General features: G+C 34.7%; 3 protein-coding genes and 2 pseudogenes across 3 annotated transcripts; all 5 read left to right on the top strand.

Annotated features, from left to right (window-relative positions):
- The first annotated feature begins 13,565 nt into the window (after nt 1-13,565).
- LOC140166611 (gamma-aminobutyric acid type B receptor subunit 2-like) lies at nt 13,566-29,210 on the top strand. Its single transcript, XM_072190112.1, has 17 exons — nt 13,566-13,685; nt 16,591-16,761; nt 17,132-17,233; nt 17,364-17,478; nt 19,243-19,385; nt 22,092-22,242; nt 22,605-22,702; nt 23,311-23,374; nt 24,065-24,157; nt 24,914-25,064; nt 25,164-25,296; nt 25,727-25,831; nt 26,267-26,389; nt 26,551-26,734; nt 26,961-27,112; nt 27,461-27,601; nt 28,939-29,210. Exons 1-17 carry the CDS (start codon nt 13,572-13,574, stop codon nt 29,026-29,028), a joined length of 2,130 nt encoding a protein of 709 aa, XP_072046213.1. The 5' UTR covers nt 13,566-13,571; the 3' UTR covers nt 29,029-29,210.
- Nucleotides 29,211-32,236: 3,026 nt separating this feature from the next.
- LOC140161876 (alpha-N-acetylgalactosamine-specific lectin-like) lies at nt 32,237-32,803 on the top strand. Its single transcript, XM_072185174.1, has one exon. It carries the CDS (start codon nt 32,237-32,239, stop codon nt 32,801-32,803), a length of 567 nt encoding a protein of 188 aa, XP_072041275.1.
- Nucleotides 32,804-33,696: 893 nt separating this feature from the next.
- LOC140161866 (echinoidin-like) lies at nt 33,697-34,275 on the top strand. The gene has a single exon (XM_072185165.1). The coding sequence runs from the start codon at nt 33,697-33,699 to the stop codon at nt 34,273-34,275; it is 579 nt and encodes a 192-aa protein (XP_072041266.1).
- A 9,481-nt stretch (nt 34,276-43,756) lies between these two features.
- On the top strand, nt 43,757-47,888 carry LOC140149534 (actin, cytoplasmic-like; annotated as a pseudogene).
- Nucleotides 47,889-56,560: 8,672 nt separating this feature from the next.
- Nucleotides 56,561-61,183, top strand: LOC140166602 (actin, cytoplasmic-like; annotated as a pseudogene).
- Nucleotides 61,184-64,720: the final 3,537 nt, after the last annotated feature.

The raw sequence follows: 64,720 nt of genomic DNA, 5'->3' as shown, positions 1-64,720 counted from the left end.
CCAGGGGGGACATGCCCCCCCCCCAACCTTTTGCCCAAATCACCCATTTTAGTTATTTTCACCCACTTTTCTTACAATTCGGGCCAATTGTCTCCCCCCTACCCCCATTTCAAGCCGGATTAGCGCCCTCTCCCCCCCCCCCATTTCAAGCCGGATTAGCGCTAATGACCATGGACAGAGAGGAGGGCACATATTTTACGCCATGTTTACTATATGCTTTAATAGCATATCTTTCCCATTATGCCCTGGATTTTCCCCATATTTGTTAAAAGAAAAGTTTTCTGGGAAAGTAGATCAGATGACATATCAATCATCTGAATAAGTCATCAGATGTGAAGGACAAAATATTTTAGCAAGTAAAAATTCACTTGGTTTTGTCAAGCAATGTGTAAAAAATGCATTTCAAAATCAATCAGATTTTGGGCCATTGCACTTTTTAACACATCAGATAACAGCTCTATAGTAAATGTGATAAGATATTTCAAATTACATAAATTGCTCTTAGAAACATCCATTAGTGTTATTGCGGTGTTCAAATTATTCCACTGTTGCAAGCAAGCTGATAATTGTGAATACAGTGGGGCCTTATCAGAGCCCTGGATTTTAGTTTGTGTTAACAAGGAATTGGGTTATCATGTGAATCAGGTCACGTTTGTTGTGTATGCTGGTATTTATCAGATATTTTGTGTTAAAACTGGTAGAATATAGGCAATTCAATTCATGCGATGAGCAATTTCCCCCAAGAGATGGGGTGGTTTTTTTCAATATTAATATGGCATCAGCCTATTAAGCTACTTGCAGTTCCGCCATTATGCACTATATGCGGGAGAGCCTCGAACTGGCAGCATACATGAATGGGAATTGAACTAGTCATAACGTTCTGTGTAAGGTTACATAATTCTTCCTTTCATGTATGCTGCCAGTTCGAGGCTCTCCCCTCACATAGTGCATAATGGCGAACCGCAAGTAGCTTAATGGGGCTTTACACTTCTCAAAATAAAGCACATGGCCCTTTTTTCAAAAGGGATTTGTAGATAAGTACATACATAAGTACATCAATTTTTTGTTGCTTTGGGTTTTTTGTTTTTAGCTGTCACTTCAATTTCGCTAAACATTATCGAACAATTTTCCAAACTATGGGTCTTATGTAGCTTTATGGTGAGTGATATGATCGAGGATTTGATACAAGAGAGAAGGTAGTCAATTGAAGAAGCCCTAAAACAGCGATTGATAACACATGTAAAATTTCAATGTGAATGTTTTGAAGAAATTAATGAAAGAGAACAAAATTAAGCAACTTGGTGACATGACATTACATGAAAATATATAGTAAGTGTTTAACATTTTTCATGTACACAACCCAGCAGTTGTAGTAATTTAGCCTGACCCTGGTTGTCATAGTAGCTATTGTCTTTTTATGTATGTTCAGTTTTTCCAGTATGCTTCGATTGTCAAACATTCTATTGTTCTTGCTCTCCAGAATGTTTTTGCCCATTTTGTAGAAATGAATTCTCTCACCTCCCAATTTGATTATTACATGTAGTATTAAACCAGTACTATTTTGTAATTAAGAGAAGAGTAACAAGTAATAGAAAGAAAAAGTAACATAGAGCATTTTGTTTCAAAGATGTAGTGTTGTATGATAATTTCACATGTATCATATTCATATGTTAATAATAAAAATAACCAAATTAAATGTTATTGTTTATCATGGATGATGATTTTTTCGATTTTTTCATGTGCACTAAAAATGGTGAAAACAGCATCTTACATTAATACAATTTTTACATTTGCAACCTTTACCCAGACACCATTCTTACATAATGCCTAACACAAGATCAGTCGGGTCATAATCGGAACAAACTGTGAAACAGTCTGTGTCATATAAACAGGCATGAGAATTTTCCGTTTTTAAACTGAATTCAGTTTTTTTAAGTCAAAATTTCCGCAACTTTTTTGGTACTTTTGCCCAATTTCACGTGCATTTTCAGTTTTTTCAGATTTTTAGGAAAGTGCAGTCTCATGCCTATATAAGGCCATCTTAATTAAATCCTGTGTCTCAAAGCTGCCGCGTGCGTTAGTAAAATTGTGCGCATAGTCCACTTTGAAAATCAAGAAATTCATTTTTTTCTATATCTTTTTTTTTAACAAAAAGGTGAAAATAAAAAAAGAAATTCATTTTTTCTATATCTTTTTTTTTAACAAAAAGGTGAAAATAAAACTCAAATTTAAACTATTTGATCATAAGTTTCCGATTTTTGCAAATTTTGGACACAAAAATAACAAAGGAGAAGAATAGTTTGTAGCAGTGACTACTATTCCAACATTTGCAACATTGGATACTTTTTGCACAAAATGCTTGTTCCAAATCCTGTACTGACACATAAAAAATAAAGATAAAGAAATACAATAAAAAACCCGCATTCCGCATTAGGTTTTCAATTTCTCACAATCTTTAGACAGGATTTATTAAGATGGCCTAATGCAACTGTCCCAGGGATATGACAAACTTGGTTGTTCTAAGGGGGCAAATGCCTGGTCATTGAGGAATTTGTCCTAGTTGGAGGGGAAACAGGCGATTGAACTCATGATCTCATCAGCTAGAGTCGATTTGTATGCACTTGAAAGGTCTTGACTCGAGCAGTTAAATGTAATTACATACATAGTGGCAGACCATCACCATTAGGTAGAAAGAATTAGATTTCGTGTCAAAGTACTTGATAGAAAAATAGCTATGCTTTTTTCTTTCTTTACTTCCACAGACTTGCATTTACCAGTTTGACAATTATTATATATTAGTGTAATACCAAAGTGAAATCATTGTCAATAATGAACAAATTGCAACTAAAATTTAAGCAGGTACATAACAAAAATGTTTTACTAATTTATATGTCAAATAGGTAATACATAATACAACAACGGAATTGGATTTAATTTAAAGAATGCTTTCAAAAAATCAATAGCAAAGAGTTTGTGTTTACTATTCTAGCTTTTACCTAAATAAATTGACGCTCTCTAATGTTGACCTGTCCCATATTAACAAGGCCAATTATTGGTCAGTGAAGATTTATAATGAATGGTTTTATATGCATTGGACGTGACAATGCCTGGGATGCTCCATCATTTTTCCCTTCAAGAAATATATGTCGATTGTACCTTCACGTAAGCACTGACACCTAAAATGTGGGCTGTGTCGTGACTGGTGCTTTCAATGATAGGATTGATAATAGTGTGTAGGGATAGATGTTTGCACTCAAATATTAACTCAAATAAAGCTGACACACAAGAGGAATGGTTTGGGTTCTGTAAAGGAGATCCCAAGGATTGATATGAGGGGTGTCATTTCTGCCTCATGTGCATGATTTTATCAGTGACTCTATTGGGGGTAGATAGCAAACTTATGTGTAGTGAGTTTATCAATGACTCCATCAGGGGTAGATAGCAAACTTATGTGTAGTGAGTTTATCAATGACTCTATCAGGGCTAGATAGTAAGCTTAGTGTAGTGAGTTTATCAATGACTCTATCAGCGGTAGATAGCGAACTTATGTGCAGTGACTCAGTGAGTTTATCAATGACTATATCAGGAGTAGACAGTAAACTTATGTGCAGTGATTTTATCAATGATTCTATCAGGAGCTAGATAGTAAACTTATGTGTAGTGAATTTATCAATGATCCTATCTGGTAGATATCAAACGAAATATCTACCCAAAACCTTTGTAATATAATTATATTATATAAACTAAACTATATTATATATTATTAGCGGTTATTAGCCTTAACTCAAAAACCACAAACGAGTTTATTAGTGACTCTATTAGGAGTAGATCGCAAACTTATGTCTGGCGAGTTTATCAATATACTCTATCATGGGTAGCTAGCAACTTATGTGCAGTGAGTTTTATCAATGACTCTATCAGGGGTAGATAGCAAACTTATGTGTAGTGAGTTTATCAATGACTCTATCAGGAGTAGATAGTAAACTTACGTGTGTAGCGAGTTTATCAATGACTCAATCAGGAGTAGATAGCAAACTTATGTGTAGTGAGTTTATCAATGACTCTATCAGGAGTAGATAGTAAACTTATGAGTAGTGAGTTTATCAATGACTTGGTCAGGGGTAGATAGCAAACATATGTGTAGTGAGTTTATCAATGGCTCTATCAGGGGTAGATAACAAACTTATGTGCAGTGAGTTTATAAATGACTCTATCACTAGATAGCAAACTTATGTGTAGTGAGTTAATCAATAGCTATATCAGGGGTAGATAGCGAAATTATGTGCAGTGGGTTTATCAATGGCTCTGTCAGGGGTAGATAGCAAACTTATGTGTAGTGAGTTTATCGGTGACTCTATCAGGGGTAGATATTAAACTTGCGTGTTAGAGTTTATCAGTGAATATATCAGAGGTAGATAGTAAAGTTATGTGCAGTGAGTTTATCAATGATTCTATCTGGTATTTATCAAACGAAATATCTACCCAAACCCGTTGTAATATTTATTGTATCAATAGCTATATCAGGGGTAGATAGCAAACTTATGTGTAGTGAGTTCATCAGTGACTCTATCAGGGGTAGATAGTAAACTTACGTGTTAGAGTTTATCAGTGAATATCAGAGGTAGATAGTAAAGTTATGTGCAGTGAGTTTATCAATGATTCTATCTGGTATAATCAATTACTCTCAGGAGTAGATAGCAAAGGTACGTATAGTGCGTTTATCAATAGCTATATCAGGGGTAGATAGCAAACTTATGTGCAGTGAGTTTATCAATGACTCTATCAGGGGTAGATAGCAAACTTTTGTACAGTGAGTTTATCAATGACATAATCAGGGGTAGATAGCCAACTGTGCAATGGGTTTATCAACTGTAATATCAGGGGTATATCGCAAACTTATGTATAACGAGTTCATCGATGATCGAGCGGAGATAGTAATCTTATGTGGAGTGAGTTTATCAATGACTCTGTCAGCGGTAGATCGTAAGCTTATGTTCAGTTAGTTTAGCAATAACTCTATCAGCGGTAGATAATAAACTTATGTACATTGAGGTTGTAAATGAATATATCAGGGGTATAGCAAACGTATGCACTTATGAGTCGTATGTTTATAAATGATAATATGGGTAGATAGCAAACTTATGTGTATTGAGTTCATCAATGACTCATTCAGCTGTAGATAGTAAACTGATGTGTAGTGAGGGTAGATAGTAAACTTGTGTTCAGCGAGTTTATCAATGATGATATCAGGGGTAGATAGCAAACTTATGTGCAGTGAGTCCATCAATTACTTTATCAGGGTAGATAGCAAACTTATGTGGAGTGAGTTTGTCAATAACTCTATAAGCGGTAGATAGTGAATTTTATATGTTCAGTGCGTTTGTCAATGACTATACCAGCGGTAGATAGCAAACTTATGTGCAGTGAGTTTATCAATGATTCTATCTGGTATAATCATTGACTCAGGAGTAGATAGCAAATGTACGTATAGTGCGTTTATCAATAGCTATGTCAGGGGTATAGATAGCAAACTTATGTGCAGTGAGTTTATCAATTACTCTATTATGGGTAGATAGCGAGCTTATGTGCAGTGAGTTTATCAATGACTCTATCAGGGGTAGATATCAAACTTATGTATAGTGAGTTTATCAATGACTCTATCAGGGGTAGATAGCAAACTTTTGTACAGTGAGTTTATCAATAACTCTGTCAGGGGTAGATAGCAAACTTAGGCTAATAAAAAAAATTTATGTCTCAAAGCCCACGCGCGCTTTCGTTTTTCTTAGCGCGTCCATGTCAGCTGAAACGGCAAATTAATTAAAAAAAAAAAAAAAAAGGGGTTTTTTTTAATAGTTTTTGCCGTAAAATCATGAATTCTGAGACAAATTTGGAAGATACTCGTTTGTTTAGGTATAAAACAATTGATGTTTGTACTTCAATTGTGTACATCAACCACAATTTCATACTGCGTACTTTTGAACACTCGAAAATGACATCTTAGTTCATAATTTTGTTTTTACAAAATCTATAAAAAAAAATCTTAAAAAACAACCTCATTCCGCATTCGTTTTTGAAACTGCCATGGGCTTTGAGACATGACATTATTTTTTTAGCCTTATGTGCAGTGAGTTTATCAATGACTATCAGGGGTAGATAGCAAACTTATGTGTAGTCAGTTTATCAATGACACTATCAGGGGTGGGTAGCAAACTTATGTGTAGTGAGTTAATCAATATTTATAACTATCAGGGGTAGATAGTAAACTTACGTGTAGTGAGTTTATCAATAACTCTATCAGGGGTAGATAGCAAAGTGAGTTTATCAATTACTCTATCAGGGGTAGATAGAAAACTTATGTGCAGTGAGTTTATCAGTGACTATATCAGGGGTAGAGAGTAAACATACGTGTCGTGTGTTTTTCAGTGACTATATCAGGTTTAGATCTAGATAAAAAGTATGTGCAGTGAGTTTATCAATTACAGGGATACATACCAATTCGCTTGTAGTGAATTTATCAATGATTCTATCTGGTAGATATCAAACGAAATATCTACCACTAATATCTTACATAGTCAGGATAAACTCTGCACATAGGTTTGCGACTATATGGAAGTGTATGGAGGGCGTTTCAAAAGGCGAGCTTGTATTCTCTTTTTGCTATCTCGCCATATCAATTTGACAATTAAACTGAAGCAGAACGTACACGGCGTGTTAGATTTTCTACGCTCTTATGCAAACACAAACCGTTTTCGTTATTTTGCTACAATAAATTATTTGTTGACTTACTTTGATTCCATTTTCAATATTAAATTCGACCCGTAGCACATCGTGCAAATATTTGTGTATTTTTATTGTAACACGGAAAGCTTGATAAGCTGCCTCTCTTTTATCGTCAATACATGATAAATGTTATTATGCTCAATTACAAGAGTCTGTTGTACTTCGTATGTTTCTTACGGACAACATCATCAACCACACCTCTGTATATTCTTGGACTCTTCCCGATGTCGGGCCCGTGGCCTGGTGGACATGGAACTTTGCCCGCGACAAAGATGGGATTCGAACACGTCAATGCAAATCAGAGTATATTGCCGGGATTCGAACTAGTGCTTATAGACTATGATACACAGGTATGTTGATAAACTTATGATATAAGCAGAATGGGTTTACAATTCCAGGTAATAAAGTTATTGCATTTATGACTTAATTAATGTACATGATACAGTCAGGTACAACTAACCTATCGAAACAAGAGAGTATTTCGGAGGATTGTTGATAATCCTTATTTTATTGATGTGTTATTGGACAAATTCATGTATACATGCATTTCATGATTTAGGGCTTAATTTCCCAAGGCATAAAATGTTGAACATGTCAGTTGAATGTAACTTTCAATTGATGAATACAAAATGTATCAGACTGATAAATAAATGACCGTTTGCGGGTTTGGCTCATTACAGTACAGTAGTAAACTAAATGTTCTACTCAACTTGATTGGTAATTGATGCAAAGTTGATGCCACTTTCCTAAACATGCTAAATGGGACCATGTTTGATGACATCAAGCACGATTTTACTTATCTATTATTATTTTTGTTTGTTTACTAATTTATTTATTGATTTGTTTATTTTTATCGATCGTTCCGTCAGTGGTATACGTTATTATTTACAGGTCTAAACAGGTTGACATTTTCAACTATAGCTCAGAATTTCATACATGATATTTTAGTTATGTCTAAAGATATTTTAGTTATGTCTAAAGATAATCTTAAAGATTTGTTGACCCTTTTAAGGGTAGTGTCCACTTAAACAGTAATTAGTGGTAATGTATTTTCGTACTTCAATAGGCAAATTCAATCGAAAAAGCAGATAAATCCATCATATGTAAGTTAAAGGCCCATCCAGTGATTTGCTCATCCGGACGATCGTAGAAATCATCAAAATTCAGATTTAGTTATTAAACAAAAGCACCTGGACGGATAATTCTCATTGATTTCAACTTAATCAATCGTTAAACTTCTCTTCCTCAATCGTAAAACTTCTCTTCTACCATGTCTACACATTATAGTTTGCACACAAAACGCAATATATTGTTTTATATGGGGCTATATATGATATTTTAGTTTCTTAATTTGCCTTGTGAAAATAATATGAGATTGCTTCGTTTCTAATCCTTTTGAGATGTTTAATCGAGTATGATGCAAACTCATACTTGAATTAATCTATTCACTATGTTTAAAATTAACAACAATGACCTTTGTGCACTCGACTTTTAAGAAAAATACCAGAAAATGATGAAGAAACGAACGTGATCAACGTGAATGGTATACTTGCGTATTGCAATACTAAACTGTTCTTTCATCCGAAAATGCATGGTCTGGCAGTGATAAATATATATTTCTATTTTTTTTTTATCTGTAATCAATCACAGAGGAAGAAGGAAAAAAGTGCTTACTTGATGAACTCAACAAAATTGTAATTATTTGAAAACAATGGTATAGCCAAGGCCAGTGGCGTCCATGCTAGCTTAGGCCGTGTAAAATTAATATTTTGGTTCTCGTCCCTCCCTCCTCAATTTCTGGGATTTGTCAGATTTTTTTTTTTTTTTTTTAGATTTTTCAATTTTTTTTAGACTTTGGAATGATTTATGAAATCTTCATACATATAAATAAGTTTATTAGAGAACAAGCATCACTTCCAAGTCTTTGTGTGGTACTCTAGGGGGTTTATCCCTCAGAATCTCAAATTTGAAAAAAAAAAAAAAGGGCCTCATCGTTTCCTCAAGCACTGTTGGAGAAGACCGAAAACTACTGACAATGCTAATTTTACATTGAAAAAAAAAAAAAAAAAAAAAAAAAAACCACCTCCCTCCCTCATCAATTCATGAAAATCCTCTGGACGAGAACCAAAACATTAATTTTATACGGCCTTAAGGTTGGTCTGAACCCTGGAATTATGGAAACTTTCGGGCCTCATAACTTCTAAATTGTTGGTCTAAAGTATATAAAAGTATGCATATTTAGAATGGCAAAGACTTGATAAGTTCATCTGAGAGGTCAAATTTGGGCCAAAATGCCATTTTGGCCCAAAATCCCCAAAATAACGGTTTTTGGCCCACTTCTTTTTCGTGCATCCTAAAAAAAATTCTTGGGCCAAAATTTTTTTTTATTAATTTTTAAAAACTAGATCAAAATATCTATAGGACCCGTTTTTTCATTTTTTTGAATTTCGACCAATTTCACCAAAAATATTTGAAATTTGGGCCAAAATCTGGCTTTTTAATGATTTTTTTGAAAAATCGGCATTTTTTGACCATTTTCAAAAAATTAAAAATATATTTTTGTTAGAATGCACGAAAAAGAAGTGGGCCAAAAAACAATTTTTTTTGGGATTTTGGGCCAAAAAAGGCATTTTGGCCCAAATTTGACCTCACAGATGAACTTATCAAGTCTTTGCCATTCTAAATATGTATACTTTTATATACTTTAGACCAACAATTTAGAAGTTATGAGGCCCGAAAGTTTCCATAATTCCAGGGCTCAGACCAACCTTAAAAAGAACTAAAATGGAACTAAACCGAATGAACTGTACATCATCGTTCGCTGAATCGGACTAAATATTATTCACAATGCTGATGTTAATGATTTACAATATACATCAAGAATATTTTTTTATTTGTTCTCCCATTTCCTTTTTTAAAGCAGGTTTTATTAAATATATTATGGCTTACGTATTCGGAGAGAATGACGTTCATTTAATACCATGCGTGAAAATGTCATATATTACTAGCAACCATGGTTAAATATAGCTTTTCCGCACCAAAATATATAGCTGAAAAATGGACGGATTGGGTAGACCCGTTATATTTCCTTTTATTTCACGATATCCTTCCGTACGTTACAAATCCTTTTACAATTTGTCACATTTTACCAACGTTTTCGCTGAAAAGGGGTGAGGAATAATTCATTTAATCATGCTCTTGTCAAAAATTCTTCCGGTGTAACACTTGCTACCCTTTTAGCTGTATACTGTCAACATTTGACAACTATTCGCCTCAGGCGATGGTTACATTCTGGAAAGCTGGACTGCACAAGGTCATCTGACCACGTAACTTACTATACATCTGGTCACAAAGAATATTGGTAAGAACACCAATTAGGCCTACGTAAATTTTATATATAACATTAATAGAGCCTTTGATGTTTACACACAAAAAAAACTGTATCATAATAGTTTATACAAGGATTCCACAAAAAGTGTCATATGTGACACTTATTTTACTTGATTTGATAGCTATTTTGAATTTCAAAATGGTTGATGTTAAATATATATATAATAGTGCATTTTATGAGCATGCAACATACATGTTGAAAAATACAAAATATGAGGTAATGTTCCGGTATTAATGTCCATAGATTAGCAATAATGCTTTTTATATTAACTGATGAAATATTTGTAATAGTGTTGTTGACATTTTGTGTTGCATAATTATTGTAGCTATATATACACTTGGATACAAATAATTCAACGAGAGGTAATATCATCTGACATTTCTGAGCTAGGAATACAAACTTCACTTGTCATTCATTAACATTTAAAACTCCATTGTTGTATTATCGGCATCTCTCCTGAACAGCATTTTGTTTAATACAAATATCACGGAATTCAAATTCTTAATAAAGAGTCTTTAATAAATACACAGAGGATGATTTAAGGAAGCCTCATCATGCACTGCAAACGTGTTATCACCAGAGTTTCAACTGCCACTTTACTTTTCAAATCCCATTGAATTATGTGCAAAAGATGTTGTTTAAGAATTGTGCGTGTGTCATTATTACTTAGTCGATTTCAGATCTAAAGTGATGTATGCATGAAGGATAATTTACACCTTCTGTAGGTAACATAAAATGTGAAATCGACCAGCATTGTGAATGCGTTTTTATTGTAAATATATCAGTCCAAATTCAAAATTAACCATGTTCGTCAATGCAATGTGCGCGCAGTGGTGTCATGTTCACTCACACGGCTGTGCTAACCGCAAGTCAACACAGTGGCTTGGTGGGAAGTGCTTAAATCATCCTCTGATAAATACAATAGAACTTCAGCAAAATCAAGATAAAAATGTATTGGATGTGTATTGAATCTAGGAAGAATTTATCATATAGAATGTCGGAATGATGAAGGTTTAGAATACGGAAACCTGACATTGTTAACGAATCTTACGGTCATTGTCGAGCAAACAGCATGCAGAGCCAATATCGTAAAAACTCGATAGTTAGCATATGTGCTTACTATCAAGCGCTTTTGAAAACATGAAATTGTACCAAAGTCCGGCACTTTACCAACTGAGCTAATGGGATTGAGACACCAAATTGTTGACTTGTTCGTATTTAACTATGTGTATCGATGATTTGCTCAAAACCCTTTACACTTTTGTGGATGGGGCTCTTCATGTTTGCATGTTTCAAAAGCGTTCGATAGTAAGCACATATGCTAACTATCGAGTTATACAGTATATATGGATACAAAGTGGTGTGGGTGCGGACGGTTTATATTTTCTGTCTTATTTTCTGTTATTCGTGCGTATTATATATAAATCATGATGAATATAAATAGCCCTATAGTTAGTATTATTTTGTTGTGTTGAATTAAGATCCTTGGAAAAATTAATTGTTGAAAACGCGAGAATGTAGCCACTGTCGTCTCATGGCGTAATCATTGCAGATTGCGAAAGCTTAAATTAGTTTACAGGCAAATTATTGTCACCACCGCAAAACATGGTTATTGTTTGAATTCTAATAACTGTATACATTGGTATTATGGGTATTGTTGACGGGAGAAGAATACAATAAATTCATGGTCAACGGTAATGATATTAGTTGCTTTTATTTTTGAATAAAATAATCGCATACTTTATTGTTGTATCGAAATGTAATTATTCAATGTTCAAAAGGTAATGAGTTTCTCTGTGAATTTTATTTGGTTTGTGTTATAGTTACATAAGCGATAACTTCATAAAAAACTGAAAGGCCGTTGTTCTTGCGTTTTCCACACCGGCAAAGGTCTATGCTGGTGTAGGATTTTCCCTTTGGTGCAAAGGGTTGCCGGGTTCAAAATTTCCGCTGGACAAAAAAGATACTCTCTGGTCTGGCTAAATTGAGCGTGATAAACAACGTTTTTGAATTTAACACCCACAGATTACCCTTAAATATTGTTTATTCACTTTTAATAATGAAATGCCTACACCGTTCACTTTTATGAAGACCTAAGACAGAACAGAGTCACAGACGGAGACGCTCAACGTACATGTATACGGGCATGTATATTAACAAAGATCATCGCTGAAGAAGTTTTGGAAAAGGTTTTGGGTATGTGGTCAGAATGCAGCGACTTCCAATCAAGGCCAATCAAATGACTTCAATGTCCTAAGGCAACCAGGTCGACCACTAAACAAGATGGAAAGGTCCGATGTGTGGCACGACACTGAAATGCCCCTATCCAGGATGCCAAAAGTCTAGAGAATAATGGTTCGTGGGAGAGCGGATAACACGCCTGTCTGTACAAGTCATGCCAAACAATATACGCCAATATATATATTTTTTTAAAGAAGCAATTTTAAACAAATTTGACATATAGACAATTTGATAAAGAAAATACATCCATACTCAATTGGTCTACATTATGTTCATGATAATGTCAACTCTACAATTTCATATACCACAAAGTAGGGCAAATCAAATCAAATTCTAAAACCCAGCAAACACAAAACGTTTTCGACATCATCACTGATCATTCGCAAAAGGTTATAAAAGGTTGTCAGAAAACGTTTAAATGTCGGGTTATATAAAGGGTATATTAAGAGTATAAAACGTTTTCATAAACTTAAAAACATTTTTTGATAATCTACTGCTCAGCAAACAAAAATGTTTTACAGAAAACGTTTAAATGTCGGGTTATATAAAGGGTATAAAAACGTTTTAATAACATTCCAAAAACATTCTTGAAAACTTGATACAAAACATTCTAAACAGAATGTTATTTTGGGAGTTGAAAAAATATTTTGCGAAAAATGTTTGCCCAAAATATTTTCAATAACGTTTTAAAAACGTTTTCATGACCTTTATATAACCCGACATTTAAATGTTATTAAATGGTTTTGAAAAAAACATTTTAAGAAGATTTCTGTGTTTGCTGGGTTCAAATATTTTAATATAATGTTATTTAAGTATTGACACAATATTTGGCAAAAATAGTTTACAATAACATTTTTTGAAAACATATTGTTGTAATGTGTTTTCGTACAAAACGTTTTAAAACGTTATCATGACCTTTATATAACCCGGCATTTTAATGTTATTAAAATGTTTTTACCTAAACCAAAAGCCAAACTATAACTTATTTTAAACGTTTTTAAAACGTTTTTGTGTTTGCTGGGAATCTATCGAATTTGAACATTATGACCAAAGATTCAAGCACAATACAATTTATCATTTTAAATGATCCAGAATATTAATCACAAATAGTTTCTTATTACTTTAAATACAGTGTAATGGCGGAATAGGAACCGATGCAATGTACAAGGAGTTATACAATCAGTCAACAACTAAAATACTCATTTATGGAGCCGGTTGTTCTATCGTGACGGAACCCACGGCACAAGCATCGCATCTATGGAATATTATGCAGGTAAGACGGTGAGTGGGGTGGGGTGCATGTTATTGAAATTCTGTGACTAATTATAGAATACGCAGATGCATATAGGCTAATGCGAATGTTTTATCTCTATTCAGCATGTTTTATATTGTAAAGCATTCGGTAGCCATTATGGTTCAATTATAACAAGTATTCATCGATGGAAAACCCCGATCAGGAAAGATAACGCTATAAACTAGCTGAACAATAAGTGTCCACATTAGAGGCAATAGGATTGTATTTTGTGTTGGGTTGTGGGTTAGGGTGTGAGCTGGGGTGGTCAGTGGGATTTATTGCGGTATGTTTATCATTATGCTTGATTGGCTATCTCTCAGTTGTGTAGAAGTTTATGTGACCTATTACTTACAGACTACAGAGAACATCATACCTTGGACCTTGACCTAAATCTTCTAATTGAAGTTGTATGCATAACTTAATTTGCTGATTCGATCACTTCACGCTCTAAAAAACAAAATGCAAATGTACATTTCAAATGTTTCCATTCCAAACCAACACAAATAATTACACTCTGTGATGAAAAGTGGGGTGCATGCATCTAAGGGATATATAATCCCAGAAAACACAAAACATTTTCGACATCATTCGCCAAAGGTTAGAAAAGGTTGCCAGATAACGCGTATGTAAATGTTGGGTTACATAAAGAGTATATAAAAGGTATAAAACGTTTTCATAACATTTAAAAACATTTTATGATAACCTCCCACAAAATTAATATTCTAACATAATATTATTTAAATGTTGACAAAATATTTGGCAAAAAATGCTCGCAAAAAAAATACTTTACAATAACATTTTGAAAACATTTTGAAAATATTTTTAGTGTGTTTTCATACACAACATTTTAAAACGTTTTCATATTATACAACCCGACATTGTCATGTTATCAAAACGTTTTTACCAAAACAAAAATCCCAAAATATAACCTGTTTAAAACGTTTTAAAACGTTTTGTGTTTGCTGGGATAGTGTCAAATATCGCTATAATCAATCAAAATATCTCATAAAATTATTCACAAAGCAGAGTGTTAAACGTTCCTCACGTGGTATACAATGACATAAGTCTATCTAATGAGAGATCAATCAAATTTGCTTTAGTGATATATTTGTCTTATCCCCATTTATCAATGTCACAATGAATATTGCTTGCTCTTCTGATTCGTGGCATAAGAAATCAATTAATATTAGGCTATGTTGCTGCAAAGATCATCTCTCGACATTGACAATTTTAAATTTGCCACGTTGAATAAAGGGTGTGGTAAATTTTGGCACGACACTAGAAAATAATACCTACACTACCAAAAACAATTGAAAGATTAGGCTTATTTATTAACATTAAAAAACCAGTACTAACATAATTTGTTAATCATAGGCCTATGAGTGTCAGTTCATTCAATACTGTTCAGGTAATTGCACATGTGCACTAACGAGTACTGAAGTCCATTGATACTGAAAATCACTTAAGGGGGTACTACACCCCTGTGGTAAATAATAAAACACTGGTAACAAAAGTTATGTATATTATTGGGGCAAGGAATCCAATTACTACACTGAAATTTCAGTGACTCAAGACAAGCGGTTCAGTATACGATGGGAAAGGAGGTACATCCTAGCGGTACCTTATTTCTTATCATAAATAACGAACCGCTTGTCTTGGGTCACTGAAATTCCAGTGTAGTAATTGGATTCATTGCCCCTATGCAAAAATAGACACAAATTTATCGAGGGGTGTAGGACCCCCGTAAGTTAGTCAGCACCATGAGAACAGATAAAGAAACAATGTAGCAGGATTGTCAGTTTGTGATCCTTTAACTTTTGTACTTCCCCATACGCAGTACAGACAATGGCAGATCCTTAAGGGATCTAAAATGAGCGTTTATTGCGTTTCGACAGTATTTTTTGTGGGACATGAGAGCACCTCAGACCTATCGAATTGCATTCTGAATACGAAGCATGTCTTTCTGATATCAAATAATTTTCATTTTTGAAAATCACAATAGGCCTATAATACAAATTTTATGACAAATTATAAAAATTTGATATTTTTCAAATTTTTGATATATTACACTCCTCGAAGTAAATTATATAAATCTAATGACATATTCTTAAAGTGTATGTAGCAGGGAGAGGAAAAGCCGACGGTCAATTGAAAATTTTGACCTTTCATATTGAAGATATGGATTTTTTTCCCAAAAAGACCTAATTTTTTTGGTGTTTTGGGAAAAAAATCCATATCTTCAATACGAAAGGTCAAAATTTTCAATTGATCGTCGGCTTTTCATCCCACCTACATACACTTTAAGTGTAAATCATCAGATTTATAAAGTTTACTTCAAGTACTGTTAAATATCAAAAATATCAATTTTAATGATTTGCCATAAAATGTGTATTACATTGCGAATTTCAAAAATCAAAATTATTTGATATCAGAAGGACATTCTTCGTATTCAGAATGCAATTCGATATGTCTGATGTGCTCTAATGTCCCACAATAAATACTGTCCAAACGTTCATACCCCTTCCCTTAAGGGTGTGGTAAATTTTGGCACGACACTGGAAAATAATACCTACACTATCAAAAAACAATTGAAAGATTGGGCTTATTTATTAACATTAAAAAAACCAGTACTAACATAATTTGTTAATCATATGAGAGTCGGTTCATTCAGTAATATTCAGGCAGTTGGACACATGCACTGATGAGTACTGAAGTCCATTGATACTGAAAATCACTTAAGTTAGTCAGCACCATGAGAAGAGATAAAGAAACAATGTAGCAGGATTGTCAGTTTGTGATCCTTTAACTTTTGTACTTCCCCATACGCAGTACAGACAATGGCAGATCCTTAAATAATTGATAGTTCGTGTTCTTTTCTCTTCAGCTCTCTCCGTCGTCTGCTTCGCCTAAACTTTCTGAGCGGGAAACATTTCCCAAATTTTTTCGGATGTACCCACCCGAGACGGTGTTTAACATTGTTAAATTTGCCATGTTGAAATACTTTGGGTGGAAGAAGGTTGCAACTCTGCACCAGTCGGTGGACCTTTTTGCCTTGGTAACGTTAGACCTATATTTGGTATTGACTTCTTGAGATACATATTGTACATGCAAACAACTAAATACAAGGTTTTTTGATAGGGACATAATTATATACATGTATAGTGTTCATAGTGGTCAGCGACTCAGTGTCATGAATGGAAGGGCGCAAACCGAACCTTTCCCAAAAAAAACTGTATATCAATTATTTATATCAGAACTAATTTTTCTCAGTGTTTTATGTTTCATTGTTGCATTTTGGCAACGAATCAAAAGAAGACGAGAAAACAAAAAACAAGCACCCAACAAACAAACAAACAAATAAAAAAGATAATTTTATTTATTCATTGAAAATTTTGTTTTAATTGCCATTTTTATGTATATTTTAGCCCATTGCAGATTTTCATGACCTTGCTTCTGCAAATGGAATAGAGGTGATTTCTTCGGAAAGCTTTGCTGATAACCCGGAAGTACAAGTAATGAACCTTAAGGTATTACGATCATTTTGTTCTCTCCCATACTGCTGATTTTCTTTTCATCTTTCTCTCCTTCTTTTCTCTCGTTCGCTTTTACCATCCCTTCTTGAGTTATTTAATGATGACAAGTTTCCTTTATTTTCAGAAACGCGGTGCTAGAATTATATTGGGTAATTTTTACGAGAATAAAGCTCGTCGAATATTTTGTCAAGCATACAAAGAAGGCATGTATGGAGCAAAATATGTATGGATAGTAAACGGTGAGTTTATCATGTTTATTCTGAAAATAAACAAACACCAGCATATTTATATTTGTGTTCAATTTCAGAATTTGAGAAAAATAACACATTTTCTAGGAAAATCAGAAAATTGGCATCACAAAATTATTTTCAAAAACTTTAACAAGTTACCTATTTACATATTATTAATCACGAGAGGAAAACTTTAGTTTCTGAATCTCTTATTTTTGAGGTTTATGCCTTCAAATTTGTTAAATGGCACCATTTTACAAATAATAGGGCTTACGAGGAAGTAACTATATATTTTTTAGAATTCTAGATCAATCAAAGAAAGTAACTAGATATTTTTTAGAATTCTAGATCAATCAAAGAAAGTTACTACGGATATTTTTTTAGAATTTTGTATCAATCATACGTAATGTGTATAATTAATATTATAAAGCTAGTTAGGTATATGATATTCAAAAACAAAAATGGGGTAGAAAAATCCTGTTTTTGAATCATTAAAAAAACCACATCATTGCCTGCATCCCTTTCATTCTAAATACATACGTTCATGTACTTTTCTTTCTCGGTTTATAAAAAAATACATTAATACAACAGCCCACTTCCCCAATCTGCCAAACGATCCTGCGTGTGTGCTCACCCCTACACAAAAAGAGGTTTTCTACTTTGATATACTTCAAAACGTTCTTCCTCAAGTAATGTTCATGTTCAAAACTTGTAGAAAAATGGTTTGTTTTATAGAAACTGAAATTCTGGAAAGTTATACTATTGAGATTGAGCACCGGCCATTAAAATTGTCACATGCGATTTTCCCAATACACGACTGCTTTGAACAGCCTGGTATTAACGACAAGGACCAGTCTGAATGAAAATGCTTCCAGTTGAGTTCAAAAATGGTCATGCAGACTCATCGCTTCCCATTATGACCATGACACACTTGTTAAATGAACGCCGTTTTCATTTTAATTGAATCGTTTATATTGCAACTCTGTTAATTTAGTTTCTTGTTTTTATTGGGCGTGCTTTTACGTTTTCAACTGGCATTTTATTGAATATTTTGTTAGTTTATTGATTTTGAGTGCTTGTCTACTCTATTTGGGCATATGCTAATAATGATTGTAAATGTTTGCCCGTCTCAAATTAAAATTTACCTAATTCGATCAACATGCATGGTCAACATGGTCAATGGGAGAAAAAAGACAATGTCCAATTTTGCACCAGAAGGAAAAATCCAAAACGACACAAAGAAAGTAACAAACAAATAAACAAGCATTTAATTTACGATATTTTGAAATTTAAAAAAAGAGAGGAAATCAATAAACATGTGAAAAAACCTCAAAAGTGCGATTTTAGCTTCAAAGCGTATACAATGGAACATACCAAAATTATTTGTTCCTCGGGAGGATTAGCTCCTCGGGATTTGCTCATGAGCCAACAAAAAACGTTCGTTAATTTACAGAGATCTTTTTTTCTCTTTGTAAATTACAGTCAAAAATATGCATTATTAGTTTAATAAAAGTTCCTAAATATGGGTATTGTGGGTATTTCATGACCGAATCAATGGATTCGAGAGAATGGGTCTGTGTGTGATGTGGGGGTGTTTATGTGGGCCGAATAGCTTGTAAACGCAATCCAGAAGGACTCCCATTGTATAAACGGCGTATTGCAATGTCTCAAATTTAAAAATAATTGCTTTCATAATTTATTTATCATTGCGTTTGAGGATAAAACACTTTCTTGGTTAACAGATTTTGATAAATTTTATACGACGCCCTCCAGGTTGGTATGGATACGAATGGTGGCGTCAAGATGATCCATCTCATGACTGTACTAATTCACAGATGGATACAGTTGTTGCCGGGTCGTTTTCTATGGATGCGTTGCCGGTCAGTTTGGCTGCACATCCAGGAGTATCGGGAAGGGTAAGTCTGCATCATATTGTAGCTTGGTACAAATCTCTATAGCGGATGGATATGTCTGTTCGTCGATCATATCTTGTATGTAATCTGTGGATTTTCTACGCAATATTTTGTTTTGAACATATTGAATCAAAAGGACAAGAAATTGGCCGTGCACGTTAAAAGCAGTTGTTGCCGGCTTCAATGGAGACTGGAGAGTACATAAATGTTAACTATCTATACCTCTGATATAATCATTGATAAACTCACTCCACATAGGGTCGCTCTCTACCGTATTCGCCGTTGCACGGTTCCGCCATGATGCAAGCTCGAAGAGCCACGAACTGGCATGACATGAAAAGAAGAATTACATAACTTAGCGTAATGTTATAGGACTGGTTCAATTCCCATGTATGCATGCTGCCAGATCGAGCCACTCCTTGCACAAAGCGGAACCATGCAATGGGTGAATTATCATTGATACACTCAATACACATAAGTTTGCTATCTACCCCTGATAGAGTCATTGATAAACTCACTACTCCTAAGTTTGACATCTACCCCTGACATGATCATTGATAAACTCAATGAACACAAGTTTGCTATATACCTTTATTAGAGTCAATGATGAACTCACTATACATAAGTTTGCTATCTAACCCTAATATTATCTAATTGATAAACTCACTACACGTACGTTTTTGCTATCTACCCCTGATAGAGTCATTTATAAACTCCCTGCACATGAGTTTACTATCTACCGCTGATAGAGTCATTGATAAGCTCACTGAAAATAAGTTTCCTATCTATCGCTGATATATCACTCCACATAACTTTACCGCTGATAAAGGCATTGATGAACTCACGGCACATAAGTTTGCTAATTACCTCTGATAGAGCCATTGATAAACTCACTATACATACGTTTGCTATCTACCCCTGATATAGTCATTGATAAACTCACTGTACATACGTTTGCTATCTACCCCTGATATCATCATTGATAACCTCACTACATATAAACATGCTATCTACCCCTGAAAAGAGGGGTCTTGATAAGGCAAAAAAAAAAAAAAAATTGTTTGGTTGCCTTTCCGAGACAATTTGGAGGGTCGGTAGGTCGATCCTTTTTTCTTTTCTTTTTTCTTTTTTTCATGGACTCTATCTCGATTTTTCCTCGATTTTGAAAAGGCTAGTATCGACAAATGCGTGATCATTTTATGGTAAAAAAATGTGTGTTTTTGGACTAGATTTAAATGGAAATACTTCTTGTTTTATATCAAATATGTATTTAATAAATAAAATGAATGAATAACAAATATAAAAGTCTATGATTCTGTCCAAATTTAAGGTTTCTTCTAAAAAAGTGTTGAAAAAAAAACTCAACCCAAGATTTCCATTTTTTTGGGTCGGTCGGTTGAGGGCAACCAAACATATTTTTTTAGCCTAAACTTACTACTCATAAGTGCATAAGTTTGCTATACACCCCTGATATATTAATTGATAACCAATGCACATACATGTAAGTTATATACGGTATACCGCTGATCATTGATGAACTCGCTGAACATAAGTTTACTATCTACTGCTGGTATAGTTATTGATAAACGCACTGCACATTAGTTTGCTATCTACCCCTGAAATCATCATCGATAAACTCACTTAACATAAGTTTGCTATCTACCGCTGATAGAGTCATTGATAAACTCACTGAATATATAAACTATATTTACTATCTACTCTACTGCTTATAGTATAAGTTCACTATCTACCGCTGAGAGGTGATAGAGTTACTGATATACTCACTCCATGCACATAAGTTTGCTATCCACCCCTAATGTTATCATTGATAAACTCAATACATATAAGTTTGTTATTTACCCCTGATAAAGTCATTGACGGACTCACTACACACAAGCTTGCTATCTACCCCTGATATCATCATTCATAAACTCGCTGAACATAACATAAGTTTACTATCTACCCTTGATAGAGTCATTGAACTCACTACACATAAGTTTGCTATCTACCCCTGATATTATTGTTGATATACTCAATGCATATAAGTTTGCTATCTACCCCTGATATCATCATTGATAAACTCACTGAACATAAGTTTACTATCTACCATTGAAAAGGTCATTGATGAATTCAATACACATAAGTTTGCTATCTACCGCTGATAGAGTTATTGATAAACTCAATGCACAAAAGTTTGCTATATACCGCTGATATTATCATTTATAACGCACTACTCATAAGTGCATCAGTTTGCTACATCCCTGATATATTCATTGACAACCTCAATGCACATAAGTTCACTATCTACCCCTGATAGAGTCATTGATAAACTCACTCCACATAAGTTTACTATCTACCGCTGATAAAGTCATTGTTGAACTCACTACACTATATGCCCCTGATATTATATAGTTGATAAACTCACTGCACATAAGTTGGCTATCTACCCCTGATAGAGTCATTGATAAACTCACTGTGCATAAGTTTGCTATCTACCCCTGATATAGTCGTTGATAAACTCACTGCACATAAGTTTGCTATCTACCCCTGATATAGTCATTGATAAACTCACTGCACATAAGTTTGCTATCTATACCCCTGATATCATCCACCGGTAACCGGCGGTCGAGTTTTGATTTCATCCCTTAGAAGACCACATGATAATATGACAGATTCCAATGATTTTGATCACATTTTCTATTCTGTCAGACAACAAATCAGTTTCTGGAGGAGTATGAGAAGTACGTGGGTGTAAATCCCAATTTCTTGACTGGCTCTGCCGACGCTCCTTACGCATATGATGGAGTGTGGACCATGGCTCTTCTGTTACAGGAAGCAGAAAGAAGACTACAGAAGTTAGGTAATGCTTACCAATAGAAAGGGCTGGAAGACTAATAAGGCCAGAAGATAAATAGCGAGTGTCTGAAACAAAATGTATTTACTGAAAATTAACACGCGTATCAGTATTAAAAAAAAACCACTTGATAAAATTTAGAGATATTTTGACAGATTTTAAGATTTACAATATTTTATCCAAGGTGCTCCAAAGAAAAAGGTAAGTGTAATAATAGTGCATGATAGAGAGGAAACAACACGTGCAATCTGGAATAAAAATGACATTTTGTATGAAATGTGGTGAATATTTAATGTTCAAATTGATTATAATTTGATTTTAATCAGTTTATCAACTTTTTCATCGCTTTTCAAATCATCATTCTGTAGATCCACCACAAAGCATCGGGAATTTCGACTACAAAAACCATAACATGTCTGAGCTACTTTTTGAAATAATGAAAGCAACCGATTTCGAGGGTGTGTCAGTAAGTATAACAACAGAAATAGGGACCTTTATAAATTTAGCTCAGATAACTAAATAATAGGCTTATATGCTCTTTGGAAATATGTGTTACTTCAATATGTTGACAGTAAATTAATAATATGTGATGCGATTAAGCAAAATCAGTCGAAACTCGTAAATATTAAATTTTCAGTTTTTTATAGAATAGTAAAAAACATTTACAAAGCTGAATTTTGCAGAAAACCCCATTGAAATTAAACAACCAGTTCCAAAGATATGGGCAATTAAAGAGTTTCCAAAACAGTAGGAAACAAAAGGAAATATTTCCTTTGTTTGGCTATATCTCAAAATCAATATTTCCGAGTTCCGACTGATTTTGCTTGATCGCATCACATATTATGAGCAGCAAATATTCAATTGTTGCTGTCGAGGTACATATTATTGTACTGACAATGTAGGCTACATATTCAAACATTCGCCTTTTTGTGTATCTGACTCATGTATTTCAATCTCTCTTTCTCTCTCCCACATTCCCCATCACTCCCCTCTCTGTCTCTCTCACTCTCTCATCTACTTTTCTCTCTCATTGTTTTGAAATAATATTAATTAATTAATTTGAAATATCGTCAGGGACCAGTTCGATTTTCTGCTACTGGTGATAGATGGCCTTCATCAGAAGTAACTCGGATTCAAGGTGCGTGTCCCTATTCAACCGTGATTGTTACAGGGGTATTAAAATGAAGAAAGGTTATGGGTGGGGGTGTGTGTGTGGGGTGTGTTCTTGTAAATGGTAATGTGGAGTGTATGTAAGGGGTTGGGGTGCGTGTATATATATCTGTACATTGTTTTTCAGCAACTTAAAGCCTTAATGTACGATTTCCGTCAAATTTTGATTCTGTTATTCTTTATTCAAAATGTTGAAATAATATTAGTAATAACTGACGGTAAGGGTTGCTGTTCATTTTAGGTTGAAATAACAAGGTAAAGTGAAAGAAACCCCACTGGTTATTTTGGCCATTTAACACGCAGTTCTATGGAAGGACATATTATCATAATTTTCAAATTATGATAATATGTCGAACTTTGCTCTGTTGACCTACAAAGACAACAAATTTGGCTGATTCCATTTAGGTGCAAGTTGGGACATGTGTAAACATTCCAAATCTGCAAAAAAATCAGGTTTGAAAAAAATTAACCAATTTCATATTATAAGGTCGTACATTATGGCTTTAATAAAATACATGTTCCAAATAATACGACACTGTTGTTTTGAGTGACAAGAACAAACAAAAGCTTTACAAAATCACTGGTAATTAAACCTTTTGTTTGAAGTTTTGAATAACACTACAATCCATCCTTAAAATGCTGATTCTTTATCTTGCAGATGGTGTAGACGTTCGCGTTGGTATCTACAATCCAACAGTCCCTAAGGATATAGCTTTAAGCTGGCTTGAAGAAACACCCATACAGTGGGAAGGTTGGTGTAGCAATCAATGTGTCTTTCAGCTTTAATTGACGTTCCTTAATCACACTGATTAATTTAGTAATAAATCAAATTGTATCTCGCGTTACAAAATGAATCTTTAAAAAGTACATCGTAGATATAATGATATCCATTTTGATACTTTCGCTCCGTTATAATAAGGCCAAATAAAAAAATAAACATGTTTCACGTCCCCTCCTGCTTCCTTTTTTGAGGTTTCTTCAATTTTATTTTTATTTTTTGAAATTCAGTTATAACTTTCCAAAAACTATGTCTAGGAAGTAGAGATGCTTTCTATAGCCTTGCTAATATACAAGAAACACTTTTATAAGGTTTTATGATAGTTAGAGGGGGCCTATCTCTCAGAACAACAAATAAAAAGAGGCCTCCTCCTTTTTCCCGTCATTATTGTATACGCTAAAACAGCTTTAATTATGGGCATTTACACCGATTTTGCGATAAAAATAAAAATAAAAAGCCCCTCTTCCTCCTTTTTTTTCAAAAACCCGGACGTGAAACATGTTTTTTATTTTACTTGTCCTAAAAAAAAAGGTATAGGATGCGTCACTCTTGTTTCATTTTGTTTTCATTTTTCATTGTACAGCGCTTTGATAATTTTGAAAGGCACTTTCAAAAAATATTCGCACGTTTATAATGTAGGGGCCTATATTAAAATGTTATCCATGCAGCCACGGAGCTACTCGGTTTTATTATTAACCTTAAAAATACTTCGTATTTTTGTTTATATAGGTGATAAGATCCCAGTTGATTCCATCATCATCAAAGAAGAGTACCACACCATATCATTTGTTTTATTCGTTTCCATGACGATATTAGCAGCGATTGGCATTATACTTGCAATCACGTTTCTTGTATTCAACATTAAGTACAGAGAAAGAAGGTACATTTCAGACTGGTCAATTTGGGGGGTCAATTACACTAAAAGAACATAACACCAAATTCATAATTCTTTATAACCACTAATATTTTACTGTGACAGGTACATAAAAATGTCGAGTCCAAAGTTAAACAACTTGATATTGATTGGCGGTATTCTGACGTACGCCTTCGTCATCATTACTGGGTTAGATACAGGGAGAGTATCACAAGAAATGTATCTATGGATGTGTCAGGTACGAGTAGCTTGTAGATACTCATATTATTAAACACTTATAATTCTTTAAGAGAGAAGGTTTGTGCCTGTTGGACAGATAAATACCTAGAAGTCGAAAATATTATTACCTTCCTTAACTTGCGGATTTCACCACATAAAATGCACATTTTGGAAACTATGGGATTTGTCATGTTCATCTACGATCCATTCTTATTACTAGTATATTGGGTTAATATTGTAGTGAAATTTTTGAAACTATGGGATTTATCACATACATGTACGATCCGTTCCAATTATATTGGATTAATATTATAGTGAAGTTTAGTATGATTTACTGTTTTTAATGAACTTGTCAGTTTGAATTTAAATTATTGCATATGTACCTGGAATTACATTTTTTCTGAGAGAACTCTTACAGATTAATGTGTTTGTACAATACTATCCTACAGGTTAATGCTTGGTTGTTAGCCATCGGATTTTCACTGGCCTTCGGATCAATGTTCAGCAAAACTTGGAGGGTTCATAAAATATTTACAACAAAAATTAAAAAGACGGTGAGAATATAACTACATGTATGATGAAATGAGATATCACTATAGCTATCATTCTGGAACTCATGCATTCTTGAATATTCATACAGCAATGACTTCTGACAAACGGACGGAACCGTCCGGAACCGGCGGTCAACCACTGGTCGAGTTTTGATTTGATCTCTAAGTTCATCAAATGGTTCAACATTATGGGAAACGAAATATTAATCGTAACCATGGTAACGCAATAATCAAACATATAAGGAACTTATACTAGCAGCTTAGCTTCCCGACTAATATAAAACTAATGCATTCTTTTGAAAACAAGTGCTCAAATCATCTGCGGGTATATTGTTTATAAGATGAATCATTGAAGTAATACGTAACCATAATAATATAGCACGTGACATTTGAATTGTATAATTTTTGTCTAATTGTGTGATTAAACTTTTTCCCTAGATAATTAAAGACTCTCAGTTGTTCGTGATGGTGGCTATTCTTGTTGTCATTGATATTATAATCCTGGTATTATGGGAGGTACTTGATCCAGTTAGGATTGCTGTTACACATGGTCCAGAACGGGTAAATATCAGATTTTCATAAATGGAGAGCGTCTCGCAGTGGGTCCTCCCGTCATAATGATTATTAAAACTACATCGACATTTAATATCCATTGCCGATTGATTTAAATACACTGATTTTGTTAAAGAAATATTTAACTTTGTGACAATTTTCTTTCACAGGCAAGTCATGGAAACTCAGACTTGGTACTGGTTCCCGTCTATGTAAGATGTTTTTCAAACTGGGAGACATATTGGTTAGGTTCATTGATGTGTAAGAATGGTCTAATGCTGATATTTGGTGCCTTCTTGGCCTGGGAAACTAGAAAGGTTACAGTGCCTGCTTTGAACGACTCCAAATATATTGGTTCGTATTATTTTGCTGTAAATTTGTCTTGCTGATGTTGTGTGTTCTCATTTTGCAGTTCATACGCATTTGAGTCTTGTTTAGTAAAGTTGTTTTATCGTATTTGGACCATTGGTGACTATATTCACAAACAAATGAGTATTAGTGAGATATTATGTTTTAATCTGTATGATTTATGATTGCTTTTGTTTGTTTGCTTCTTTGTTTTTGATTTTTGTCAATAAAGGTATCAGCGTATACAATATAGTGATCTTATCATTCGTTGGTGTACCAGTCACAATTATACTCGATAATGATGTCAACTCCAACTACCTCATCATATCCTTATTCATATTCTTCGCAGCCACTGTGACATTGTGTTTAGTATTTGTTCCAAAGGTAATATATAATATTTTGAGCTAAAATAAAACTTCATTTATTACCATAACATAACAAATTATGTATAAACATTTAATAAACGAGATGCAAACGAAAACTATTGGAGATGGCTATAACAAGCAACCATATTGAATATAAACGACGGAATAGATGAAGAGTCGATGGCAACTAACAAACGTCAAACTTGCAAAAAGAACATCTAACAATTGATTTAAAGAAATTAAAATTTCTTTGCTTATGTCTCTTTATTTTCTTTCTTTCGAAATTGCACAATTTCTTTCCTTCTAAATTTCGTTTTTTCTAAATGTCTTTTAAACATTTTTCTGAATTTCTAAACTTTAAATGAAGGTCAAAGCAAGGAACGAAGTGCATCCAAAGAACACCATGCTGATGACTCAGGATGGTGAATCATCTGACCCAACAGAGTCGGATAAACGAATCAAAACCCTGACTGCTAAAGTCAAGTCATTAGAAGCATCATTGGGCAAGGTAATCACTACGAACTTGTTAAAAAAGATAGAATAATAATCGCTACGGTCCCAATATCATTTTGTTTTATTTATCAGCACTTTTAAGAAAACAACACAAAGACATAAAGGAATGTCCCTCATTCAGAAACTCGTTCCCTCCATTAAATGATCGGATAGCGACGTTTGCATAGTATTTTGTGGGATCCGACCGCACATCAGACACACCAAATTACATTCTGAATACGATGAATGTCCTTCTGATATCTAATAATTTGGATTAAAAAAAAAAATTGCGATATGATACAAATTTTATGGCAAATTATTAAAAACTGATATTTTTGACATTTAACAGTCCTGGGAGGAAAAGCCGACTATCATATATCATAAGATATACATTTTGTTCCCAGAAAGACCTAAATAATTTGCCATAAAATTTGTATTATATCGCGAATTAAAAAAAAATCCAAATTATTTGATATCAGAAGGTCATTCCTCGTATTCAGAATGCAATTTGATGCGTCTGATATGCTCCCATCAGGTCCCACAAAAAGACTTTGCAAACGTCGCTATCCGATAAAACTTCATATAAATTAACATTATTTGGAAATTAATTTCAGAATTATTACGTTTTGATAATCTACTTGTTATTGAATATATCATTTGCAGTTCTAGTTACTGCTAGTGTTTTTATGGGTTTTTTTTAAATGTTTTTAACCAAACTTTTGGATATTGTTGTACATATTAAACAGTTTTTAACATGTATGCAATTTCAGAAGAAAGATTCTAAATGCAATTAATGCATTAAATACAATTTGAACAAGTTCAAGGACAAAATGAATTACGTAAAAGATGAGAGATCTATTAAGGGGGCTGGGTACCAAATATACTGGGGGTCATAAAGTTTTGGAAAGAAAAATAAAGGGGTCATAAAATTTTTGATGACCAAAATGTAAGGCGTCACAAGATGACCACAGATAGTGTGTTTATTTTAGTCAAAAAGACTGATTTCAATACAATTTTTAGCTTGTTTACGGGGTAATGTGTATCGGTGGTGGTAGTGGGGGTCATAACATTTTTGTTGCCGAAATAGGGGGGTCGCAATTTTATTGACGCTGACTTTTTGTAAATTTGAGACCCTATCCCCTTCCGAAGAAAATGCAAGGCCCCTTACATAACATCATTATGGCAAGATAAGTCTATGCCGATAAAAGGGCAATTATAAGACTTTTATATAACGTAGCGTTTGTTAAAATCTTTCTTATTGATTATTTGTAAATATAATCGTACACTTTAATCATAAAATTTGCCGTGTACATACATTACATTTTTCACAATTGGAATGTATTGTTTTTACAGAAAGACGCCGTAATCACGGACATGGAATCAAGATATGAGCTTCAAAATCCTGCAGCTATGTCTGACAATGTTGGTTCAACTTCAACTTGACAATTGTTTTCAAATCAAACTGTTACAACTTCCTGGTTCCTTTCATACAATGTCTTTATAGTGTGTCTCATCTCAAGTTGAGAGTTACGCCATGTTGAAATGCACAGTGGCATAATTTGAATTTTGTGACTAATTCCTACGCCTCGTAGGATTAGACTATAGGTTAAGGTGGTACTACACCCCTTGATAAATGTGTGACTATTTTTTTTTCTCAAAAACTAATAACACACTGGTAACAAAAGTTATGTATATTACATGTATAGGGGCAAGGAATCCAGTTACTACACTATAATTTCAGTGACTCACTCAAGACAATCGGTACGTTATTAAATGATAAGAAAAGAGGTACCGCTATAATGTACATCATTTCTTAACATAAACCACTTGTCTTGAATCACTGAAATGTCATCGAAGTAATTGGATTCCTTATCCCTATAATATACATAACTTTTGTTACCAGTGTTTTTTAGTGTCTTTTGAGAAAAATGCAAAATTAGTCACAACATTTGTCAGGGGGTGTAGTACCACCTTAAAGCCTTTATAATGGGATTTGATAAGAACTCCCAATTTCATATTTCTCAACCTAAGAGCTAAGAGCAAAATTGTATTATACAATTGATCTATTGGAAGTGGTCTTTCTTTTCCTTGCTTATAAGATTGGCTTGAGCATTTTACTTGAGCCTGGTTCCAACAGGAAATTTAAAAAACAAATTAATAAACGAATGTTAAAGAAGACTAAAACATTGCCCCTCGTGATATTTATTTTTACAAGAAACATTATAACATTAAAGTCTATTGTTACATGATATTTTTCAGCTACGTACACAATATTCCTAAAATCATGCTGAATGGCACAAATGTCCCTATTTGCAAATTTTGGACACTAATTTATTACAAAGGTGACAACAATGCTACATTTATTAAATAATAATTATCTTCGAATTAAAAAAAAAGTCTTTTTTTTAATCAATTTCACCTGGTATTTCATAACCAAAATTACAGCAAATTCTCATTAGAAAAAGTTAGAGGGCATCTCCCATTCACACGTGTGAATTGACTACTTAATTTAATAATCACACACTCACTGGTATAGGTCAGTTGCACGTATCCACTCCTTTCGAAAGCCGTATCTTACTAAACAAATCTATTTAGGCCAAAATATCATAATTAATGTTGATTTGAATATGTTATCTTCATATTACATTCCAAAAAAATTATAAAATTAAAATTTTCAACCAAGCATTTCACTGTTTCGTAGTGAATGTGGATGTGGATGACGGCGTGCTGCTATTCGTACTTCAGTTCATTCATAAAAATATCAAACTCACTCGATAGTATCGACCGTATTAAAGGCATATGCTAGACAAATGTGAACACCATTCGGATATTTTCCCCATAGGTACCTTGTAATATTCATAAATATTGGTCATAATGCCCATATTTGGCATTTGGCAAATACATAAATATTATACACAGAAATATATGGGCTAGAAATTCCCACACACGGAAAACAGCTAGCTCCTCTTTTGATGTTTACTGAGGTATGGCCAGTGTGGCCTTTAGCACGTAAAATTAAGAAAGCTATTTAGCATAACACATGGTTAGTTTCCATTACACTGTGGAGCAAGTTAAGTGGTTATTTGCATAGTAAATACACTATTAAATCACGGCGAGATGTAAATTGAGTGATTAAAGTTTGTCACACGGTGTATTGCAACTTATTGTAATGTGAAGAGCCAGCATTATTTGATACGGTTGCAGCCGTAAACTTGCGAATCAGTACGTCCTGATCGTCAATTTATTTAGTTGTGCTTACAATTGTGCCGTAGCACATTCAGTGAATCGGATAGGCATTACATTTCATGAGACTAAAATCGAGTTTGTATTACCACATCTACAACAATTAGACACTGCAGCAGGTATCCCAGCAAACACAAAACGTTTTCGACATCATTCGCAAAAGGTTATAAAAGTTTGTCAAAAACGTTTAAATGTCGGGTTATATTAAAAATCATTTTTTGATAATCTACTGCTCAGCAAACAAAAAATGTTTTACAGAAAACGTTTAAATGTCGAGTTATATAAAGGGTATAAAAACGTTTTAATAACATTCCAAAAACATTTTTGAAAACTTAATACAAAACATTCTAAACAGAATGTTATTTTGGGGTTGAAAAATATTTTGCGAAAAATGTTTGCCCAAAATATTTGCAATAACGTTTTAAAAACGTTTTCATGACCTTTATATAACCCGACATTTAAATGTTATTAAAACGTTTTGAAAAAACATTTTAAGAACATTTCTGTGCTTGCAGAGTGCAAATATTTTAACATAATGTTATTTAAGTGTTGACAAAATATTTGGCAAAAATTGTTTGCAAAAATAGTTTACAATAACATTTTTGAAAACATTTTAAAAATATTGTTGTAGTGTGTTTTCATACAAAACGTTTTAAAACGTTTTCATGACCTTTATATAACCCGACATTCTAATGTTATTAAAACGTTTTTATCTAAACCAAAAGCCAAAATATAACTTATTAAAAACGTTTTTAAAACGTTTTTGTGTTTGCTGGGATATTAATAAAATACCATTGTTTCGACTAGTCACGTAGGCCTATAATTTAATTTGACCTTTGATGTAGCACGTACGCCTATATCAAATGCATATTTTGGATTGTAACAGGGTGGTATTAAAACGCATAAATTAATGCAATTTTAAATTAATCTAGTTGATACCACTCTTTGGAAAGTGAAAACAAATCGTCGGCAGAGTGCAACACTATCGTAAGTGCAGTAGAATGTATACTATTGTTTGCAGCAAAATCAAGGATGATCGACGGATATACCCCCTGGTTGTGTTCACCGCTCCCAACACCCCTTATTGCAACGATAGACTTACTTTTATGTTTAAATTCTCCCTGAAAGACTCCCAATTGTTAGAATTTTCCCCTATTTTTCGGCCCACTCTCTTCAATTTTCATTTAGTAAGTCGAATACATATACATACATACATCTCCACATATAATTTTATTTTGATAGGTAGTTGCCTAGGCTATATATGAATTATTGCAACTTGAATTTAATGTTGTCGATCAAGTACTTGAACTTGGACCCCCTTCACCTTATAGCTTCATACATAAAATATGATACATTTTGGGAAAGGGAGCCAACTTTCTCCCGATACATAAAAAATTTAAAATTTAAAATGGCGGTGTTGCTGAGGTTTCGTTGCCTCCTTTTCTTCTTTACCATCACATTTGCCAGCTATTCGGATCAGAATGGCAGTGGCACTTGTCGTCCATTGTGGACACAATTTCAGAACCATTGCTACCGTTTTATTGGCGAAGCTAAGACATGGGAAGACGCCGAGTTTTTCTGCCGTCAATTCGCTACCGCACATCAGTGTGGACATCTTGTTTCAATCCATAACGAAGAAGAAAACAACTTCGCTTACGAATTGTGGCATTCGTCGGTTATTTCTGGTGTTGATCTCATCCCCGGATTAGAAGACAGGATCAAAAGAGCAACTAGTCTTTGGATTGGATTGAATGATCGTGAAACAGAAGGATCATTGAGTTGGAGCGACAAAACAGATACAGACTTTAATGCATGGGGATCAGGGGAGCCCAACAACTCGAACTGGGGTGGCGCCGAACCAAATGAAGATTGCGTACACATGTGGAAGCATCATAGTAATGATTACAAGGACAAATGGAACGATGCACCGTGTGGTCGCCTGATGCCGTTTATTTGCAAGATGCCGACTGAATAAAATGATGTTCTATATATTGTCGCAACAGAAATTAAGAACTTCGACAAATACTTGAGAAAACAAAAGAAGTTACAAGCAAAAATTTACTTATCATTTTACTTTGACTGGAAAATGGACCGCTTCAATTGTTGTTTTGCTTTTTCAAATGTTACTTTCGACTTTCTTGATCAGACATATTTGGATGACTGACTTTTTCATGCCTGATGCAACAAGTATCAGCAGGAATAAGTTTGCGATAAAAGAGACTGAAGCTACATGTAAAATATAAGTTGTACTAATTGGTATCAATTATTTAATGAAGAACAATCCTGATCGTAAATTCGTAATGTTGTTGTTGTTGTTATTGTTGTGATTATGTTGCAAATAAGAGTCCCTTTGAAAAACTTCTAAGGTATTACAAAGCAGAATACGCGCTTCTTGACTAAACCTATTGTTGGTTTGAGTCAACTACATAGTTTGTTTAATTTCACTTGATATGGTGGTTATTTTTTTACCGGCTTTATTATAATTTAAGGGCTAAACGTCAGAATGTACAGGTAGTTCTAATACTCATAATACTGGTTGGAAGAGATCAAAATACTTATGTTAATTATGTTCTCTAGTTTGGTCCAATTAATGCCTATTGATTATTCAAACGCATATTTCAATCGTGACTGTTCAACATGTTCAAGCTTGATTTTAGTGAGTCAAATTGACATACATATCCAAACCAATATTTTTGCTTTTATGGGTAACCCCGAATTATTGCAGATTGAGTTTAATGTTAACCAACAAGTACGAGTTAAGCTTGAATCCGAAGTTCACCTCGGCTTCGTCATATTCATTATGACATTTTAAAAACCGCACATTTTCTGGAAGCCAGGGGAAGGCAGCTATTAGTCCCGATACCTAACATGGCGATGTTACTGAGTTTTAATTACCTATTGTTATTCTTTACCATCACATATGCTGGCTATTCGGATCAGTGTAGCCATGGTAACAGTGGCAATTGCCGACCATTATGGACACAATTTCAGAACCATTGCTACCGTTTTATTGGCGAAGCTAAGACATGGGAAGACGCCGAGTTTTTCTGCCGTCAATTCGCTACCACACAGCAGTGTGGGCATCTTGTTTCAATCCATAACGAAGAAGAAAACAACTTCGCTTACGAATTGTGGCATTCGTCGGTTATTTCTGGCGTTGATCTCATCCCCGGATTAGAAGACAAAGTCAACAGAGCAACTAGTCTTTGGATTGGATTGAATGATCGAGAGACGGAAGGGTCAATGAGTTGGAGCGACAAAACAGACACAGACTTTAATGCATGGAGGAAAGGGGAGCCAAGCAACTCTGATTGGGATGACACCGAACCAAATGGAGAAGATTGTGGAAGCATGTGGAAGCATTATAGTAATGATTACAAGGACAAATGGAACGATGCACCGTGTGGTCGCCTATTGCCGTTTATTTGTGAGATGCCGATTGAATAAAATGATGTTGTATAAATAATATATACCGATCTGCCAACAATAACTGAGTGACTTAGCATTCGTAAAAACAAAATTGGATACCGTCAAATATTAACTCTAATTTTGCTTAGCCATTGATTAACGGACTGAACAATAGGCCGATGAAAAAGTACTCTTCTGGAACGGTCACAAAACATCGCTGCCCCTCTTCTATCACAGTTTCTGTGGCCGATTTACATTGGCTGCCTGTTGAGCAACGAATCAAATCCAAATCCAATGGTCAGAATTCATTTACACCTGCATTCCAACCTGCACCTGTTCTGGGGGTCATCAAATAAAAGACTTATCATGCTTATTGAATGAAGATTACCCTGCAAAACTCAATGGGGTAAAATGCCTTTTACGATTGGAGCCTCTAAACTTTGGAACTCTTTTCATCAACTTGAACTCTTTCATTGCTGTGACTCATCTTATACTCTACTTTTGTGTACTATGTATTATGTATCTATCAAACTTGTGCCATATCGTACAGGGTGACCCAAAACAAGGTTACATGTAGAAAACGAAACGCATTTTACGATGGTACAGCAAAACGATGTTGTTGTTTTTTCGGATATCGTTTATCCACCCTTCTTGTAAGCATGGAAATAGTACTACTATTTCCATGTTGTAAGTGACTGCTAAGTTAACTTATGAGTCTATAGACGACGTGTCAAGAGTGACTAACCATCAAACTATCGCACAACGAAAGTTGAACATAAGGACACTTTGGTTTTCAAATTTTTCGTCAATAATTTTGGTCACGGGCCATATTACCCCAAAGTTGGATGTTGTATTCGGATAAATTTTTTGGATACTTAAAATGTCTAAAATTTAAGGACTTGATCGTGAAACCTTTTTCTTAATAACTTATTACATAAAAGAAACACTCTCGAAATGAAACTGGACACAGTATCATTCTCTGGTCATCAGAATAAAATACCGCGTCTGCCATATATGAATGGGCATGCTCAAACGCGCACAATGAAACTCGTATTGTATTATGTTACGTAAAGTGCTGGTTAAGTACGCAATGTTGTGAACAAGTGCAATGACGGCGGTGAGTGCAATGACGTCCCAGTAATACAATGAAGGCTGACGACAATTGAACACAAATAACCATTACGTCATTGCACTTAGACAATTTCGGCGCGGGAATTTTGAATATCGCGTGTTGAGAGTCGACTCTTTTTATTCGTTTTTATGGTCAATATGAGTTTGTTTTAAATAAAACAATGTGATTCGTGCTTGATAATTTTTTTCTAACATATAAGGCATAATGTTATGATTGCCGGAGTCCTCCTTTAAATGTGGGGTTATATAAAGAGTATATAAATGGTATAAAACGTTTTCATAATAATAATAATAATAATAATAATAATAATAATAATAATTATTATTATTATTATTATAATAAACATCTCAAAAAAATTAACTAACTCCCTTAAATAATGGCCATTATCCAAAAACGGGCCATTGTATTACAAATCTGTAAAATGCGTTGGAAGCAGAGTTTATTTCTGCGTATTTTGACACCTCGTTTGATACAATAGCCCAGAAAACAATAAAACACCGGTCAATTTAATGTAGTGAGGTCCAGATTTGAAAGTTGCACTTACGACATGCTTACAATCAATACAAAAACACTCAGATATCATTACACAGATTACCTTCCATTGCATTATACTGAATACAAATCAATAGAATTTTTGAATAATGGCCATTATTTAAGGGGGGTTAGTTACTTTTTTGAGATGTTTACAATACAAAAACACTCAGATATATGTATGCTTTTGTCATACAAATCAACTGTTGAGAGTGCTTGCGAAAATAGAAAGAATGAGAATTTTCTGATGGATACTTGGATATTGGATCCACTTGAGATAAGCAGAATGCATCAGCTAATTAGATGAATCTTATGTTACAATATGATGTGGCGATCTTGTCCAAATTTTAAAGCACTGGAAACTGATGGGTACCAATCATTTTGATGTAAAGGGTTGATTTGTAAAAACAAACAAAACATTATGAGAAGTAACAATTATTTTTAGAGGGGTGAGTCAGTGTATATTGATGATGTCTGGAATACCGTTTTTGAATTGTAAACTGTGACAATCTCTAAAATGTACCATAATTATTGACAGATTAGTACACTGTAAAACACGTGTTTAGAAATTAAAATCTTTTCTAAACATTATCTTGCACCAGATTTCTAAACATGTTTAAATCCTACATATGTTTAGGAACTTGAAGATTTGTGTTTAGGAATGTAACACATGAATTCTTGAGCTTTGACATCGGTGCTTAGGAATTTAAAATGTTTAGAAACGTGGGTCAAGAAATTGTTTAATTCCTGAACATGATTTTTACGGTGAAGTGTAAAATAACGTTCATATACAATTTATCTAATTTAAAGGCCATCTGACTCACGGTTGTGTTTTAATAGTGGATATATCATAGACGCGAGATGACCTTACACAGTAAACACTGTAACGATAAATTCTATATCAATTAGCTCACTTTAATCTTATCAATTAATGATAATGGTAAATAAATAGAGGAATTTGTGTGTTCATATGCAAAGCCAAACCCAATAACCATCGCCTACACACAGTAGGACCTACCTATTATCCAAGTTTTGATTCTGCAAAATTATTATATGATATAATTTATGCTTGTGGTGGTTACAGTAGTAAAGACAATAAACGCAAAAACTAAAAACCATAAATCGAGTGAATAGGAATTTCACTTAGACGGAGTGCTCTCTAGTTTGGTAGTAATGTAGTAGGACAATCTTGTTAAGTGACTTGGGGAGGGGGGAACATGGACCCCTTAAGCATAAAACGGCCGTAACTACCAATCTACGGAACTTGATATCAACTTGATATCAACTATTTATTACCTACACAAACATGATGAAAAATATTAAATTAAATTTCTTTATTAATGAGGAAATGAGGAATACGGCAAATTGTCACGGGCCATATTACCCCAAAGTTGGATGTTGTATTCGGATAGTTTTTTTGGATATTTAAAATGTCTAAAATTTAAGGACTTGATCGTGAAACCTTTTTCTTAATTCCTTATGGCATACGGAACAATTTTGAGGCACAAAATAACATTTGATATGGCTCTATTTATTTTGCAAAATAACACTTAAAACACTTGAACACTTTAATGGCTAAGGTTTGTACAGTGAAGGTAGGTATAGGAGTATTAATTTATAAACAATAAAACATGTAAAAAATGAAGATGTTTATGTTTTTAACACAAGTGTTAAAAGTGTGCTTTTGCTTTTTAACACTATATTGTGTTAATAATAACATAAACATCTTCATATTTTTCACGCGTTTTAGTGTTAATAAATTAACACCCTATACCTTCAGACATATCGATTTGCAAGGGAAGTCCTTCTGATATCAAATAATTGTGATTTTTTGAAATTCAGTCACTTTTGCTACACAAAGACACGAAAGAGGTCCAAGCTGTTTTAGGACTACTTTACACAGTTGGTCATATCTTCGCGTGTCGACACCGATTTTTATTGAAACAAAGCTTGTGTTGTAGCTTAAGAAATTGCATTGACGACTATGTAAAATTCAATACAATCAATAAGTCACAATATGTTTAATTAATACTATTTTTTAAATTGAATACATTCTGTTTTGCTACAACCATGTATAATAATATAGTTAGTCAATAACTTCGTGGGTGATGATGATTCAAATTCAAAAGTTTCTATATTAAACATGGAAAACCTGACAATGAAGTAAGTTGGACCTTGCAGGGTCATGTTAATACACTCTTGCCCTAAATATAACCGTACTCCAATAATAGTCAGAAACGCCCATTGCGATAAGGCAAATATTATCAATGCTGTTTACGTTCATTTCTAATTGCCTTATATGGTCATTAGGCTACTGATATTTACACAACAATTTGTAATTAATTTTGATGCTTTTATAATTTGTGTCTTAATTTGCATACGTAGTTAGGGGGCTGGCATTTTCTTCGGAAGGGGTCCCAAATTTACAAAAAGTCGGCGTCAATAAACTTGCGACCCCCTATTTCGGCAACAAAAATTTTGACAGCCAGGCCAGGTACACCTCTAATTGGGAGATTTTCACTCGTGCATACTAATTGACAGGTGATAGTAAGAGACACTTAAATAATTATCAACATCCAAACAATGGTTTTATTTAATATCAATTTTCTACTTTTGTTGTTATTGTTGCTGTTTTTTGAAATTCACGGAATTTTGAAAGGAGACCGCATCTTTTCAAAATTCCAATCAGTTCAGTTCATAGAGTACAATACCATGAATACGAGAGTCATTCTCATTTAAATACTATTCGCTGTCGAAGTGATGATGTCTCCGGATTAATTACCATAGCAATAGATGAATACAAATTTAGATTAGTATCTTTGAAAAGAGCGGTATTGTATTCAACCTATGATTGCAGACATACACAGGTGATGAGTGCAACCTGCTTGTAGTGCAGGGTGATCTATTCAAAATTATATTCATCTATTGCTATAGTAGTTAATCCGATTATTACACACAACTTCGACGGTGAATAGTAATAACATAAATAAGGAGCAACGTAGCGGTCACTAAACCGAATCCTAACCCTATAATCCTGGGCCTAACTACAAACCAAACCCTAACCATAGATGAACTCATGTGTGGGGCAGCTTTAATTAGCATGAGGCCACATTGATATGTAAATAGCGTATTGTTATTTAAATTTGTGCCCAGACGCATTGAGGGCGACAGTCATGTTATCCAGACGGAGAATGGCTGCATATGCCGGGCATATCAATATGCTGAGTGAAGGCTGATAATCATCTTTCTGTATAGGTAATAAGCTAGTATATTTCGTGTATCAGTTGGTTATAACAAAAAATTAGTATCATATTAAATATATTAAATGTATAAACTTTGAAATTTACATGAATTTGAAGAGCAGAGCTTCGAAATCTAGCTAAGTCAGGTGATGTGAAATTCTGCTGCGTAACCCCATCTGCGTGGTAGAATTATATTCATAAAACATTGAATTTAACAGATATCATGGGCAGCCAACCACGATTTATCAGCATTTAAAATATATGTTAATTAACAAAGATAAATAATAAAGAGTGCAAATGGCAATTAACTAGTAAACAAGCCTGAAATCTTAAAATGTTGCCACGTGATTTCCCGAACACATGATATGTCATATGTGACCACTTATTCAGATTTACCGTAAATATTTGGAGTATCGTGCACGGCTTGCACATACACTGTGCATTTCTTTACCTCCGTATAAAATCAATAATTCATGCTGGGAGCCAAGTAACATTCTGTCTGCTTTGTGCAGATTGGTATTTTATTTTACTTGAGAGCATAATAGAAATACATAAGACGAATAAGGCGCCATGATGGAAGGTCAGGTCGGGTATCAAAGGTTATCATACTTAAATACTACTTGTATTTCACACCTTGCCTCTGTCACATATTTCCTTCATATTATTGACAGCAAGTCCTAATTTTGACTTTACTATTGCAAAATGTCATTTCATATCAAATTAGTAGACTTTCTTAGAAAAAACATATCACTGGTGCCTGATGGGAATACCCGTCCGCCATTTCATTAAACTGGATCGTTTTCGCCTGGTTTGTGCCCAGATGTATTGGGGGCGTGCTATACTCTCATTCAACAGGCAAAGTTCGCAAAACGAACAACGTTGTTATTTGCCAATATCAATTAACATGATCCAAGGGGTCGAACATGAATTATTCATAACGGATCGATAACTGGCCTCACTTTCTAGCTAGTAAACCAGCGGAATTTTTCATAGGTTTTGCGTTGCTAATAGAACAACCGTGAATTTAGTGTCACCCCCTTGCCCTAACCCTCAAACACTCTCGAACACTAATCATAGTCATAGCCCTAAGGTGATGAATGGTATTCTAGCATGTCTAAAGTCACGTCCATAATAATAATAATATTAGGGATATCCACTGTCAACACGTTTGATGCTAGAACAGTTTCCCTCTCATTGTATGTGAGCAATCACCCATGTATTCTCTATGCAAACACACCCCTATGCACTAAGTGCCATAGCTGATAAATGGAGCACAGTTACATATTGTAGTCAAATTTAGACTTAAAACATGGTTCAAGAAATTCCTTATGCCACCAGAAAACATTAACCAAACTCTTTCCTGATTGGTCAGTAAATAGACAGGAACTTCCTTTATCAAGTGATCAACTTTTTTTAAAGAAACATTTAATGAGATGAGAACTACAACAAAAATTTAGCTATTTTTGAAGACAAAATGTACAGGATGTTAAGAAATTAAAGAATGTTTAAGCCTTCCAAAACCCATCTCAAATTATGCACTTCTGACCACCATGTCCATTTTAGATATGCTACCCATCATGGATTCCATGCACACACAGTATTTTGCTCAATGTAAAGATTACCTTTGAGTTGGAGCAAATTTCTCAAAATTGGTAGTGATTAATGTTAGCAAACTTATGTCATGATGAAATATAATCATTTTTGAAGATAAAATGTGCTGACCTTAAAAGACTGAACAATGTTTAAGACTACCGCTATTCATTTAAAATAATGCACTTATTGTTCAGCTATTCTATGGAGATATTTTCCATGGCGACCATCTATGGTCATACTTGAGGTTCCACCAAACAAACCATGGGTTTTGAGGTCTTATATTTTTGTTGTATGTCAACAAAATCGCTTAAATTTTCAGGATGATCTTATTTCATGTTGTTATAAGCAATGTTCTAGATAATGCTAGTTAACATGTTCTAGCAGCCCTATATAAAACCGCGACATTCAAAAGGCCATATCTCTGGAAACAAAACACCCAAAAAAATTCGGTCTTTTTGGGAAAAAAATTCCATATCTTCAATATAAAAGGTCAAAATGTTCAATTGATCGTCGGCTTTTCCTCCCAGCTACATACACTTTAAGAATATATCATTAGATTTATAAAATTTACTTCAAGGACTGTTATATATCAAAAATGTGAAAATATCAAATTTTAATAATTTGTCATAAAATTTGTATTATATCGTGAATTTCAAAAAATGAAAATTATTTGATATCAGAAAGACATTCTTCGTATTCAGAATGCAATTCGATATGTCTGATGTGCTCTCATGTCCCACAAAAAATACTGTCGAAACGCTCAAAACGCTCATTCCAGATCCTTAAAAGTTCTTCAATTTTTAGTGGACATGCATAATAATAATAATAATAATAATAATAATAATAATAATAATAATAATAATAATAATAATAATAATAATAATAATAATAATTATTATTATTATTAATATTATTATTATTATTTATATTTCTCCATGCAACTGTTTCCATATGATGCGCCCAAGTTTTATTATCGTAAGTTTAGAAAACATGTGGACCCTTATTTCTTTTAGATTTAAAAGGAATCAAAGATTTGTTTGTTTATTTATTTGTTTGTTTATTTGTTTGTTTGTTTATTTTGTAGCGAGTGACGACAATAAACAGAAGAACTACGTGATCTGAATTAAAGGCATTTGTTAAATCAGAAAATCTAAAATGGACAAAAAAAAAAAGATTTTTGTAAAAAGTAGGGATGTGCTAAATGCATACTCTGCAAGAGCTAAGACCAAACGCGACCTAGAATTATGGACAAGACCGTCATAAGCATAACACAAGATGTATGTGGATTAATTTTTTTATTAAATGAAATGTCTTTTAAGAAATTCTGCATTTTCATTGTTGGTGTCGATTTTTCTTACTTTAGGGACGCTGAACGGACGATGTTGGGTTTGTTCAGAACTTGCCCGAATCTCGCCCCATGATGCAATGCGATTTCTTGTGCCATCATTTTAGAAGCGTACCTTCTTCATTGTGAGTGTAACCTACTGGGGAACCAAATATAGATCAACATAAAAATGTAGACATTGTACAAAGCTTATGTACAAATTCAGGAAGCAAGAATCAAAACTTAATGTAATTTAAAAGCATCAAGGAAAAATGGGCTTATACAGAAAGGCTCGTATATACGAGTGTTTTGAGACAGGAAAATAGAGCCTTTTTATATATATTTTCAACACCTAAACTTCCCTCTTCACAATGTGCACTGCGCTCGGGTATCATATGCATTTCATTTTCAAATACAAAAAATACAAATACAACCAACCCCGTAGTGTAGACTCAAGTTACGACATCACTTTAAACGAAACAAAAATTATGATATAATAATTAAAAATATGCAAAGAGAACAACAAGTAAAATAAGATACATGTGTATTATCAATAAATCATCGAAATTGGTTACATTTTTTCAAGCCTGACATTGTGACATTATTTGTCCCAACTTACATGTAATGGAATCAACCAAATTTGTACTTTTTAAGTATTAATGTTGTCATCACGACATACAATTCCCCATGAAGCTCATATAATTTATTTCATAATGTTTGGCAAAAAGTAACAGAACTATGATTTGACCTATATCGTGGATTATTCCTTTAAACAATCAATCAAACAAACAAAAAACAAAATACAACAACTATATGATGTACACAATATACTATTTTTAAGTGTTATTTAATACATCCAATGCATTGTGGGCTGTAAACATTATAATCCAGATTCTGGGTTTGGTAGTCGACTTTGCTCCCGTCTTATCATATGCCACTGGTCTTAAATTGAGTAATTACTCAGGGTAATTACCAACACTATCCCTCGACTAGGATGATACATATGACAAGATAGCTATGATTATCTATGTAAATTATGCATATGAAGCCAAACAGACCATACTGGTTCAAAATAATATTATGACCAAATATGGGCATAAAATTAAACTGATTTATTGTAGCGATTTAGGTATAAATATAAAGTGATTTGGTGAAGAAGTTTATCTGTCTCTATAACCGCTTAACAACAGGGTACCTAACCGACGTTGTCTATATTATTTGTAAGTAGTATATTTTATTCAGTAATTTAGTAAGCTAGTATAAATAATTTTATTTATTTATTTATTTATTTATTTATTTATTTATTTATTTATTTATTTATTTATTTATTTATTTATTTATTTATTTATTTATTTATTTATTTATTTATTTATTACTTGATTTATACTATTGATGCCGAGCATTTGAATCTATTTTTGCTTGCGACCCAGGAAAAGATGATTTTTTGCTATTGTTGAGGATATTACTCAATCTGAAACGCACTGCTGTTAATAATCTTAATATATTCAGGGGAAAATGTAAATATTCTAATATAAGTTCACATACACTTACTTGCTATTCTCTCAATAAATACGCTGTTACTGTTGTGTGTTTTGTTTATTTTGTTTTTATGTGTTTTTTTAAAGCGTTTCTCCATTTCACTTATGAAAATAAAGTAAAATTACAATGCAGCCTATACCTATCTTTAAACAGATTCCTTTTGCCGGTAACATACATAACCAATCACAGCCATGGATGAGGATGAAGTGAGCGCTTTGGTCATCGATAATGGATCTGGTATGTGCAAGGCTGGTTTCGCTGGCGATGATGCGCCAAGGGCTGTCTTTCCATCTATTGTTGGAAGACCAAGACATCAGGTAAGAAATTTTGGGAAATAATTATATATTGTGTATGTTAAAGGGTGAAGGAAATTGTTTCGACACACAACAAATACAATGAATGCGTCGACACAATAGGGTAGATGAGTTTATGTCGACACAATAGCAGTATCAAAAGACCACATCATAGAGGCTGTCAAATAATAAGCGGCCCAAACGATAATTTATAGTTTTCAATAATCAGTCAGTGTTTACATCGTTTAGCTATAATTTGCAAAAGTAACAAAAACAACAACAACAAAAACAGCTCATTTGATAACACAGACTTGAAAATTATGATCTCGGATATAATATTTTTCTTTTACTTCCAAGTCGCATAGTACTGGTTGCTTGCACACGAATTATGCATCATTCAATGGAGAGTCAAAACATTATTTTGCAACGTGCATCTTAAAGGAAATTTTCCAAGAATTTCAAACAAATATATTAACAAGGTTATAACAACACTCTTCTTCTATCATATGAGCTCTATTTTTGCAAATGATAGCTAAAAGATATGGCTTTCACATGTGTAAAGACTGAATGATTTTTGAAAACACATGTTAAAATATCATTACATTCGGTGGGTCCGCTTTTTATGGAACACCCTGTATTTACCAGTTTTATAGCTTGAGTCGATGTTATCCATGGATAAGAATCTAGAAATGATTGCTTGGGTGGCGACCAGGTTTTGGAAACAGCATCTGAGGTTATTGAAAACTTGCAAGGGACTAATTGTAACAATTTTATTTTGTAAAATATTATTAGCCTATCTTGTTTATTATCTTAATATTATGATAACTGGTAAAAAAAAGAGTAAAGTGTTTTTGGCACACGGCAATACAAGTAGGTCACCGTTATTGTGTTCCTCTATCTGTTCATGACATTCTAGTAGCTCGAGTTTACAATCTATCTTTGTACGTTTCTCCTCTTCAGGGTGTGATGGTTGGTATGGGACAGAAGGACAGCTATGTAGGTGACGAAGCCCAGAGCAAGAGAGGTATCCTTACCTTGAAATACCCAATCGAACACGGTATCGTCAACAACTGGGATGATATGGAGAAGATCTGGCATCACACCTTCTACAATGAACTCCGTGTTGCACCTGAAGAACATCCAGTTCTGCTGACAGAGGCTCCTCTCAACCCAAAAGCAAACAGAGAAAAGATGACACAGGTAACACTACTATTTAACTTTTACGTTGAAGAGAAGAGTAGAAGAGAAAATGCTTCTAAAAGTAGCCTAAGGGATGAAATCAAAACTCGACCGGCACTTAAAATGTAATATTAACTCCGAAGCAGTTTCCCTTGATTTAAGCTAGCTATGTTGGTCAACAGAAAGATTCGAGCCAGGTATATCAACTTGACAGAAAAATGTGTGGAACAAGACAAAGGCAAGATAAAACCTAATGCAGTATGTATACCATAGGGGTTTACATTAATACTGCACTAGTAAACATCCAAAGCCACATGGATAGACAAAAGTAACCAAAAATACAACCGACGTTTCGAGCCGATAAACTGACCTTCCTCAGGTACAAACAACAAAAATATATTACATCAGGAGATTGAAACTAGCTATATGTTGTTAGCAAGCATCAAAAATGAATCAAATTTACAGCATATAATATAACTTAGGTAGCAAGCAAATTATCAAAGTCATAGCCAAAAAGTAGCGGCTCTACAGAAAGAGAGTTATCTTGCTAATGGTGGTTAAGCATAAACAGTCATGCATATTGCATTCTTAACTAATCTTTTTGATAATGTTACATAAAGTAAGCAGCATCGTGCACCAGTTTTTAAACTCTGTTTCATACCAAAGTAATTAATAACGCATTACTATTTTTCCTCATTGTAGATCATGTTCGAGACCTTCAACACCCCAGCCATGTATGTTAACATCCAGGCCGTCTTGTCCCTTTATTCCTCTGGTCGTACCACTGGTATCGTCTTTGACTCCGGCGATGGTGTCTCCCACACAGTCCCCATCTACGAGGGTTACGCCCTTCCCCACGCCATTATGCGTATTGATCTTGCTGGACGTGATCTTACAGATTACCTTATGAAGATCTTGACAGAGAGAGGCTACACATTCACCACAACAGGTACGTTGAATATGTGAATAAGATATTTTCAGCAAAAAGTTTGTACCATACTTAAATATACTTCTCTTTGATAAATCGCTTTAAACTATACACAGTTTGACATTTTCCACTTTTTATTTGTTTGTCGTACCTATCGATATGATCCAGTATGAAAGATTCTTACACTAACCTTTTCATGATCTTGTTCTAAAATGTTATAATATGGACACATTAAAGGCACATTCAGCGATATTAAAATTTAGTTTGTTGCACCTTTGTTAGTTGCATAGATGTGCTAACATAACATATGCTTGTGGTTAAGCCGAAGGCCTTGTGTTAAAGATAAAATAACATTTTACATGAAACTGTAATATCTAGCTACTTAAGTAGAGAAATCAGCTAAATTTATTTGAATGGGGCTTCAATTCTACTGCTGTTTTCCTCGTTTTTTGCCAAATGTTTTATTTCAAAAATACATAACGACATTATTAATGACTTACCCTTCACTTCAATTTATACTCAATTTTATTTTTTCTGCACTTATGCTGGGATCACTGAATGGGCCTTTAAATAAGACCAAATTTGATTAGTGAAATCTAATAATGTGAATGTGTCTGAACACTACGAATCAGCCGTAAAGTCGGCCCCGGTCAATTTTGTATTATTTCGTGTTTAGAAAATATATATCATAAGCTTTATTGACTTCAAACGATATCCAGAAGCGGGGTTATGGTTTGTTGAACTCTGCTCCTTCAACAAAATGGTAACTTTTTTCGGTTCTACGTGTGTCTCTTTTTCTACATTGCTGGTAATAAAGTCATAATTGGCGGTCATTTCAAATCATCCCCAAGTCAACGAGATTCAGGAATGTCCTCAGGAATGTTATTGTTGGTTATACATACCTAGACAAAATACAATGCAATTGTAACCAACCACTTGAACAGGATTTAGCCAAAGCAAACAAAGACTAGAGCTATTTAATAATTAGATTATTATCCTCTTCAGCAATAGGATGGATTATTGATTGGTTTAAACGCTATCAAATGAGAAACATTTCGCGCCTAATTGAGATACCTATGAATACGACCTGTACGAACATTTTGCACTGTATCTCAGAATACAATTTGCCGAGTTTACGGCTCATTCGTAGTGTCCACTCACAAATTTGAACTATCCTAACTTGTGTACCGAATTATTGTGCGGTTATTTTCAATCTTAACATAATCTCAATGTCATGTATACCTTTTCTCGCTCTTGTTACAGCCGAACGTGAAATCGTCCGTGACATTAAGGAGAAACTTGCCTACGTCGCACTGGACTTCGAGCAAGAAATGCAGACAGCTGCATCCAGCTCATCTCTTGAGAAGAGCTACGAACTTCCTGATGGACAAGTCGTAACCATTGGCAACGAGAGATTCCGTTGCCCAGAGGCACTGTTCCAACCAGCCTTCTTAGGTATGGAGACCTCAGGCATCCACGAGAGTGTTTACAACAGCATTATGAAGTGTGATTTGGATATCCGTAAAGACTTGTATGCCAATGTTGTCCTCTCAGGAGGTAGCAGTATGTTCCCTGGCGTTGCTGACAGAATGCAGAAAGAGATGACCGCATTAGCACCACCAACGATGAAAATTAAGATCATTGCTCCACCAGAGCGTAAATACTCTGTCTGGATCGGCGGATCTATCTTGGCTTCCTCTCAACCTTCCAACAGATGTGGATCAGCAAGCAAGAGTATGACGAGTCTGGTCCAGCCATTGTCCATCGCAAGTGCTTCTAAGGAGTCAACCCAGAACTCACCAGACTTTATGTCAAATATGTCATTCACTATTTTCAGATACTATACTGAGGACATCTTTAATTTCACTCAGTTACCTAGTCCGATATATCCTATATACATGTATTTATAAAGGCCCCTTAGCCTAATTTCAAAAGATCCCTAAATAATTTCGTGTACCGACAATGTCCTCCTCAACTTTCTACAAGTTCCTGAATACGTTTTATGGAAACAGCACCAGAAGTCAAGAACCAATTTTAGTCTTTTCACCACAAACATTGCATAGGTTGCTTTGTGATAAGTAATATCTTTGGGTATTAATTGTGTAAATAATAGCTGGTAAAATATAAAAAGATGGTTATGCTGGTCTAACTATTCCCAATCACTCTCCAGTGACGTGATTTTGACTAGTTAGACAATTGGCGTATGTACATAATGGTGGCGTAAGAAATCAATACCTATAAAATATTATCTCCATTATTCGCCAGCGAAGTGGTTACATAACTCCTTGGTAACTGGATCACGCACCTTTTGGAATTGGTAGTACATGCTATAGAGAGTTCCCGTGTTTTGGGTTACCCGCCATCTTGGAGGGAAACCTAAACTCCGTTTACAATTTTCAGAATACCAACACTTGCGCAATAATTAGCAAATGTTATTTTCAAATCAAAGGAATGAGGAATACGGCGGTTCGAATCACGTTATAAACACTATTGTAGTCCGTTCCGCTTGAAAACACGGGAACTCTCTATAGACTTTTTGTTGCGATCATTTCGATCGTGGTGCAGAACTCAAAAGCGTGATCCAGTTGACAGAGTGATAATCGGATTACACTTCGCTGGCGAATAGCTTCGTTGACAACTTGAGCAATGTTTACTGCGAATGGAACTGGACTTAATCCTATTTCAGAAAAATACAGCACTCGTTTTTTGGGATTTTCTAATATCTTTTATAACTAATTATCAAAAATAACATAAAAATATTAGAGTTATGAGTTGACTCTTATCCTAGAATCAAGATTTTGAATGCTTAGACTTGTGCCAATTCTTAGAATTTTGTAACTTCAATTGTAAGAAAACATGCAAAATTGCTTGATTTTGGCCTATTTTCCTTCAAATTACAAAAGTAATAAAATTTAACTTTTATTGCCAATTAGAGCTATCTAAAAGATCATAGATTTAGCTATGTTTCATTTGGCAAAACAAGATAATATTTTTTTATTTCAAAAATGAGTGCTGTATTTTTCTGGAACCAGGAGTAGGCTCAGGCATATTGTGAATAAATTTGCCATAAAGCCTAACGTCTTACGACGAAATTATATTTATTCTTTTGCAAAACCACTCTATCAGTATAATCGTGATGTGATTTCAAATGAAAAACTTCATAGCATATGCTGTGCGGTGTTCATGAGCTCTCATATGTTGGCAACATTATCATCACAATACTGTTTGAAAACAATATATATTTTCCTTATTTTTCCCCGAACAAATGTATTGTAACTATGTTTATACCGAATTGAAATTAAAATACAGTTTTTTACTTATATTACACTTTACTTATGACCTTTCTATGCGTGTTTTTGGTATATTGCAGGCCGGGATTGCAGTTAGTATGATAGATACGACTTGACATTAAGTGTGGAATATTTTTTCACAAAGTGCCAAGACTAATCTGAAAGGGGTCTGCATATTTGTTGGGTGTGTCGGGAGATGACGTCAAATAATTTTTGATTCCATGAGTGCTCATAATTTAGTGAATTAGTCTAAAATGCGGATTTAAGAAGACTGCATTTGAGTTTTGTGGGGGAGGGTAAAATGTCTGAATTTCTGAACATTGTTCTGATTGAAGTTTGAGGTGATATGTACTGAACCTAAATACCAATAAGTATTGATAAGCCCATTATTTATCAAACAATTTTTTTTTTTTCTCCCGACACATCTCGATTAATATTTAGCCCGTGGGTTTATGCAGATGCAGACCCTTTCCATATTAGTCTTGGCACTTCGTGAAAAATATTCCATACTTAATGTCAAGTTTGTACAAAGAAGAGACGATTTTTATGAAGAGCTAACTCTAACTTTGAGTCTTGTTTCGTAGAAATTGAAAAATGTAATAATGGAATAAAAATTCCCTTTAAAAAGGAAAACCAGCTTCAAGTAGAAGAGGCCTTGTAATTAGTTTGGGTGGAAGGCATTTTTAGGATCAGGCTTACATACTTCATGTTTCATGACAGTCCACCAAACCATCAATGATGAGAATATGCACACTGAAACAGCTAACCAAACATTAATTCATTACTCCAAATTTGTTGTCTTTTCTGCATTTTACCCATGCTTTGTTATTAATATCTAGAAATGCACTGCAGTTTTTAATTAGTTCACTCATTCTTCCGTAGGATTACACATATTCATGCCAAAATTTAAAAAAATAAAAATAAAAAAACTCAAAGGGCTAACTGGATTAATTTGTGCTTAATATTTACATTAATTTGAATGAACATAAACAAACACATTAATATGTTTTGATGTTTAAATCTTATTTTAATATCCCAATTTAACCTTCATTGGTGCATAGGGAGGACCCAACTTAGTTATCTCATAAAAGCACACATGAAGTAGGCTACATAATCCAAACTGTGTCTTTTGACCCGAAATTGAGGTTTTTATAGAATAACTTACTCTGTAATAATAGGTCGATATAGCACAAACTGTACACTTTTGTGATCAGACGAATGATTTGGCATGTTTGGTGTATCTTTCATCAAGATTGGAGCATTTTGAAATTGTTTACCCCTGAATGAACTTTCGTGACCTCTAGCAGTACTATAGGGGTCGAATCCAAAATTCAACCTTAACCCGGAGGTTATCTATATTGTTGTCCTTGCAATCATTCGGATTTGAAGATGGCACTTCCAAGAAAGTGCGTTTTACTTCTCCGAATATCAATTTGGTTGCAAGAAACAAATCATTATTTCGATAGTTTAAAGATCACTACGTGCATCATGACGTTATCTTTCAACAAAATGGACCAACTCTACCACTTTGTAACTCAATCCCCAACAAAAAATGTATGCACATCAAATGAAACTTCATCATAATAATGAAGTTTTGTACGCCTTTACAGTTAGCAACCTGGACAACAGATTCTTTTGTTTAGCAAGGCTCACTCAGTCATTTAATGTGGCAATACAAACGATCGAATTTGGTGTTGAAACGAGCTAAATTTTGAGTTACACCTTTTCAATGTAAAATTAATTTTCTCGGCCAAATGAAATGCAATCATTTTTATTTTTTCAGTAAATGTCAGGTCAAATTGTAGTGCTTGATACTTATTTTTTTTTCAAATCCTAGTGTTAAACTTAGGCGTGAAATTCAGTCATTTCGTGTAAGATTTTCGATTTTGATAGGCTTAAACTCTGCCCACGAGCCTTTTCTTGGATCAACCTTTTAGCTTTTCAAAGTAATATAGTTCGCTAATGAAGGATTTTGCCCAACTTTCTAACGCACATCACCGTGAGCGATATATCATAGTTTTGTCAGAATTTACGTTTTGATTTCACCATTTTTTCACCGGCTGAAATTTTTTCAAAATCAACGCGTGAAATATAAGGCTAATAATACTAGCATTGTGGATCGATATCCCTGGGTTTAATAGGAATACCGGCATGATACAGTGTTGCCAGAACTTCAATATAGCAACGAAATTCCCAGGCCTAATAGCGCTCCTATACTGATCATGTTTACAGCACGATGAGGATATTTCATCATCACGTGAGTGATTCGGACCAATGTGTTGAAATTTGCTTCTCCTGAAAACAACTTTGCCCGAAGGCTTACATGCAATTGGGCAATATTTTAAACAAAACTTTCTTTTACAAAACATTATATTACGCTGTATGTTTTATGATCAAGCAAACTGTTTGGAACACACTTCCAAAGAAATAACCTTCGTAACGCCCCGGCGTAACGCCCCAGACTTTCGTTATTTAAACGCCAGAAATAGATTGTCCTTATAAGAACCATCAGAGATTGTGGCTTATAAGAACCGTTCATTATCATTGTTAACTTAAACAGGTTTTTGTTTTAAACATCTTTATAAATTGATTGTTTTATGTTTGTTTGTAAATTTCGTGCTTTACGCGCTTTGAGTTCCTCATCAGAGATTGTGCCTTATAAGAACCATTCATTTTCATTGTTAACTTAAACAGGTTTTTGTTTTTAAACAAAAACCTGTTTAAGCAATTATTTAAAATTGCTTGCCTAAAAACAGAATAACTTGGATGTTAATACTTGACGTAGTGTTTCAATTGTCATGAAGGTGACTGGGTATGGTGCCTTTTGTTTGTGTTTGTTTGAAACTGCTTTTGGAAACCCACCGAAAGTCATAGGCCCTAATGAAGCAGCCAAAACAATACCAGGTAAAAAAAACACATTTGTGGCAACAATAAGCCTTGCATTGAAAGTCATGGTTAAAGTGTGTTGATTACCACACCAAAGTTTCCCTACATACACCCCCACTACCCACCTCACACACCTCTGCACCCACCCCACCCTATAGGCCTACATGTACATGATATTACATAATAATATATAGCATAGCTATACATTTAGGTATAGCGCTTAATTATGACAAATATGGTTAGACCTATATATAGGCCTACATGTCAAATTAAAAACAAACCCGAACACTGATGAATCTCTACAGAAACCCGAACACAAGTCTGAAGGGTGTAATGAAAATGGCAACCCGCGATGGTGGGGGGGGCGGTGGGTAGGTGGGTAGGTCATACAAAATTCACATGGAGATAGGAGGGACTGAAGATTAAAATCCCCTATAATAACACGCTAATTTTTCTAGGTTTGGACCGTGGATTTTCATGAACCTCAAGCGTGCGTCTCTTAATACGGACTAACCTAGGTAAACAAACACACAGACAGACAAAATGGTTTTCATAATCATGGAATCCATATAAATTGAAATTGCAGGCTATCACGGGAGCAAATTTTAAAATTCACCTCATTTACCAGAAAACCCAATTGGGGATTTGGGCTACCAAATCGCTAGTCGGGCAATCTTCATGATCTTTGCTTTTCAATGGAAAATTGCCCTGGATGACAACAATGAAAATATCGACTATTTCTGCTGGTTGCGCACGAGATAAAAGCACCGAGTTTGACATTTTCAGAGCATGAAGGGAAAAAGGGTAAAATAAAAACGGAAATTCTGACAAAACTATAATATATAGACCCACACGATGTGCTTTACAGAGGTGGGAAATATCTTTCTTTAGCAAACTATATTAGTTTGAGACGCTAAAAAATCAATTCCGTAAAAAGCTCGCAGGCGAACTCAAGGCCTATAAAAATCAAAAATCCCACACTAAAAGATACAATTTGATGCTTAATTTTAACACCAGGATTTAAAAAAATGTATATCCAAGCACCAAGTTTTTAACTGACATTACTGAAGAAAAAAAAATATTGCTTTATATTTGATCGAGAAAATTAATTTCATAGCAAAAAGGTGTATCTCTGAATTGTGCTGATTTTAACATGTATCGATCGACTTTTAGCGCGACTAAGCATTTCTAAAGAATCGGTTGTCCAGGTAGGTGACTGTTTAAAGGAAGTCTCCGGCAATCACAACATTATGCCTTATATGTTAGGAAAATTGTTATCGAGCACGAATCATATGGTTTTATTTTAAACAAGCTCATGTTAAAAACGAGTTAAAACAGGCGTGTGTCAAAACGCGATATTCAAAATTCCCGGGGGACGAAATTGTCTAGCGCAATGACGTCCCAGTGGAGGCTGGTGACATTTGAGCACAAATAACCATTACGTCATTGCAGTAGACAATTTCGGCACGGGAATTTTGAATATCACCTGTTGAGAGACGACTGTTTTTTTATGGTCGATATGAGTTTGTTTTAAATAAAATTCTTGACAATTATTTTTCTAACATATAAGGCATGATGTTGTGATTGCCGGAGACTTCCTTTAAGACGTGTACAGACTGTAACAATAACAATTATACCATTGCAATTTTACAAATTTTTACAAAAGAAACAAAAAGGTCATGGCAACAATGTTACAATACGCAAAAAAAGTTTCTTTATGATTAGGAAATTTACCCACTATTAAAATCTAGCAACTAATTTTGTACGTTTGCGAAATAATCGCAGGATTGTCCTGCGCATTTTGACACCTCAATCACTACCCTACGACACTCCGGAGAAAAGATATGAATGTGTAAGTAAACGAGGTCGAAGAATAAAAATTGCTAAAAGGCCTTAAGTTTTCAGCATAAAAGAACACAAAAACAACAAACATGCAGATAAAATTTTTGTTTACTTGCTGAGCACATTTCAGGCATCATACTGCCGCTTCCAACTTCACTTGAGATTAATCTCTTTCTTTACCAGTCTTTCAGTACTTGGCAACTTTCATTAGGAAATGAATTTGGAGAAAACCTTCTGTTAATAAAATACTATGCTGAGCCACCAGCCTGGGTGACTCACGCTCCAGTAATTTCAGATGATTGAGCTCAGTAATACATCAAAGAATGTCTTCCAATTCATGAAAACAAATAGATAATCAGCTTATCAGATTAAAAGCTTAGCGAGTGTTTTATAATTATCAGAAGGTTTTCTCCAAATTCATTCTCTAATGTTGTGTGTCCACCGTTGGCTTCACTTCCCTTACAGCTCCTAATGAGGCGGTGAATGTTACCGTGTTCAATCCCGTTCCACTCGTTGATAACGATGCGACGCAACCCACCAGAGTTAATCTTCTTGTTTACTCGTCTCTTGAGCTGATCCCAAAGGTTCTCCAAGGGGATATGATCAGGGCTTCTGGAGGGCCACTCAAGTGTCTCAATTCCTTCTGCTTCCAGGAATGCAGCTGTCCTGGCTGCAGTGTGTAGTATTGAGTTGTCTTGCATCAGGTAAAATCCTGCACCAATGGCTGCTGCATATGGGACTACAGCAGGTTGCAGGACTTGGTTGGTGTACACGTCGGCAGTAATACCTCCTCTCGGGACTTAGTCTTTCCTTCTTCGCAGATTCCCGCCCACACCATAATGCTACCTCCTCCAAATTGCTCTCGCTGTTGCACACGCTCGTCATCTAATCTGTCATGGCCCCTTTCTCTCCAAACACGCATCCGCCCATCAGTATGATGCCAGAACTGTGCTCAGCAAGTAAACAAAAATGTTATCTGCATATTTGTTGTTGTTTGTGTTCTTTTATGCTGAAAACTTGAATAGACCTTTTTGCAATTTTTTGCAACGTACAAAATTAGTCGCTAGATTTTAATAGTGGGTAAATTTCCTGACCATTAAGAAACTTTTTTTGCGTAGTGTATATGTAGTGGATCCAATAATATCTTGGTTTACAGAAACACTTTATACTTGATTTCTTTACTAGTTTACTATCGTCCAAAAAAAGAGTTGGACCACTTTTAACATTTTCGCGCATATCAAGCTTCCATCGTGTAAAATCGATTTTATGATTAGCTATTGCATTTTTGCTTTCAAAAAATAAGATCAGTGGGATCACGGCGTAAATGTAATATGCAGTATATAATCAGCAATATCTTGGCTAAAAGAAAAACTTTACTTGGTATCTTTCCTAGTTCAGGTTTAACGCTATGCCCGATTTTACCTAATCGCCCGAGTTGCGTCACCTTTTTTGCTATGATCGCACATATCAAGTTTGTACCGCGTAAAATGAACTCCCATGCTTATTGTCAAAGATCTCAGAACAAAAATTGGAACAAGAACAAAGGTTTTTATGTTTGTCTTTCACTTAATTGACATCAGTAAATACCACTTCAAATGCCACATTGTTTAAAATTACCCATCTTAAGAGCACCGACCAGATGATTAAAATCAATTCAGTCACTTTTGCTACACAAAGACACCAAAGTGGCCGAAGCTGTTTTAGCACAACACAATTGGCCACATCTTCACTTGTAGACCACCAATTTTATTGAAACAAAGCTTAAGCAGTAGCTTAAAAAATTACCTTGACGACGAAGCAAAACTCAATACAATCAATAAGTGATATGTTTGTGTAATACTATTTTCTAAATTGTATATTTAATGTTGTACCAACCTGTATATGTCATAACGAAGATAATGGTGTTACATAAAGTATGGAAAATCCTAGTTGGTCTACTTTTCCCTATACATATAGCGTGGTGTGGTGAATACCTCTTGGGTTCAATGTATAGAAATTTGACCAAGTGAATGTTGGCATGCCCCAGTAATTGACTGTCACTTATAAGACAAAATATCTAAATCACACAGTAAAAAATCCTGACTTCATGCTACACACCACAAATGAAATAATATTTTCGATATCCTTTTTTTTAATCCAAAAATAATTGTTTAAAATTTTTGAGAAATACCTTGTATGAGTCTATATAAATTGCTAAACAAGCAAACAAAACCTCAGGATTGACAAAAACAGCCTGTCCTGTTTCCATTTTATTTGAACGATACAATGCATTGTGTAAGCTTTGAGCATTAATCCAGGTTTGGGTTTGGTAGTCGACTTTGCTCCCGTCTGACGTGCCGCTGGTTTGAAACGGGTCACCTCGATTAAGATGATAAATATGACAAGATAAATATGATTATCTATGTAAATGATTCATATGAAATCAACCAGAGCATGCGGGTTCCAAAATTATGACCTAATATGGTCATAAAAATTAAGCTGATTGATTGTAGCGATTAGGTATAAATATATAAGATTTGTGCGGAGTACTATCTGCCTCTTTAACCGTTTGCAACGTGTAACAACAGGGTACTTACCTGACGCTGTCGATATAATTTGTAAGTAGTAATACTTCTTGTTGTATTTGTATCAATTTAGTAATTTCGGACTAAATATATCTTTCCTTCTTTCTCTTAAAATGTTTGGTATCGGAGATATAGCACGATCACCAAATAAATTTTAGCAAATGGTTTCTAATTTCAATGACTTTTTGTCTTTGGCAAAACTAAAATAAAAAGTTTAATATAAAATTAACGAAAAGAAAAAAAAATTATTTTATTTTATTTTATTTTATTTTATTTTATTTTATTTTATTTTATTTTATTTTATTTATTTATTTATTTATTTATTTATTTATTTATTTGTTTTTTATTATTTTTTTTTTTTACAGCTGAATGAGTATGGTTTATAATTATTAGGTGTTTTTTTTGTTCTGGTCTGTGCCTTGCCCTTTTTTATTGTTTGAAGTTTAAAAAAATGAATAAACTATTATGAAGGTAAAAAGGTGTAGTAATAAGTAAACTCACAATACAACTTCTTCCTGTCCTTAAACAGATTTCTTTAGCCGGTAAGATACATAACCAATCACAGCCATGGATGAGGATGATGTGAGCGCTTTGGTCATCGATAATGGATCTGGTATGTGCAAGGCTGGTTTTGCTGGCGATGATGCGCCAAGGGCTGTCTTTCCATCTATTGTTGGAAGACCAAGACATCAGGTAAGAAACTTTGGGAAATAATTATATATGGTCGACACAATAGGGTGGAGGAGTGTGTGTCGAAGTGGATGTTATTTCACATCTACCTTTGCATTACTGATTCGGATTTGATGTTGCACTAGTGCTGTACTTTCGGAGAACTGTCGCAACTCTTAATGTGATTAGGGTTAGGTTTTAAAGGACTAGACTTGGAGTTAGTATTATGATTAAGGTTTGAATTCGGATTAAATTAAGGGTTGGGAATAGTATTATACTTGGGTAGCAACCACGTTTCTAAAATGGCTCCTGTGTAGACGCCGATGTAAATACAGGGTGTATCAAAATGATTGGTACCGATCAATATCCAGTGAGTATGGACAAGACTGGCACATCAAAATGCAGTAAAATATTCACCTTATTTGTAGATCTACGTAAGAAAAGGTCATAAAAGTATAAATTGTAGTAATTTCAAGAGGATCTAATGGACGAAGCAGGTGTTTTATTAGACAACAAAGCTGATGGATAACAAACATTTTGATACACCCTGTAATTGAAAACGTGAAATTTTTTTTGTGTATTTCTCCTCTTCAGGGTGTGATGGTTGGTATGGGACAGAAGGACAGCTATGTAGGTGACGAAGCCCAGAGCAAGAGAGGTATCCTTACCTTGAAATACCCAATTGAACACGGTATCGTCAACAACTGGGATGATATGGAGAAGATCTGGCATCACACCTTCTACAATGAACTCCGTGTTGCACCTGAAGAACATCCAGTTCTGCTGACAGAGGCTCCACTCAATCCAAAAGCAAACAGAGAAAAGATGACACAGGTAACGCAAATTTTCAACTTCTAATTTTTTTTTAATTTAAGGAGAGACAACACTTTGAATAGTGACATTACCATCTTCAAGCGTAATAATTATACAGACTTGACATTTAATATGGAATAATTTTTCGCAAAATTCCAAGACTGGTCTGGTAGAAGTCTGCATAAACTGCACGGCTAAATATTACTTGGGGTGTGTCGAGAGATGGTGTAAAATAATTGTTTGACAGAAAATGTTCCTTCCATTAGTTTACACTATGGCGCTCATATGTAGTCAATTAGCCTAAAATGGCGGATTTAAGGAGACTGAATTTGATTTTTGTGGGGGCAAAATTTCTGAATTTGAGCAACATTATTCTGATATAATCGAATTTATTGAGGTTTAAGGCGATTTTACTGAACCTAAATACCAAAAGGTGCTCATAAGAACTGAAATGCTCCTGTGATCTACCAGTTTTGAAAGTGGGAGGAGCTTTAAAAATATGGCTCTTAAAAATGGTACGCACTCAGAAAGTTTGAATGGTCCCCTGGAGCCAAATGTTATGAACTTACTGTACACAAAGAAACAGTGTGAGTTCATTTTTGTACCGTATATTTATAACATTCGACCCCAGGGGCCACTCAAACTTTCTGAGTACGTACAGCTTTTAAGAGCCCTATTTTTAAGCTCCTCCCCTGTTCAAACATTTGGTACATTGTAAGTGTAATTCAGCTGTGGTGAATGCCAGTTGGTGAAGAAGTTAAAAAAATCACCTAAAACCCATATAAATTTGATAATAACAGAACCACGTTGCATAAAGTCCGAAATTGTGTCCCCCACAATTGCCTCCCTAAATCCGCCATTTTAGGCAAATTCGCTACAATATGCGCACCATAATGTAAACAAATGGAAAGCACATTTTCTATTAAACAATTATTTTACACCATCTCCCGACACACCCCAATTAATATCTAGCCCGTGCGGTCTATGCAGACTCAGTCCAGACCAGTCTTGGAAATGTGCGAAAAATATTCCATATTAAATGTCAAGTCTGTATAACCCGGGAGTAGGTTTCATTGGGTATTAAAGGGGTTCTGAGAGATTTCACAATAATATCAAGTGAGAAAACATTACCTTATTTTGATAGGTGGAATATATACTCAAATAGTCTACCGAGCAGTAATTTAGAGACGAAACTTAGCTTGAAAATTAGAGACGTAATAGTAAGCGTCGCTTTGCGATCCAGAACCTTATTACAAAATCATGCATTTTTACACTAAGGGAGCGATGGGCATTTTAAGGGAGAACCCGACATTTTTTTGGGTCTTGAGGGGGGAACGCGAAATATTTTGTTGAACCAGGAGGGGGAATTGTTAAGTTTTAAATGGAGAAATGCGGGAAAACAAGGGGGAATCCAAAAATTTTGAGCGGACGCGAGGGGGAACGCGAATTTTGTTGTCGATATTTTTTCCAAAACGCCTATCCCCCCGGCCGCCGTAAATAACGATCGGTCCCTAAAGACACCGAATTAAGCTTAATTATATGAATTTCAGATGCCGATTAGTATTTGGCCAAACATTGTGTACATGTTAAAAACTGGCCTTTTAATTATATTATATTAAGTAAGCAGCACCGTGCATCTTTAAACTCTGTTTCATACCAAAGTCATTTATTAAGCATTATTAATTTTTCCTCTTTGTAGATCATGTTCGAGACCTTCAACACCCCAGCCATGTATGTCAACATCCAGGCCGTCTTGTCCCTTTACTCCTCTGGTCGTACCACTGGTATCGTCTTTGACTCCGGCGATGGTGTCTCCCACACAGTCCCCATCTACGAGGGTTATGCCCTTCCCCACGCCATTATGCGTATTGATCTTGCTGGACGTGATCTTACAGATTACCTTATGAAGATCTTGACAGAGAGAGGCTACACATTCACCACAACAGGTACGTTTGATCTTTTGAGCTAAAATAAGTTACTTTACTTGAGCCACAATGAAACCTACCCTCCTTTGATAAACTACTTTAATTATGATGTGATATTTTATCTTCTTTTAAATTGTTTGTCAATGGTAATAATTTTGTCATTATTATATTGTTTTCTCATTATTACATTTTTAAAATTACTTTTGTTGTATTTGTGTGTGATGTTTTATAATGTTTAATATTGAATAATGCTAAATGTATTTAATACAAAATTAAATTGAACTTGAACTTTGCCCTCCTCCACCCCCCCCCCCCCGAAAAAAGGGTCCTGGTGCCGCCACTGCCCCAACTATTCTGCAGGGGTAACTGGGCTCACTGCAGGGGTAACTCGTCTTTTTAACTTGATTTCTCGATGATCTTTTTCTACAAAATCATTATGTTGAGACAGTAAAAAATACCCTGCTAAATGAGATCTAACAAATGTAAAATAATTTGCACTATCCGGACTTGTATGCACAATTAATAGTTCGGTGGTTTCCAATCTTAAATAATAATCAATATATCATTATGTACTTTAATACTTATGTTTTCCTCGCTCTTTTTACAGCCGAACGTGAAATCGTCCGTGACATTAAGGAGAAACTTGCCTACGTCGCACTTGACTTTGAGCAAGAAATGCAGACAGCTGCATCCAGCTCATCTCTTGAGAAGAGCTACGAACTTCCTGATGGACAAGTCGTAACCATTGGCAACGAGAGATTCCGTTGCCCAGAGGCACTATTCCAACCAGCCTTCTTGGGTATGGAGACCTCAGGCATCCACGAGAGTGTGTACAACAGCATCATGAAGTGTGATTTGGATATCCGTAAAGACTTGTATGCTAATGTTGTCCTCTCAGGAGGTAGCAGTATGTTCCTGGCATTGCTGACAGAATGCAGAAAGAGATGACCGCATTAGCACCACCAACGATGAAGATCAAGATCATTGCTCCACCAGAGCGTAAATACTCTGTCTGGATCGGTGGATCTATCTTGGCTTCCCTCTCAACATTCCAACAGATGTGGATCAGCAAGCAAGAGTATGATGAGTCTGGTCCAGCCATTGTCCATCGCAAGTGCTTCTAAGGAGTTTGCAACTATCCAGAACTTACTACAGATTTGATGTAAAAATATGTCATATCAGAATTTTTAGATAGTACCGAGGACATCTTCAATTTCATTTATTGTGTAAGGTCATTTTGTATAATTTCAAAACTTGTCGATATCATTAAAATGAGACATTTATCACAAAATAATTTTGTAAACTGATGATGTCCTCAACTTTCTAAAAGTTCCTGAATACGTTTTGAAACAACACCAAAGAAGACCAGATTCACTAAAGTCTTTTCACTGTATTTCACAAACATTCCACAGATTGCTTTGTCAAAAGCAATTTCTCTAGGTATTAATTGCGTAAATTTGAGATGGTAAAATATTAACGAGACGATTGGAAATAAATGTCATTACATTTCAGCGGTGTTCATGAGTTGTTAGGGGTGCACCATTTGATATCAAGAGGGGCTGGGTAGTGTTTTTTTTTAATTGTCGTGCTATCTGAGCAACAAAAAAAAGCTCCACCTCAGACCCAAATTTTGGTCCACCTCAGACAAAAAATTGTCATACCATCTGAGCAAAAAAATGCTTCACCGAGGTGCTAAAAAAATTGTCACGACCCGAACTACCCAGCCCCCCTTGATATCTAATGGTGCGTCCCTTATGGCTAATTGCACTCTCTCACATGTAGGCAAGAGTGTCATGTCTGCAGATCCCGTTCTATTTTGAAAACAGATATATTTTCCTTATTTTTCCCGTACAAATGTATTAAAATGTGCTTAAACCGAACTGAAATTGAAATAAATTTTTACTTCTATTATAACTATCGTCGTTGTAATTTCGTCACTAATTCTATTGTCATACGTTGAAGATTTTGATTATTTTATTTATTATTTATGTGTGTTACAGTTCCAAAGATTTCATTTAATGACAGAAATGTTTCAAAAGTTTTGCAAGTCTAGTTAAAAGTGGTGGTACGATTCTTTCGTAAGGTGTTTTCTACCTTACATAAGTCATCCTACTAAGACAATCTGACTCCTAGTTTTGAGTTAAATAATGATTTTGGATACTAGAAATAAAAACGGGTATCACAATGACCCCATAGAGCAGTACGTACCGTATACAATATAGTACAAGGCGCTATGTGGTGATATTTGACTTATTTGAGTTAACATTTTGTCTTGCTAATTAGTGAAACCCATGATTTTTGGCATCCTTACACCTCAAAAGATATAACTAGAATTGATGCCATTTTTTTCTATGTCCCCTATGATTTCCACGAGGGGTCGAAGGTCATAATGGTAGCCAAAATGTAAAATTTGTTCTATCATGTTGTAATATTACTCAAATTGTTCCTCTCATTGCTAGGAATTTAAAAAAAGTCATTGTCATATTGCACTAGGGTGCTTAGTTCAGGAGTTATAGAGTAAACTAGATCAAAATGTCAAATATCTTGTACATTGAGGCAAATTTTCAAAATGCACAGATTCAATCGTGTTTTGTCTCCGCTCGACAAATGAAATAGGAAAACAATTTGTTTGAGAAATGCATAACCTCGGAATCGGATGAAATCATGAGTGAAAGGTTATGCATTGCACCAAAATGTGAAAGTATATGTTGGAGATTTGTTATGTTAAAGGAAGTAATTGGACTCCAGTGTCGATGAAATCGGACCGTTTTTAAATCTTGACCTCTGTGTATGAAAGTTTTGACTTTTGAGCACCGTAGAAAATGACAATTGACTTTTTTATTCCCTGTGATGAGAGGAACAATTTAAATATTACAACATGATGGATGGGACTATATTTAAACTTTGGCCCCACTGTGACCCTCGACCAAAGGTGGGAACCACAGAGGGCATAGAAAAAAATGGAACCAATTAAATTAGTTTCCTTTCAGGTTTAGGAATGCCAAAACATTGGTTCCACTAATGTATCAAAATAAAATCCCAAACCCATAGCGTCATGTACTAATAGAAACGAGTCTTTAATGACTAAAATCGTACAAGGGATATGAGAAAAATATGAGAGTTCACCAATCATGCCACTCAAATCAATTTTCAGAAAAATAATGATGCAAATAACTAAGCAAGTCAATAATGTTGATCTTGTATTATTGATTTTAATAACTATAATAGGTCTAATAAGGTCGGGTAACTGCGTAGCACTGTGAGAGCATATGGTCGTAGAGATTAAAGTTAGAAACAGTGCAAAATATATATATACCAAGAGGTATAGATAAACACAACGTTTCGGGTTGGACCCTTTAACAAGATTCCCCTCACGCACTTCGTCTTCTTCAAGACTTCTCCTTTCCTACCGGCAGTGACAATTACCTTTTCACAATGGACATATCATCCTTATACACCTCTATCCCGCATCATCTTTGTATGAAGGCTCTTACTCATTATTTGGATACTCGCATAGGCTCGAAACGGAATCCACCTACAGAAACACTGACTCGTCTCATTGAACTAGTTCTTTCTATGAATACTTTCCAGTTCAATGGAGACTTTTATCAGCAACTCAAAGGTATTGCCATGGGTGCAAAAATCGGTCCTAGTGTTGCTTGCCTCACCGTTGGGTACATAGAGGATGAAATGCTTCGCACCTATGATCTTCCTAAGCCCTTCCTCTACAAAAGGTACATCGATGACATTGTAGGGCATTCTCTGGTGACAGAAAGGATCTCGACCACTTCATCTCCCATGTGAACACCTACAATGAGTCGCTTAACTTCACTCATGAAATCTCCAGCACTTCAGTAACTTTCTTGGACCTCAAACTTATCATCAACAGCCAAAACAAGATCACTACCACAATCTACTATAAACCCACGGACTCTCATAGCTACTTACTGTACAATTCCAGCCATCCACCCGCCTGCAAAAAGGGTATCCCCTATAGTCAGCTCCTCCGCGCCAAACGCATCTGCAGTGACACTAATGATCTGGATCAAGTTCACAATGATATGACTAGTTTTTTCCATGAGCGTGGATACCCTACCGACACCACACAAGCTGCTCTGGATCGAGTCCAATCAGTAGACAGGGATCTTGCTCTCCAACCATCCGGATCCAAATCTTCTGAAAGAGTTCCCTTGGTTCTCACTTATCATCCGCTTAATCTTCCTATTCGCAATATTATCTTCCGTAACTTTCGCATACTTCTTGACGACGATTCCACATCCCAAGTTTTTAATCAACTCCCGGTGACCGCCTTCAGAAGGGACAAGAACATTGGCGACCAGGTCGTCCGCGCTTCACACCCCATCCAGCCATGTGACACCCCTGGTACTTTTTGCTGTGATAGGAGAAGGTGTAATACCTGTGCTCATGTCTCCAATGAAACTCACATCCGCGGTCCCAATGGGGGTTTTGACATCACCTCCCACTTCACATGCATCTCTCGCAATGTTGTTTATTGTATTCAATGTACAAACTGCCATATATTGTACATAGGGGAAACCAGCCGCCGATTAGCAGATCGTACTACAGAACATCTCCGCTCCATTTCTAAGAACTTTGCTGGTTTCCCTGTTGCTCGTCATTTCAATCCACCTTCTCTTTGTAATGTTAGCCACTTCAGAGTTTCTGCTGTTATACAATCTCGCGGCTCCAATAAGGACAGACTCATTGCAGAAC

This window comes from Amphiura filiformis, chromosome 1 (assembly GCF_039555335.1).
Source record: "Amphiura filiformis chromosome 1, Afil_fr2py, whole genome shotgun sequence".
Classification (NCBI taxonomy): Eukaryota; Metazoa; Echinodermata; class Ophiuroidea; order Amphilepidida; family Amphiuridae; genus Amphiura; species Amphiura filiformis.
The sequence above is the reverse complement of the archived record's forward strand: the minus strand, read 5'-3'. Positions and strand labels throughout refer to the sequence as shown.

Bases quoted from the DNA above. Each gene is read 5' to 3' on its own strand.
- LOC140166611 (XM_072190112.1), top strand. From the start codon at position 13,572: ATGTACAAGGAGTTATACAATCAGTCAACAACTAAAATACTCATTTAT. The intron at 22,703-23,310 runs GTAAGTATAACA...AAATATCGTCAG, and splicing joins CCGATTTCGAGGGTGTGTCA to GGACCAGTTCGATTTTCTGC. The intron at 23,375-24,064 runs GTGCGTGTCCCT...TTTATCTTGCAG, and splicing joins AGAAGTAACTCGGATTCAAG to ATGGTGTAGACGTTCGCGTT.
- LOC140161876 (XM_072185174.1), top strand. From the start codon at position 32,237: ATGGCGGTGTTGCTGAGGTTTCGTTGCCTCCTTTTCTTCTTTACCATC.
- LOC140161866 (XM_072185165.1), top strand. From the start codon at position 33,697: ATGGCGATGTTACTGAGTTTTAATTACCTATTGTTATTCTTTACCATC.